The following is a 72,089-nucleotide window of genomic DNA, read 5'->3' as shown; positions in this document are numbered from 1 at the left end:
CGCCCGCGCGCGCTGCGCGCTGCGCGTGCTGTGCGCGCTGTGCGCGCTGCGCAGCCTGCTGGGCCTGGCTTTGCGCTGGGCCTGGCGTGGCTGTTTGTGCGGCGCGCTTGGCTTGCTGGGCGATGGCCTGGCTTCGTGCTGGGCCTCGTCCGGCAGGCCTCGTCCGATGCTTATTCGTACGATGCGCTTCCGATTAAATTTCCGATTCCGGAATTCATTTCCGATACGAACAATATTTAACATTTCCGATTCCGGAATTAATTTCCTTTTCGAAAAAATATTTAATATTTCCGTTTCCGGAATTATTTTCCGATTCCGGTAATATTTCCGATTCTGACAATATTTCAGTTTCCGGCAATATTTCCGATTCTGGCAATATTTCCATTTCCGATAATATTTTCCGATACGTACCATGTTTCCGTTTCCGGCAACATCTACGACTTGGATAATATTTATATTTCCGATACGATCCATATTTCCGTTTCCGGCAATATCATCGTTTCCGGAGTATTCATTTCTTGCCTGTGACGATCTTAGCTCCCACTGAAACCAAGATCCGTCGGTTCCGAATATTCATAGATGGAGTATTTAATGCCATTAAATACTTGATCCGTTTACGTACTATTTGTGTGACCCTACGGGTTCAGTCAAGAGTAAGATGTGGATTAATATCATTAATTCCACTTGAACTGAAGCGGCCTCTAGCTAGGCATTCAGCTCACTTGATCTCACTGAATTATTAACTTGTTAATTAATACTGAACCGCATTTATTAGACTTAACATAGAATGCATACTTGGACCAAGGGCATTATTTCCTTCATGTTTACCCCATAAGAACCCTTATATAGACCTCAAGAACAAGTTCAGTGACATGCATTTTGGTGATGGTACCCCTAATTGGTACAAATATGGGACTAGTGATGGTAGGTGGAAGTATGATTCTAAGGTTCTTGCTACTATCTTAGAGGTTGCGGAAAATAGCTTTGAGGATGGGAAGTACTCTGCGGGTCTAGGTATGGGCTATGGAGGAATAGAAAGTGATGGTGAGGATGGCATGATCCATGATGAGCAAGCTAGTGAGGTTGAGGAGGATAGTAATGATGATGTGGTAGAGATTGAAAATCCTAACCCTATAGTTCCTGAACCAACCATTGAGATATCCAGTGGATCTGAAGATGAGCTTGAAGAGAATAATGTGGTTGATAGTGAGCCACAGCAAAATGATGAGGCTATGGATGAAGACTCGGATCCGGAAGAAGACTTGGATGATCATAATGATCAAGACTTTACTCCAGAGCAATACAAGGAAAGAAATGATCGTCGTGATGACGTTAGTCTTTAGAGAAATGTAATCCTTAGTTTTATTTTTCGTTGATTAATAAAGTGGCAAAGCTACTATTTATGGTTTTTAGTTTTATCATAGTTGGAGAATAAATGTTATGGCATCAGTGGATGTAAGACTTATTCATTGGAGTTTTAATAAAAGAATATAATTTTCTTCTTCGTTATCCTTTAAGTTCAATTCTCAATTCTAAGTCTTGTGGGTATCGCAAAGGGATTACTTGTTATTTCTTCAATGAAATTTTATGTGCAAGGTGGTCTAGTAGCAACCATCTAAAGTTACTTGCATCGAATAGTGGGGTGAGAAGGCCCAAGAATGGCGTCAACTCTTCCCCTAGGGTGCGCCTAAATGTGTACTTGTTGTGAGTAGGTTCGTTGTTGACCTAGTGCCTTAGTAATGTCATGTCCAACCAATATTAAATTTACCTTTCTATTTATTCAAGAGAAGGGATATGGCTAACCAAGAGATTTCTGAAGTGGTTAGACAACTAGCTGAGGTAGTTCGAGACCTAGCTCAAACTAGAGCCAACCCAGTGCATGATCCGGCTGGGGAAATGTTTAAGAAAATAGCTCAAAGCAAGCCTCCACTCTATAGCGGAGAGATTGAACCCAGTGTGCTTGAGAACTGGTTGAGAGAGTTTGATAAGCTCATTGTAGCTGTGAATTGCCCCGAAAACCTTAGGGTGAATAGTACTGTGTACTACCTGAGAGGTGAAGCTGACTTATGGTGGCAACGGTGTGAAAATACCCTTAGAGCCACACCTAACTTTGGATGGGAAGCATTCAAAACTGCACTAAGGAAAAAGTTTTACCCACCTTATCTGAAGAAGCAAAAGGCGCAGGAGTTCATTGAACTCAAAATGGGAGGTCTGTCTGTGACGGAATACTATTCTAAGTTTATAGAGCTGTCTAGGTTTGCACCTGAAGTGGTGGCAACGGAGGAGCTTAGGGCTGAAAGATTTGAGAATGGTTTAACCATGGACTTACAGTTGTTGTTGTCTGGAGAGACCTTTACCTCATTAGACACCCTGTACGGAAAAGCTGCTCACCTGTATGGGTTACAGCAAAGGAAGAATGGTAGTGCTGAAAAGAGAAAGGATGGTGGAAGCTCGAATCAAGGGAATAACCATCAGAATCAGGGGAATTTTAAGAAGCACAAAGGAAATGGGAATTTCCAGTTTAGGGCTAACAATGGTGGAAATCGCAGCAACCAAGGTGGTGGAAATCAGTCTGGAAGGAATGGAGTGCGGACCTACGACTGTAGGCACTGTAACATGAATCACCCTGGAAAGGATTATGATGGAAATTTGGTGACTTGTAGATTCTGTCAGAAGTTAGGCCATAGGGAGTATGAATGCTATTCTAAGAATGGAAAGCCTAACCAAGGTAACCACCAAGGCAATAACCGGAACAATCAGAACCGGAATGGGGGAAATGGAGGTGGAAACCAAAGGAACTACCAAGGTGGTAACAATGGCAATAACAATGCCAATAGCAATGGCAATCACCAGAACCATGGAAAGCCTGGAGGGAACCAACAGCAGAATGGGAACCGAAACAACAATCACTAGAAGAAAAATCGTCATGTGCTTCCCTTCAAGTGCGGCTCATTTAGTAAATTGGCATCACTTGGAAACACTAAAAAAAAAGAAATAATGCATTTTCACAAGTGCGGGCTCATTTTAGAAAATTGGCAGCACTTGAGTTCAAGTGCGGGCTTTAAACTCAAGTGCGGGCTCACAAATGACCCGCACAAAAGTTCTCTAAAAATAGAGGCAACATTAGATTTTTTTATTTTTTTTTCATTTTCTCGGTCCTCCTCATCACCTCCTCTGATTCTGCTTCAACCATAGTCATCGTCGCTGCTGCTTCTGCCATCGCCATCGCCGCCGTTGCTTCTTCCATCGTCGCTTCTTAGATGAAGAATGTAGTCTCAAGGTTATTCCATATTGTTCGCCCCCCATCAACCCACACAACTAGAAGCTTCGAGTTGCCCTAATTTAAAGAAATCGTTAAACGATTCTACTTAATTAAATTTTCCCAGGTAATTACACTTTCTCTACGTGATTCAATTTTTGTTTTAGTTTAATTTTGATTTACAATTAAAGTTCATATGGTCGAATCCGTTCAAATTCATTTAGATTTGTCCTCATTTTCCCGCTCCTCCTCCCATCACATTCGTTCTTCACAGGGGAGCGACATTGAAGAAAAATCACAGCACCTGAAACGGAGAAGACGACCATAGTAGGAGAAGAAAAGCCATGGGAGAAAAGGAGGCAACACCAACCATCATTATTCCAGTTCGTTGCTTCACCTGCAGTAAGGTAATCTCTCTTTACAAATTAATTGTTCGTCGCATTCTTTTTCTACGGATTTGTCTGTGTTGGTTTAGGGTTTTGCTAAAACCCCAATTGCTTCAAATTGTTGATTACTTTTGTAGTTGTTGAATGTGTTCAAGTAATCAAAAACAAATGGGACACTTACCTTGACCTTCTTCTAGCTGATTACACCGAAGGGTACTCCAATTCTTGAATCTTTTCGTTCTCTATGTGTCTATTTGTTTTTTATTTTTACTTCAGTTAGTGTTTGGGTTTGAGTTTTCTGGTTTTTGTGAGATTAAGTTTTTTAGTTATTAGTATATGTTAATTATAGGACATACTTGATTATCATTGTTGAAGACCTTGAACATTAGATTTTAAATCTTGTTAAAATTTGGGAATTACTTGAAATTGGTTGATAAAAATCGTCATGTTTGCGTCTCCCTCCTGGTATTTGATGTAATGAACATGTATGTAAATTGGAATGGTTATGTTGTGCTGTTGTTGGTGGTGTTGTTGATGTTCTTTCATTTTTTTTCAATCTAAATAATTAGATAGAAAACCCCCAAACCCTAGATATTTTTCAATCGCTTCAACTAATAATGCCTAATCTAGATAATTTGCTTCTACCTTCTTCTCTAAACAGGTGTAAAAAGGAGCGAGCTGCACTTGGGGCTATCTTATTCTTGTTGGCTTTCTTGTATGCTTTATGGCCAATGTGCATCCACTCTCCCATTCCCTCACCTGATTAAGGTAACCATTATGATTTGAATCTCCTGTTAATGATCTAAAATTCTGTGTGTGTGTGCGCACTTGCCTGATCCTTTTGTATGGAAGTTCTATAAGATACCCCTTGGAGGCTTGAACTCTTCACTTTTCCCAGATTGCAGCTTTTATTTATTTATATTATATGGTGTTTTTGTTGAACCGTAAATACATAAACACAGTTGTCTATACTTTATGCATGGTTGTATTTATCGGGCTATATGGTTTGGGGAAGTAAGGTGTATGAACTTTTCCACTTGAATGTTATGCAATAAACTATTCCTAGTTTCTCTCCCACCCTTGCAGCTATTACATTAGTCTCTCTGGTATCTTCTATTTTACTAATGTTCCTGATATGCTTGGCTGATCTGATCTATGATCTTCTATTGGTTGGCTCCTTAATATCATCATCTTCATTCTAACCACAAATTGTTTCAGGTGTATGGGACATAATAAAGGCTGGGAGGAAGCGGCCTCCATGTTTACTGGTTCAGTAATAGAATTGAAGACGTGCAATGCTGCTTTGCTTGGAGGCACTGGAAAATCCTGGGAAGAGGTAGGGTCACAACTATTTACTCTATTTCTCGATTTTTTGTAATTATCTTTTCAAAATGGATAAATCAGATGATAAGAGTGCTTTTAGCAACCAGAACAGAGGTACATTAGGTGTCTCGGCTGGTCTGCTGTCACATCAATGATTAATACCCAAATAGTTTTTGAAGTTTAACTGACTTGATTTGTAGCTGTACATGTTACTTGTTAGTACTCTTTTTTAAAGTTGGATTTCAAGAATAATAAAAACTTGTTAACAATAAGTAGATTTGTGTTAACAATAAGTAGATTTGCAACTTCATACTAGAATTCAGGAAGTGAAGATCATCGTCTTACAATTCAGTAGCAGTATAACACCTTCATCAAAGCTAATTGCCCAACTTCATTCTTAAGAACAGAGAAACATAGAGTTTTACAGAGGAAGTAATTATTGTATTATTGCTAAAAAAAAAGTGTTCATTTTTATTGTAATGAACGAGAATACAAGATGAGGATGTAAAACTATATACTAAGTTCACAAATATTACAAGAATCATTAGCTGTATGAAAAAGAAGTTGGAAGCTTCTTACATCAGGAAATTCTGGAACTAAGTTTTACTGTTTGTTGATGTTATTGCTGAGATGTAGTAAGCACTGCCACAGTGCCACATAGGCACGTAGGTTAACTGCATGATCGTCGTCCTGATCAATTTCTTATTGCTGCATGCTGATGATCATCTGTTGGATCATTTTCATTTTGTCAGCATGTTTATCAACACTGGATTATGAAAAGGTTTCTTCAAGAAGTCCTGCTTTTGTACTGGATGGTGTTTTTTTTAACTTATTATTTTTTGTTTGCCAAGGATGGTTTTGCTGATGGATAAAATATCAAGTAGAGCAAGATTGCTTAGTTTTTTAGTTCATTTGTTAACTCCTTTTCAGGGGATTTTGTGGCTCACATTCCTGGCAAACTGAAGTGTAAAAGATGATGGAAGAGGATTGGCCATTATTTGAGTTTATAAGATGGACAGGAAAATAAGTTTGTCCCATGTTTGTTTGTTTGAACCTTAACTGTTTAAAAGAAATTACGAGTTTAATGGGGAAGGATTCTGTATGACCTGGTGGAATATGCTGATCCTGTACTGCTGTTCTGTTCTTTAGTTCTGTGAATAAAGCTGTTAATGCTAGGAATAAGCCAAAGTTGACCTTGATTAATTGGCTTGAATCTAAAGATTTTTCTCATAATGATATTCTGATTAATATTAGGCCTTTTGTGATTCTGGTACTCCAGCAACGGAAAGACGTCCACATGTTTTTAGTTTTTTGGTAGAAACTTGAAGGTTTAGAGAAGAATTATGTGTTACATGATGCTTCTTGATGCTCAGGAGTTTCTTGTATTGAATATGAGAATAAGATAAATAATTTCTTGTTCATATAAGGAGTACTTAAAGTTGATAACACGACGGCCACAAGTACCCTTAGTTTTTGTCTCCTGTTTTTCAAGAAATATGATCCACGAGCTTACCGATCATAGGACATTGACATCTCTTGAACTTTGTCTTTTACCATTTGTATTGGGTTAAATGGATTCATAATTAACTATAGCATTCAAGTTCAGCTAAAAACCTTTGACTTGAATTTGCAGATGATCTTATCGTTTTTACTCCCATTTGCTCTCGTTCCACTTCCCAAATTTACCAGCGGTAAGGCAAAGATGGGTGTTCATGCTAACTCATTCATGGTAAGTTCTTTAGATTTTTAAAAAAGAGCCTGAGTTCTGATGGTAAAGCTATGAATGAATTAGAACTGATCATGCCCGACTTGAAAACATTCAAAGCACATTATGTTTTAGTGACAGGAAACGTCGTCTCTGAGACCTGATGTAATGTTTTGCCTATCCATGATTCCATGTACAACTTTCGGCAGGCACATGGATGATTGGCTCCTTGATCATGGTCATTAACATTTACTTCATTGCAAGCAGCTTTATCAAGGTACTGATACACAACAAGTTAAAACTAGTAGCTGCCGTATTTAGTGGAATACTCGGCCTTTTGGGATTACTGATATATTTGTCTGCAATTGCATACCTTATGATCCGTTAAAACAGGTAGAATACCCAGCTCCTGGCAATAACAAGGCATGAAGATCAACAAATTCCTGGAGAAGACATAGTTAACATGCAACTGAAGGACAAATGCAGACGATATTGAGTAATTGGTGAGAGTCTAAATTTAAGATTAAAATGGAACAATATTCATGAACTTTTCTGAAATGTTTCAAGTCAGTAACCCCCTTTCCTATTTGTCTCTTTGAAATATTTCAAGTCAATAACACCCATTTTTTTTGGGATTTTTTGGTATTTACTACCTTAAAAATACACCACTTTTGTATTTACTACCTTATGAAAATTTTATTTTAAATTACTACCTTAAAGTTCCATTTTTTTTGTATTCACTGCCATTTTACCGTTTCCTCATTTTAAAATTGAGATATCTCTTTCGTTTCTTAATCATTTTAAGTGATTCAAAGCTCATTCTTCTCATTTATATGTAAGGATTCCATAGGGATCTTACCTTTTAACATTTCGTAAAAGTTTAAACAAATTAAATATTATTTTTAAAATTTTAAAATATTTATGAATTATATATCAAACGAATTTTTTTGAAATGACGTTCTCAATGAAATCCCTATAGAAAAAGGAAAATAATGAACTTCGAATCACTTTAAACGATTAAGAAACGAAAGAGATAACTTAATTTTAAAATGAGAAAACTATAAAGTGGTACTAAATAAAAAAAATCTGGAAGTTTAAGGTAGTAATTTAAAATAAAAATTTCATAAGGTAGTAAATACAAAAGTGGTGTATTTTAAAGGTAGTAAATACCAAAATTTCCTTTTTTTTGTGTAGATAAGATGTATATTATTACAAGGTTCATTATTTCATTATATTATAATGTTTCAAGAGAAATAAGCCATTTTTATTATTATAAGGTTCATTATTTCATTGTTGTGAGCAAATTATGTCTTACTTTAATGTACCATATAATACTTATAATATAACTAACATATTTTTTTTCTCGATGATCGATCTTCTTTAGGTATTCAACCATCCGAGGGAGAAGCCTTTTATCATTGAGTAGATAAATGAAGTTCGAGAAAAGTTGGCAAAGTTCATTACCATTTATTGTCTTTGATATTTTCTTGTAGTGAATCTTAGATAATGGATGCTAGTTTTTCATAGGATTGTCATGTAATCAATTTTTATATTATAATTATATACTATTTAATTTAATTATCTATATTATTGGATATTTTTTTATGTGATGTATGGAGGTTAACTAGTGGGCGTGGTCTAATTGTATAATATATGTAGGAGGGATATCAGTTATATAACAAATTTCTAGATCAATTGCGGCTCATTTATATATCAAGTGCGGCTCTTTTTTATGCTTGTGCCGCCCATTTTTATGTCAAGTGCGGGTTAATTTCCAAAATTGGCAGCACAAAATTTGTCAAGTGCGGGCTCATTTTCAAAATTGGCAGCACAAACTTTGTCAAGTGCGGGCTCATATTCCAAAATTGGCAGCACCAAATTTGTCAAGTGCGGGCTCATTTTGAAAATTGGCAGCACTTGAAGTATCAAGTGCTGCCAATATTTTGGCAGCACTTGAGAAACATCAAGTGCGGGCAAGCCATGTGCTGCACATGTAAAAGCCCGCACTTAACCCCTTTAAATGAGCCCGCACTTGAGCTTTTTTCTTCTAGTGAATGGGAACACCAATGGAGGTGGCTATAACAAAGGAGTTGCCCAAGGAAAGTTGAATGTGATATCTAGGCAAGAAGCGGAGACTTCCTCTGACGTCATAGCGGGTACTTTTTCTATTAATTCCATTTTAGTTAAAGTTCTATTTGATTCCGGTGCGACTTATTCTTTTATATCAGTAGATGCTTTGGGAAAACTAGGGTTGAACGAACCTGAAACAATTGAGGTACCTATAGTCATACCTACCGGTAGTATAGTGAAGTGTACCAAAATTTATAGAGACGTGCCTTTGACCATAGCCAAGACCGTGTTCTTATCTAACCTAATCAAATTTGAGTTAGGAGAGCTAGATGTAATTCTAGGGATGGATTGGTTGGCCAAGTTCAAAGTCAAAATAGATTGTGAGAAGCAGAAGGTTCACTTGAGGTCTAGCCTAGGCAAAGTAGTGTCATATCGTCGTTTTGGTAAGCCTAAGAACATAGGAATCATCACGGCAATGGAACTCATGAAGCTAGTCAGTAAAGGGAACCCAGCCTTCTTATGTAATGTGAGAGACCTAGAGCATGTGATCAAGGATCAGCCTGAGGATATTGCAGTAGTTAATGAATTCCTTGATATATTTCCAGAAGAGATCCCGGGGATGCCTCCCAATCCACCTATTGACTTTACCATAGACTTAGTGCCTGGAACCTCCCCTATTTCAAAAGAGCCCTATCGAATGGCTCCAGCAGAAATGAATGAGTTAAAAGGCCAACTAGAGGATCTATTGGAGAAAGGTTACATTAGGCCAAGTGCATCGCCTTGGGGAGCACCAGTGTTGTTTGTGAAGAAAAAGGATGGAAGTATGAGGCTCTGTATAGACTACAAGGAGCTCAATAATGTAGGGGAATACAGTTAAACATAATAACATGTGCGGAACAATCCCCAAAGCCAGGAAACATGTATAAAGCACAGATTAAGCAAACTTACATTTGAAGCGTATTTTCCATAATAATCTGTCAACGAACACGAACAAAGAACTCCACTTGTCGTTCCTCTACTTGGTTCACCGACACGATCAGATCCGTCTTGATAATCGTAGCTTAGACAATTAATCAAGATACTTTGCTTTTGGGAAGAACTCACTTTGGAGGCACAGAGAGAATTAGGGTTGTCTGTGTCTCTAGGGTTTGAGTAATATGAATTGTGTGTGTGTTGGAAACTAGGTTGTAAGGTTATATCATTAACCTTACTAACCGACCAAGCAAGAAGCAAGGCCGGCTAGCAAGCCGTGCGAGCCAAGCAACGGACACACGCCCGCGCCCAGCGACACACTGCAGGCCGAAGCCCACAGCGCGCGCGCCGAGCAGCTGGGCCGTGGGCCTTGCTCGCTCGTCGCTGCTGTGCGCTCTTGCTTGCTGTTGCGTGCTCGCGCCCAATGGGCTTGCCATGCTTGCTCGCGAGCTTGCTCGCTCGTTAGGCCTTGCACGCTTACGTGCTTGGCTCGGCGGGGCGGCAACTCCGATGCGCTTCGTATTCGCGATTTAATATATTTCGGATATATTATTTATCGTTTCGTATACGACGAATCACCGTCGTACGATACGATTTATTCGTGTCGCCCAGCTTACGAATATTCGCGATACGATATACGATTCCGACAAAGGTCGTATCGTATAATACGTTTCCAACTAATTTCGGAAAAGCTATTAAATGAAATTCCGATTCATTTAATCCGGTGATCTGTTACGTGTCATTGGTGTGACCTTGTAGGTTCAGTCAAGAGTAAGTTGTGAGTTCAATATCCATTAGAACTCACTGATCGGAAGCATTGCTCCAGCTAGTTGTTCCGATCACTTGATCTCACTGAATTAATTGTTCGCAATTAATCTGAACCTTGGTATTAGACTTAATGCACCTTGGGTGAAGGACATATTTCCTTCAAATAAGGTCACGATCAAGAACAAGTATCCATTACCTAGGATAGAAGACCTATTTGACCAACTGAAAGGAGCTGAAATCTTTTCAAAGATTGATTTGCGTTCGGGTTACCATCAATTGAGAATCGCTGATCACGACATACCAAAGACCGCATTCAGGACTAGATACGGACATTACGAGTTCACTGTTATTCCTTTTGGGTTAGCCAATGCCCCTACAATATTTATGGACTTAATGAACCGTGTATTCCATGCCTATTTGGATAAGTTTGCAGTGGTTTTCATAGATGACATCCTAGTGTATTCAAAGAGTGAAGGAGATCACGCGAAACACTTGAGATCGGTGTTGAGTACCTTTAGAGATAACCAGTTGTATGCCAAGTTCTCAAAGTGTGAGTTTTGGTTGGAAAGAGTTGCATTTTTGGGACATTTTGTATCGAAAGAAGGAATGGCAGTTGACCCTGCTAAGATCAAAGCTGTTAGTGAATGGCCTACACCCAAGAGTGTGACTAACATTCGTAGTTTTCTGGGATTAGCTGGCTACTATAGACGCTTTGTGCAAGACTTCTCTTGAATAGCCAAGCCCATGACTACCTCGATGAAGAAGGAAACAAAGTTTGAATGGAGTGACTAGTGTGAGGAAGCATTCCAAGCCTTAAAGACGCGATTGACAACCGCGCCAGTATTAACCTTACCAGATGAGAGTGGTGCATATGATGTGTATAGTGATGCCTCTAAGAATGGTTTAGGGTGTGTATTGATGCAGAACGGGAAGGTTATTGCGTATGCGTCAAGGCAATTGAAGCCATATGAATCCAATTACCCTACCCATGATTTAGAGTTGGCTGCTATAGTGTTTGCATTGAACATATGGAGACACTATCTGTATGGTGTGAAGTGTAGGATATTTACGGACCACAAGAGTTTAAAGTACATCTTCACACAGAAGGACCTGAATATTCGCCAACGAAGGTGGTTGGAGTTAATGAAGGACTATGATTTGGATATCCAGTACCATGAGGGAAAAGCTAATGTAGTTGCGGATGCCTTGAGTAGGAAATCAAGTCATAGTGTTAATGCGTTAGTCGTTGCTAACGAGCTATGTAAGGACATGCAGCGTTTGAATCTTGAAATAGTGAGTGGTGAAAGCCTTGTGGGAATAATGAATGCGTTAACCATCCAGCCGTCGATATTTGATGAGATTAGGGAGAATCAGGCTGGTGATGTAAAGTTGGAGCGAATCAAGGATTTCGCAGGGTAAGGAGTTAGAATTCCGAATCCATGATGATGGAAGTTTGAGGTACAAAGGCAGGTGGTGCGTGCCTCAACAATGTGGAGAATTGAAAGAGAGATTGATGAAAGAAGGGCATAATACGCCATATTCTGTGCACCCAGGTGGTGACAAGTTGTATAAGGACTTGAAAAAGGTCTATTGGTGGCCAAGGATGAAGAACGAAGTGGCTGAATTTGTGGCTAGATGTCTGACTTGTCAGAAGGTTAAAATAGAGCACATGAGACCTCAAGAGAAGGTCCAACCTTTAGAAATTCCAAGCTGGAAACGGGAATGTATTTCTATGGACTTCGTCACTTGTTTACCTAAGTCAAAGACTGGGAATGATACAATTTGGGTTGTGCTAGATAGGTTGACTTAGTCAGCAGTGTTTATACCAATGAAGGAAACCTGGAAAATGGAACAACTTGCCAAAGCTTACATTAAGAATGTTGTGAGGTTACATGGAGTTCCTAAGGATATCGTGTCAGATAGGGATTCAAGGTTTCTTTCGAATTTCTGGAAAAGTGTGCAGAAGAACTTTGGTACAACATTGAAAATGAGTACAGCCTTCCAGCCAGCCACGGATGGACAAACTGAAAGGACTATCCAAACCCTTGAGGACATGCTTCGGGCATGCGTTATTGATTTCCAAGGAAGTTGGGAAGATAGCCTAGATTTGATTGAGTTTTCCTATAACAATAGCTATCATGCTAGCATTGGAATGGCACCATTTGAGGCTTTGTATGGACGAAAGTGTAGAAGTCCACTCTGCTGGAACGATATTAGTGAAACCGTAGTGTTGGGACCTCAAATGATAGAGGACACCATGAACCAAATCCGAACCATCCAATCAAAGATTCAAGCGGCGCAAGATCGCCAAAAGAGTTATGCAGACTTGAAACGTAGGGATGAAGAGTTCAACATAGGTGATAAAGTGTTGCTCAAAGTGTCACCAATGAAAGGTGTCATGAGATTTGGAAAGAAAGGGAAGTTAAGCCCTAAGTACATAGGCCCATATGAGATCTTAGAAAGAATCGGAAAAGTAGCCTATAGACTAGCCTTGCCTATGGACTTGCATAGAGTGCATAACGTGTTCCACATATCTCAGTTAAGGAAATATATCCCGGATAAATCGCATGTGTTGCAACTGGAGACCATAGAATTAGACCAAAGTCTAACATTTGAGGAAAGACCTGTCAAAATCCTTGATAGCAAAGTGCGTAGTACGTGTACTAAAGATGTGAAAATTGTCAAAGTGTTGTGGTCTAATCAAGAATCTAAGGAAGCCACTTGGGAAGCGGAGGACGAAATGAGAAAGAAATATCCCGAGCTTTTTGTCGAGGTTAGTTGAGTTACGGGGTCGTAACTCGTGTCTTTTAAGGGGGGTAGAGTGCGGTAGAATTTCGCGCTTTTTACCTTGTTTTCCCCTATTTTATGCTCAATTTAGTACTTTCTTTTGAATCTGCACTTATTATTGTCTTGTTTAATCATGTAAAGAGTACAGCAACTTAAAATTTTTGTAAATAAACGCATTGAAAGTCTCATAAAGTCTCAAGTTTCGAGTTGAATTTTGATTTCCGAACCCAAGTTTCGGGAAGAAACTTCTTTTAAGGAGGGTAGACTGTAATACCTCGTATTTTTATAATATTTATAAGTATATTTTATTATATTTATAAAGTATTTTGCGATTTTATTAGCATTTAAATATTATTTAAATGTATTATATTTAATGAAGTTTAATTAATTAGAATATTTATTATTTTAATTAATCAAGAAACGAATTTAGTTCTTGATTCGGGAAATTAAATGAGTTACAAATGATTTTTTATGTGCTTCGGGTTTTAAATAAAAAGTCCAATTCGTTTTACTAAACGAGCCCAATCAAAAGAGTTTAAATTAAACCCTAAGCTAGCCCAATCATTTATTTCCTAAGCCCAATTCAAATCTCCTAAGCCTAGCCCATCAAGAGATTAGGGAGCCTATAAATAGAACTCCCCCGTCATTAAATGAGCCCCTAAAATTCATAAATCCTCTTTTCTCTCTTTCTTGGCCATTACTCAAACTCCCTCTCTCTCTCCTCTCTCTCGTCCGCACACTCGCACGCACGCAGCCCGTGCTCGTGCCCTCGTGCTGCTCGGCCTCACGCCCAGCGCGCGATGCCCCTGTGCCTTCGAGTGTTGTCGCGCCCAGCGCTGCACTCCCTCTCGCCCTCGCTCGCCTTCCCTCGCGCACCAGCGCCCAGCACCCTCGCTCTCTCCCTCGCGCAACAGCGCCCAGCACCCCTCGCTCTCCCCCCTCGCGCACAGCGCCCAGCCGCGTGCCTTCGCCCCTGCTGCTGCTCTTCGTGCCGCGCTGCACACGCACACACGAGTGGTGTGTCGTGTGTTGTGTTGCTTCGTTGTTGTTCGTTTTCCAATTTCTTTTCGCCCAATCACATTGATTCGTGGTTGTTCCGTGCTATAGGCCGGATTGGTATAATTCTCTTCTTCCTTGCCTATTCTATTTAAATTCCGTATTTTAAATTATTATATTAATATTGTTTTGAGTAATTAAAATGCTGGGAACCGGTTATGAATACCGTGGTTTGAGGATTTGCGTGTTGTGATTCATTAGGCTTGTTTTAATTATTAAAGGATGAATTTTCAGATTTGTTTATTGAATAAAGCATTGATTTTTATGATAATAAACTAGTGTTATTGGGATTTTCAAGTTAGGGTTTTAACCTAGACCTAATGAGTCAATTGATTAGCATAGTTAGGTGATGATTTTAATTATGATAATCAATTATATTTTCAGATTTGAATAAAGGTGTAAAGTGTTGATTTTTATTGATTTTAAAGGCGGAAAAAGTATGTTTTTGTACTAGGGATTGATTTTGCAAATCGAGACGTTTATATTATTGAAAAACGATTGAATTCTAAAGTTTAAAGGAGGTCTTAAATTTTATAAAGTTGCTGGAAATTTAATGAACATGGAAATAATTTAAGTTTCATTATTTTGATGATAGGAGGTGATTTCTAGTTGAGTGCTCGTTATTGCAAAGTGGCGCCTACGCTTAGGTATTCAAGGTACGTACAAGTCTAGGGCGACCACACCTTTTGTCAATGACATTACATGATTGTTGATGATGTGAATTACATTATGTGGAATCATGTTTATTTTGGTGAACGAGCATGTGATTTGTGATGTTGGATTTATTGGATTAATTATTGAACAAGCATGTCGGAATTATTATGAGTATGGATTTCATTGTCAATCATGTTGTTCAATATCTATGCATGTATGGTTTATTTCACATGCAAGGGATGTGATGGATTATTTATTTGTATGCTATTGTACGGGATGTCTAGCATACTTTGAGTCAATTATCCGTACTTCGTTGTACTATTTATTTTACCACATGTGAAGGGTTAGCTCACGTAAGCCACCGCACATGTAGGGTTCAGTTGGGAATATTCTGTATGAAATGAATTAGGATTTGTCGTGCAAGGACACAACCCTCATGTTAATGTGCGTGATGTGGAGTCTCACCTTGGTGAGGAGGAACATGGTAGTAATATCACAAGGGTCTTTCCTTGTTGATCACAAGTCCTAAAGCATTTAAAATAAGATTGTTTTGGTTGTTGTTTATTAATTGTATGTGTGCATGTTGGTGAGTCTTGAGTTCGCCTTTAATAAAATATTAATAAACGTAAAGTGCAACCAGAACAAGCTTCAAAACTCTTGGAACGTATATACCTTGAGTATGAACGATGGGGGGAGTCTTGCCGGAAAGCTCGTACTCCTACTAATGATACAAGACGTTGTTTCATTTATATTATGCGCAGGAATTCCGTCGGTATGGCCCGACACTCGGTATGGCCGGATTTTATTATTTATTATTTGGTGTATGGTGTATGGTTGGCTCCCATAACCTTTTCCCTTTGTGGAATATTCTTTTGGCCCGTTCGAACCTTATTCTAATTGAATTGTGAGTCAAGAGTCGAGTCAAGAGTCGAGTCTTGTATTCATGATTGATTGTTTATTATTATATGGCTTTTGCATGTTGATTAGTACTTAGTGAGTGATGCATGTTTCAGTTTCATTCACTCTATGCTTGTAAGTACTCAGCTTTTGCTGACTACGTGCTTTGTGTGTTTTGGTCATGGCCTTTGCCTTAATTACCCTATGATGATCTATCATTTACACTTGCATTGATGGGGAGTAGAATAATATAGCAGGTTGGTAGATCGGAATCATGTGGCTTGGGATGATCGAGAGAGTTGCATGTTTTCGTATTTTGAACTATTTAACTTTACTTTAATTATGTTTGAAATGTTTGAATTATTTATACTTTGGGTTTTGGGCCATTATGGTTCCAAATTGTAGGAGGCCTCGATATTTATTAATTATGTTTTCAAAAGTTAGTTGACATTAAATTCCGCTGCGTAATTCTGGTAATAGCCTTAACCGTTATCACGGTGGTGGTAATACTTTAGTAATTCCTTTATTTTAAGTTGGAAAACGATTTTATAAAAGAAAGGAATTATTAGGGTGTTACAGTTCTTCTGAATGTGAGTCTTTCTGTGTTTGAAAACAGAATTTTAGGTATGCTGATTATGGAACAAAATAGCCATTAAGTTCCAGCATTGAAAGGACTTAAAACAAACTAGATGACCCTACAACTAATGTAGCATTGCCATGCTTCATTTCCCACTTGTAGGCCATTAGTGTAGCCTAGCTTCCATTATTTGAGTTATTACCGAAGTAAGAACCTCAAGTGGTATATGATATTAAGGAAGTTCGATTGCTAGGTTAGTTTTCTTTAAACATAAACTTATAGGTAGAAACGGAATTGTAAATTCCTTTCATTTGTTCCTTTGTTTTCCTATTTCTTGTACCCTTTCTTATAGTCTGAAGAATTGAATTCTCTAGTGTTGACTTTTATACTTTGTTAGACATGTCCAATGTCATTCCAAAGTTCTTACCATTTTATTTTATGTTGAATATTCTTTTCAACTAGATGATCTTACCAGAAGCTTCTAAAGTTCTCTAAGCATCGATCTATTCGAATGTCTAGGGACTAGACTCATTCGAGAATTAAATGGAAAAAGATATTAGGTTGTTAACCATTGGTAAAGCTGAGCGTTTAAACTCAATGCTTTATGATCTCAAAACTACAGTGTGTTTTGAATTCACAAGAACCAATATGTTTGCTATTCGATTTGATATCGAAAACAACCATAAAAGTCGCTAAAAGAAACGTACATTTTAAATTGCTCATTTTCTTTCATTTCCGTGAATTGTTCTTAGATTCACTACCAATCGAGGAAATTTACTGTTACCTTTCTAAAAGGGTTTACTGCAGTGCAACATATTTAATTATAAACAATAATTAAAACATACATTGAAGCATGCAAAGTCTAAACATTTATCATGAGTAATAACTTGAAAATTAAAGCATTCATGCAATTTAAACAAGTTATTAGCATTTTATTCGAATTTATTGTTCCGGCAGTTGTGAATAAAATGATTCCAAGACCCTAAAATCATTGAAGAATTAAGCACATTATGTATTTTGACTCAATTCTAAAACATTTTACGTAAGCAAAAGCCTTTTGCTAATAGTCTAGAAACTACTCTTGGTTGATAGGTACGTCTAAGAACTTATTAGATAAACCTATCGATTTTGCCACGACATAAAAGGACTCCTTACTTATATCGTTGAGTTTCACCAAAACTAACATGTACTCACAATTATTTGTGTAACTTACCCCTTTAGTATCGATAAGTAACACCTCGCTATGGCAGAAACCTATTACTAAGATCGATGTAAAGGATATCCAAGTAAGTGTTATTTTGGCATGGCACCTTTTAACTCAATTTTTAAGTTTGGAACTTAAGACTCTTACTATGTTGGTTAGATTTTAAGTGAAATAAAATCCTTAATCATGCAACATAATGAAGCCACAATCTCATGCATATTTAAGACATATTTAAAAGCAATAAATAACTTAAAGCATGCATAAGATAATTGTGATCTAGTATGGCCCGACTTCATCTTGAAGCTTCAACTTCAAAGTCCGTCTTGAAAATGGATTGGAAACTCCGTCTTGAATTTCACCGTGGGAGGCGCCATTTTTTTCAAATAGGATAAACTATAATTAAACTAATTATAACTATTTGATGGTACGCAGACCATATTTGAATTGAAAAACAAATTTGGTGCTTTAGACCAATTACATTCAAATTAATAGTACGCAGACCATATTTTCTATCCTATTTGGGCCATACTAGTCACTTCATAACCTGCAAAACAGTACATATACAATATATACCATTCACCCATTCATTATCATGAATGGCCCACATAGCTGGTTAGTATAAACACGTTATGCATCACTTAAATATTTGCAGCAATTAATCAAGGGCACCAATAATCTACAAATTATTCAGTCCTTATTAATTCTAATCAAGTTGTTTAACCTTAAAGGATTTGTAGACCTAATCAAGAGTTTATGACTAAAATTGCTCCCACTTAAACCAATAACTTTATATGCTTTACTAATTTTAAACATAAAAATGTATTTCTAGTCTAACCGGAAACATACAAGTTTAATTAAAATTTATAGCTCATATAAAATTATAATTGAATCCATTTATTTAATTTATTTTTCAGTTGAATTAAATGAATTTAAATTAATTCAAGGTGTAATTTTAGTAAAATAATTAGTATAAATAAAAATTTATAATAATAAAATTAAAATCCGAGAAAACAATTTAAATAATTAATTTTAAATTTAATTAAAATTATTTCCGAACTGAAAATTTTAAAATTAAAACGAAACGCATCAATAGTTTGCAAGACGAGGCACTTGGGCTTGCGCCCAAGCCCCATCGAGCTACGAGGTACATGCCCCGCGCCATTGATCGTAGCACACGTCCCATGCCACGCACACACGCAGCCTTGCGGGCTACGCTGCGCTCAGCTTCGTGTTGCGTCGTGGCTACTGCCCCTGGGCGAGCTTGGTGCGTCGTGGCGCAGCGTGCTATTGTCCACACGCATCGTGCTCTTGCTGTGTGCCCATTACGGATGCTAATGAGCCGAGTCGAGCTCGAGTTTGGCTAAGCTCGACTCGAACTCGAAAACTCATAGTCAAACCCGACTCGACTCGAAAACTCGCGAGCTTAAAATTTTCAAACTCGACTCGAACTCGAAAACTAAACCCGAGCTCGAACTCGACTCAAAATCGGCTCAAAAACTCAAAGTCGGGCTCAAAAACTAAACTCAAGCTCGAACTCGGCTTGAACTCGACTCGAAGTCGGCTCGAAAACACAAGCACTCGAGCTAAAACTCGACTCGTAATCGACTTGAAAACCCAAAATTGAGCTTAAATTCGACTTAAATCAAATTTAAATCTTATAAAAAGAAAGTTTATACCCCAAATCAATATATCCATTAGCCCAAATGAAAGCCCAATGGAAGTGATTTGTACACTTTCATACTCAAAGAGTAATACTTATAACCCTTTTAGCCTTTCCTCCCTCACTTATTTACCAATGTGGGACAAAGTTAATATAACATTTTCTTCTTTCCTCCCTCACTTATTTACCCATGTGGGACAAAATGAATATACTTACTTCCTTCTTTCCTCCCTTATTTATGTACCAACGTTGGAGTAACGGTAGAAGACATTTTGACTGCCAAATAGTGTAATCCATATGGACGAATTAGATATTTTTTTTTTTTGTCCTTAATAACTTATTCATCCATTTTAGGAAGAAAAAAAATATTTTTATTAAAGAATTAAAAAACATAAAATGATGAATAAAAATGATAAAATAAAACATTTATATTTTTATAACAGTTTTTATTATGTATATATAATTTGAGCTTTTCGAGCTTTTCGAGTCGAGTATCAAGTTGCTCGACTCGACTCGTTACATTTTCGAGTCGAGCTGATTCGAATCGAGTTTTGACCGAGCTTTGACCGAGTCAGGTTCGAGTAGCTCGCGAGTTCGGGGAGCTCATAAGCACCCCTAGTGCCCATGCCCTCACCCATCGTCATGCACGCACGCCTAGGCGCAGGGCCTTGCGTGCCGCATAGCTCGTTGCTCGCTGCATTCGTACCGCACGGGCGACGAGCTCCCTTGCTCGTCGTCGCGTGCCCGCACTATACAACACCCCTTAAGGGTAACACGTAGCTTCCATTGCTTTGTGCGTGCAACATTTATGGGCGTTTTCATAAAATTAAAAATTTTAATTTAAAATTAATGACAAATTAATAAATCATATTAATTTCATAATTTTTAGGGCTAAAAATCGAAAATTTATTAATCAATTAATTTCCGATTAACATGGATTCAAATCTAGGTCATAAAAATTTAAAATTTAACATAAATTAACAATTTGTATGGTGGTTTTTAATCATGGGTACCTAATTAAATTATTAATTAATTATGAAAAACAAATCAATTCTAAATTATTCGAATTTCAACAAATTAATCATAATTACAAATTAGGTTGTATAATTAACAAGGCTAGGCATTCAAACTTGTTAAACATATACTGTAGGTCAATCAAAAATTCAAGATTTATCAACAAGAATCACAAATATTCAATTTTAACATCTTAAAATTACAAACTTTTGCGTTCGAAAAACTAAAACCACCGAAAAGTCATAGTTATGCTTCGAATTTGGGAATTCTGGGTTCGGCCGAAAAACACTATTTTTGTCAAAATTTTAGAATGCCTTTTACATGCGAAATTGACACAAAAATCACTCGATTTGGTTGAGTAACGAATATTCTGCCGAAAAACTGCGTACATATAATTAAATAAACGCAATTTGCAATTAATTACGAAAACTAATCACCCCTTTAATTCCTTGCAAATTTGTAAAATTTAACCATGTTCATGTAATTTAGATTATGAAAATAATAAGAAGCTCGTGATACCACTGTTAGGTTATGATACATATGAATAAACATAAATCATGCAGAAAAAACCATAAAGCCAGGAAACATATTATTAACACATAATCATTTAGCATAATTCAGATGCATACACTTTGTAGCGTGCCCTCCCTAGCTGCGCCCGAACCGAACAAGAACAAGTCTTTAGGACTCCAAGTGTCGTCCCTCTGTAGATAGTCCACAGCACGTCCGGATCCGCCTTAAGCTTGACCAACTAGAATCGCCCTTAAGGTACTATAAATTTCGGCTAATAGGGCAAGAGTGTATGGCTGATTTTTGCGAAAATCTTACGTTTGAATACATGAATCTTACGTTTTTAAATTTATGACCCTAGGCACATATTTATAGAGTTATGGAAAAGGACTTAGAATCCTATTAGAATACCAATTTAGTTTAATTAGAATCCTATTAGGACTCTTATTAAATAAAATCTATCTACTAGGATTAGGATTTAATCATAGAACAAATTCTAATAGCTTTAGGATTTGTATTGCACACAACCGTACACGAGCACGAGCACGAGCACCACCCGCGCAAGCCTTGCGGCCCACGCGAGTCTGCACTCGCTCGCAGCCCAATGTCGCAGCCCACTTAATTGCTCTGCGCGCGCCAAGGCCTTGCTGGGCCTGGCCTTGCGCTGGGCCTGGCGGGGTCTGGCTGTGTTGACAGGCTTAAGTCGTATCACCTAATCAAAAATAACCTAAATCCACTAGATAGGTAGCAAGGGAAGTCAGGATCGAATCCACAGGGAAACAATGTTCTTTCTACTATTAATCAATCAGACTAGACTATTGGGAACAAGAGTTGGTTTGATGGTTTGCTAAGACTACTACGATAATTAAACAATTAAGGATCAAGATATTAAGGAATCTAGGGTATAGGTTCACCAACAAATAACAATCCAGGACAATAAACAATCACGATAATCAACAAAGTAATTAATTGGACTAGCATGCTCTCTCGAATCGATACTAATCATAGACTTAGAATTAACGGGCTCTCGCTACGTATTAACTCTAATTCCACCTATTGACACAAGCCTAAACATCAAATTGCATCCCTCGAATCTTAATTTGATATTGCATAACTACCACAATTAAACCTGCGCAAATCTAATTGTATAGTGAAATAAATCAATCAATAGGAATCAATTACAATGCCAACAATCACAATTATTCAATCTCCCTTCATGTTATTCAAGGATCCCCAAACCCTAGAAAATAAATTACTCAAGCATAATAACAAATAACAAAGTAATCAACATAATGAAAAACATGATCAAAAGTGATTAATAAAGCAAAATAGAAAGCAATACCTAAATGTAGAACAAAAGGATGAACTAAAAATTGGAGCTTTGATTGAAACTAAAAATAAGTGCTTGGAACAAATTTGAGAGAAAACTAGATTAAGAGAAAATAAACTAAGGGTCTAATACTAGAAAATAAGATGCCATTAAAAATAAAAGGCGCTAGTATTTATAGTTTCCAAAATATAGCCCAAAACCGGAAATAAAAACTCGCGAAAAAGCAGCAGGGGTTGGCGTCGCCCGATCGGGCGAACGCCCGCCCGATCGGGCATTCTGCTCGATAGTCAGCCCGATCGGGCGGTTGCGAAATGCCCAGAACAGCGCCCAGAATGACCGCCCAATCCGGATCGGGCGAAGCCCGCCCGATCGGGCGCGTGTCGAAACTGCACGATCCTCTATCTTCAAAACGCCATATCTCCTTCGTTATTCGTTGGAATTAGGCGAGTGACCACTTGTTGGAAAGCTATTGAAGTCTAGAATCCAACCCAATTAGAATTACTTCATTTGGAGTTGTAGAACTTGAGTTATGATTAACATAGTGGACTATAGTCATTTTTCTACTTCTTTCGTTATTCGCTTTGCTTCAAAACTCTTCCAACTTAATGTTTGTGCTCTCGAAAGTACATAATCTCTTGTATTGATTCAAATGAGTAGGATATGCACAAAAATATGCTAATTCCTACAATGATGAACCTGAAACTACAAACACACTACAAGGAGCACATTAGTACTAAAAATCGCTCCGAAGAGCTCATTTGAGATCAAAAAGTACTAAGGGACGGGGGTAAAAACACTATAAAATATGAACATATCAAACTCCCTCAAGCTAGATCTTTGCTTGTCCCTAAGCAAAGAAATTATCGATGAATACATAAATCAACTTCACCCCAAACACATCTTAAAACAATGGATACGATTCAAAGTAAAATTCAACAAGCATGTATCAATGCCAACCAATCAAATCCATTCGACCATAAATCCTCCCTAGCAATCGTCACGCAGAGCGAACCACAAGTGCACAATGGAATTCAAGACTAGTGCTCACACACTCTTCACTCATTTATGTGGCGGGTAAAAGATGTACCCGTTCGCTCTCCTCCCAATATGTATGTGAACAATGCCCTCCCAAACTCACAACACTCGTGTGTTTAAAAGAACATGCACTCAACCTAATAGTCGACTCGGAATATGTCATGTCATAACTTGCATTGAATAACAACTACTTTCACATTAATATGACTCTGTGCACAAAGGTCGGAAGGTCTTCAAAGCTTGTAATGATAGGCTTAGGTAGGGGTGCGGTAAATTTGGGTAAAATGTGAGCTTTTAGCCTTGGCTTTAGGGAGCATAAATCCTAGCAAAACCATGATCAACCACAAATGATGACCACAACTCTCCCACTCAACACATGATGAAACAACAAACAAACCTCACTATACTTTCTTGCCTTTCTTTCACAATTAAAATCAATCACTCATAAAGATAAGAAATTACAATATTTGAGTGAAACAATGCTTTGAATTTTTCTGAGAGTAATGAATTTTTCTTTTTATTTTTTTCAATTTCCTTTTTTTTTTTCCTTTGGAAACCTTCATATTTTCTATTCTTCTCATCTCTTTCACTCTTCATTATTTGTTTTTTCTCTTTTTCAAACAACAAACAAGATAAGAAGAACTCCCTTATTTCCTTTTCAACACTCACTTTGTGCTCAAAATGTAGCACACTACAACTCCCTCACCTCACTTACTATTAGCTCCCCCAAGCTAGGCTTGGGACTAGTAACCAATGGGGCTTTCATGGGCTTGTAATATGGCTAGTCACCGAATAAAGGGGCACAAGCAACAACATGGGCAGAAAAGAGGGAACAAATGTATCTAATTTCATCCGAAGGCTACCTAAATAAATAAAAATGCCTTCGTCCTCCTCAATGTGCATGTATATGAGTCATAAAACATTACTAACAGTTGCAAATCAATACTCAAAATCAATGACACACCAGGAAGCTATCACACATTCCTAAACAAATCAATTAGCCAAGCACCAAGTCCACAAATAGTTGGTCAAAGTTGACTCATATCAAGGCATCAAAGTAATCAAATATCAAATCATGGCTAACATATCAACATTGCTCGTCATCAAAAACCAAGAATCCAAACAATTTTCAATCAAAGGGGCACAGGGAAGCATGATTTTGTATTCATCGGAACGTATTTTTGTTTTTTGTTTTTTTCAAAAGCGATAAACTATTCTAGAAAGCAATAACACATACCTACCCCAAGCCAAACTCAGCAATGTCCTCAGTGCTTCAAGGAGTGGAGATCGAGGGTCTCAAACTTCATTAAGCCCCTCCGGCTCCAACTCTTATATGCCTCCCGCAAAGAGATTGGTTAGTACATAACCAACGAACGAGCGCAGAAGCTTGTCATGCGCACTCGCACAACTTTCGTGCAACAAGACATGCACGATAATCAACAACAACATTTTCATAAAGTCCGAATGAACTCTATGCTAGTAAGGAGTGGGATGCCTAAAGGAAGAAGAACAAAAAGAAAAAACAATAATAAAAGAAGAATAAGAAAAGGAAGGAAAAGAGAAAGTAGGCATACTCTCCTTATGGAAGTTGTTTTTGCGGACTATTGATTCTTCAATCTCAATGATCAATGAAATAGCTCTCTCTGTGTTTTGGAATTCATGGTGGGCAGGCTCTTCACCATATAGAGCTCTCTACAAAGCATCCACCTCTTCTTTGTAAGTACTATAAGTACCTGCAAAAGATTCACAAAGAGGAACATACTCTATTGGGTCATTGGGCTTTTGATTTTCGTGGGGAGGAGGAAGATCCTCAAGCAAAGGTTTTATGGGGAAAGAGAAGGGGAGTGAGACGGTGTAAACGGGGCTAAGAATAACCCTTCTTGGACTTGGAATATGAGGGGTAGGGGTTGACACAACAACAAGGGTTTTATCAACTTCAACTTCCTCATGGACTTGCTCTATAACATATGGCTTTTCAGTTTCAACAAATCCTTCATCCATTGATCCAACAGTCACATCATCATCCTCCAACTCATCCTCAACCTCTGTTATAAGTTCCTCCCACTCTTGGTTGCCTATGAGTTCACTCAGTTGACCCCCATCCCCAACACAACTCGAATCATTATTTTCAATAATTTCTTGAACTTTTCTAAATCTCTCAAGAGTAGTCTTACTAGCTTTAATAATCTCATTAGTAGCCTCTTTAGATCTAGTACACTGAATCTCAATCTCAGAGTTTAATCTTCTTAATTCCTCTAAGAAGCTATCTCTGCTTTCTGATTCGGGTTGAACAAGATTGGGCAAGGGTTCACAATAATACACGGGAGAAGCAACAGTGGAATCATGAGGCAAAACATTGATATCCATGCAAGGGTTAGATAAGTCATTAGTATAGACATGATTATCATAAACATTAGAATGCATCTCATTATAACAAGCATTCAAGGGAGAGGGGGTAGAAACATGTAGATTACGCTCATAATTTGGATTAGCACATGTAACATGAATGGCCATTTCACGCTCATACAAATCCCTTGCAAACCACATATAGTAATCCCACATATCATCCAAAGACAAGGCTCGAAAATCACCATTAAATCTACTTTCTATCACATCCCTTGTATACTCATTTAAACCACCATAAGCAAAACCACAAGAATCCCAAAGATTAAGATTGTGGTAACCAATAAAATCATTAAGCCTATCAAAATACACCCAAAAAGGCTCATTTACGAATTGAGGAAAAGAATAATAATCCATTTATTTTCAAAAAAACACAAAACAAAATGAAAACAAAACAAAAAAATAAAAAAAAATAAAAAAACAGAAAAATAAATAAAAAATAAACTAAATAATCTAAATAAACTAAATAAAATAAAATATATACATGGTCTCAAAGAACTGGAAGTTCTCCGAGACTCAAGAAAATAATTTAGACCACAAAATTAATAGCAGAAAATAAAACCGTTTCCCCGGCAACGGCACCAAATTTTGACAGGTTTAAGTCGTATCACCTAATCAAAAATAACCTAAGTCCACTAGCTAGGTAGCAAGGGAAGTCAGGATCGAATCCACAGGGAAACAGTGTTCTTTCTACTATTAATCAATCAGACTAGACTATTGGGAACCAGAGTTGGTTTGATGGTTTGCTAAGACTACTACGATAATTAAACAATTAAGGATCAAGATATTAAGGAATCTAGGGTATAGGTTCACCAACAAATAACAATCCAAGACAATAAACAATCACGATAATCCACAAAGTAATTAATTGGACTAGCATGCTCTCTCGAATCGATACTAATCATAGACTTAGAATTAACGGGCTCTCGCTACGTATTAACTCTAATTCCACCTATTGACACAAGCCTAAACATCAAATTGCATCTCTAGAATCTTAATTTGATATTGCATAACTACCACAATTAAACCTGCGCAAATCTAATTGTATAGTGAAATAAATCAATCAATAGGAATCAATTACAATGCCAACAATCACAATTATTCAATCTCCCTTCATGTTATTCAAGGATCCCCAAACCCTAGAAAATAAATTACTCAAGCATAATAACAAATAACAAAGTAATCAACATAATGGAAAACATGATCAAAAGTGATTAATAAAGAAAAATAGAAAGCAATACCTAAATGTAGAACAAAAGGATGAACTAAAAATTGGAGCTTTGATTGAAACTAAAAATAAGTGCTTGGAACAAATTTGAGAGAAAACTAGATTAAGAGAAAATAAACTAAGGGTCTAATACTAGAAAATAAGATGCCACTAAAAATAAAAGGGGCTAGTATTTATAGTTTCCAAAATATAGCCCAAAACCGGAAATAAAAACTCGCGAAAAAGCAGCAGGGGTTGGCGTCGCCCGATCGGGCATTCTGCTTGATAGTCAGCCCGATCGGGCGAAATTCCGCCCGATTGGGCGGTTGCGAAATGCCCAGAACAGCGCCCAGAAGACCGCCCAATCCGGATCGGGCGAAGCCCGCCCGATCGGGCGCGTGTCGAAACTGCACGATCCTCTATCTTCAAAACGCCATATCTCCTTCGTTATTCGTCGGAATTAGGCGAGTGACCACTTGTTGGAAAGCTATTGAAGTCTAGAATCCAACCCAATTAGAATTACTTTATTTGGAGTTGTAGAACTTGAGTTATGATCAAAATAGTGGACTATAGTCATTTTTCTACTTCTTTCGTTATTCGCTTTGCTTCAAAACTCTTCCAACTTAATGTTTGTGCTCTCGAAAGTACATAATCTCTTGTATTGATTCAAATGAGTAGGATATGCACAAAAATATGCTAATTCCTACAATGATGAACCTGAAACTACAAACACACTACAAGGAGCACATTAGTACTAAAAATCGCTCCGAAGAGCTCATTTGAGATCAAAAAGTACTAAGGGACGGGGGTAAAAACACTATAAAATATGAACATATCATGTGTGCGATTGATGCGTGTGGCTTGCTGGGCGATGGCCTGGCTTTGTGCTGGGCCCTCGTCCGGCAGGCCTCGTCCGATGCTTATTCGTACGATACGCTTCCGATTAAATTCTCGATTCCGGAATTCATTTTCGATACGAAAAATATTTAATATTTCCGATTCCGGAATTAATTTCCGTTTTGAACAAATATTTAATATTTCCGTTTCCGGAATTATTTTCCGATTTCGATAATATTTCCGATTCTGACAATATTTCCGTTTCCGGTAATATTTCTGATTCCGGCAATATTTCCATTTCCGATAATATTTTCCGATACGTACCATGTTTCCGTTTCCGGCAACATCTACGACTTGGATAATATTTATATTTCCGATACGATCCATATTTCCGTTTCCAGCAATATCATCGTTTCCGGAGTATTCATTTACTTGCCTTTGACGATCTCAGCTCCCACTGAAACCAAGATCCGTCGATTCCGAATATCCATGGATGGAGCATTTAACGCCATTAAATACTTGATCCGTTTACGTACTATTTGTGTGACCCTACGGGTTCAGTCAAGAGTAAGCTGTGGATTAATATCATTAATTCCACTTGAACTGAAGCGGCCTCTAGCTAGGCATTCAGCTCACTTGATCTCACTGAATTATTAACTTGTTAATTAATACTGAACCGCATTTATTAGACTTAACATTAAATGCATACTTGGACCAAGGGCATTATTTCCTTCAATAAAGTGTGAACACGTCACACCATCAACTTGATGGTGTGGACGGTCTCATACCAGACTTGAAGTTCCGTATAAATATGATTGTTGCACTTTCCTTAATTAGTCATATTTTAATGAGTGGTGCACTTTATATTTATGTAATCCCCACCCTCCCCCCCCCCCCCCCATTATATCCTTCTTATACTAAATATCCACCAGTAATATTTTTTCAATTATTCTTTGTCCTTTTTGTTCCTTTAATTACTTTAAACTTTTGTCCAAAATCTCCATTTACCCACTTACCTCTTATTTTAATAAAATTAAGTCACTTTCATTAATCTTCATGTCGGTCAAAGTGTACCAATTATTTCTATACGGGGAGGAGGTGGGCTAGGCCACTGGTCACTAGCCACCATTTTGTCCATACCCAGGGTAAAATTGTATTTTCACTTCATGCATTGAAAAGTCAAACAAACTACTCATTATCGGCAATAATGACAGTAACTAATACAACAATGACAATATATCAATACAACAATGACTGTATTTATGCAAACGATGACAATACTTATATAATACTTGGTATACACTTCGTATACATATTTTTACCAATTCCTTTAATATGTAACACTTTTACCCATTCATTTAAGTGGTCCCTTTACTTTTTCTATTTCATTTCATTTTCTTTTTTTGGGTGATTGTGACGGTATTTTAATACAACAATTACAGTATATATACAACATTGACAATACTTATATTACCGTTGACAGTATATATCAACTTAACAACAATTTACACATTTATTTAGGGTGAGCCATCTTTGCCTAATATTTTTTTTTTGATTGGATATGGACAAACTGGGTCGATGGTCACCAACAATCTAGCCTCCTACATACGGGGAGTACAACTATATAGTACTCCCTTCATTCCTTTTTGATCTTCCTGTTTCTATAAATGTCGTTCCTATTTGATCTTCCTGTTTCTATTTTTGGACATCACTTTTTACCATAAATTTCCCCACAATCCTTTATTTAATTCATTCACATTTCCCCATTCACCCACCCAACCCCACTTTTATGATTTTTTATTACTTTAATAAAAATATCTTCTCTCTCTTTCATTTCTTTATTACTTTTCTTCATTTATTATAATTTTCTCTTACACCCAATCATTACAAGATATCATTTTCTTATTTTCCACCCCAAACACAAAATAGGAAGATCATTTAAGAATGGAGGGAGTATATAACTTGAAACATACAAATAAATTTTATATACAAAGTGATCCAAACCCTACTTTATTAAGTATATTACGTATACAAGTCTTGCTCCCGGCAAACTCTAATTGCCGTGCAAACACTTAACACCGTTCCTTGAAAAAGAACAAAAAGGACAAAAAACAAACAATCAACCAATTAGGCCAAAAATCCATGCGCCAAAACGTCAAAGAACAAACATCAATTTGATGTGAACCAATAATTCACGTACCAAACTATTTTTCTAACTGAACCAATAATTATTCACAGCTTGAAGGACTATATTAACCATAAATTCCGTCGGTAGTTTTTATTTCCAACTCACCGACAAGAGAATTTTTTTATAGACGGTTCTTAGGATTTTTTATGCTCTTGATGTCATGCTTAGTTATGAGAAAAATTATATTTGTCTTTCTCATATGATTCATGAGCATATGCCTCTATTGTATTATAAATTAGATATGTTATACTTCTCAATTCATTTCAGTATTTCACAAAGTTGGATTAGAGATTAGAGTCAAGCTTAATAGGGTCTTCTTTTCCAGCTGAATCGGCCAATCTCGTTCCCTTTATTATGGTTTCGCTGGATAGTTGACATGAGCAGTGGGTGTTGTGATAAATACGAAAATTATAACAAACTTATCAGATGTGATGAATTAATTGATGAGCAATTATTGCGTCGTGGACACCCGTTGTCCTAAAGGACGATTTCGCGCTACCTCCTGGTACAGTGGAATAAAATGCGACCGCCCTCTAGGATTAGCACAACTCCGAATTTGTGTGCACTGAAAAAACCGGATGGACTCAAAATATATGCCCAAACCCGAGAGTAATTTGTGTGAGAGAAAATGATGTGTGTTTTGTTTTTCTGGAAAAGTGTTTGAATGTTTTTGTGTTTTTGGAATAAATCGAAATTCTAATTAAGTAATTAAAATCAAGGAGAGCAACAGTTATAAACCGCTGAAACAATATAGATCGTAACGGCAAAAAACAGACAGAAATTATATATATTGTAACGAACGTCATTAAGGTTAACTAATCCAACGGTTACGTAATAAATGCAAATTCTTGTAGTTAATAAGGGCTTAACTCGGTACCAAAAAGATTAGGTAGTCCCATAAAACCCACCCCACGTCGCGAACCGCATTCCTAAGAGCCCAAGTACCAAGGCCTAAGGCCAACAACCTATGGTCCAAGCTCGACCCGTATGTGTGTTATGCGTCCACCAAAACCACTCTCGCATTTTCTCAAACAAGAGTTACACTCACACCCCAATTAATAGACAAGGAGAATATGAGAAGTTTTTCCAATGTGGGACTAGCTCTCTTATTTTATACTCTTTTCTTTGTGTTTCTCAACAAGAACTTCCAACAATCCCCACAGGTTCGAATATGTGGAAAAGAAAGAAAGAATAGAAAGATATTGATTTTGGGAAAAACAAAACAATTGAATAGGTGTCAATGTGTTTCGGTACGTTGAATTAACACTTAGTGATATTTGAGCTATGATCTCTTTCCTACCAAGTGACTTACGTATTGAACTTGATAGGGAGTTAGAAACCTGTCACTCAAAGCACGCAACTGAATATGTATGATATTCTGACTCCGCGAATAAAGTGACCCCGTATACTGGCCATACGTCCGACTTGGATATGCACATAGGTGCTCTAGAGAATAGCGCATATTGCAATTCTTATAGGAAGCGATCACACTTCCACACCTGCGTAGGTGAATCCTATCAAGTCTGAGCTACCTTCACAATACAGAAAATATGGTATGAGTTCATTACGATCTGTATGCTCAACCTCTTTCCGATTGTAGCAGAAACATAATAACATATAGGGGATGGACAAAAAATAAAATTTTGTGCTTCCTAATTATGACATAATGTTCCCCTTTAAACTTATTGTAAGTAGGAGTTCATACTTTACAATTCATCCAATGGGCTCCAAGCCCATCCCTTATGATGTTTTCAAAGCTAGTTTTCTACACATGCCTTTCGTTAACGAACCCACAATGTTCATTTCAGACTTTACATATATAGTACAATGATATCGATCACTCCACTCGATGACAATTCTTTGACGATCTTATGCCTTCAACAAATGTGTCTTATCTTTTCATTTTAGGCATGGTTGTTTGCCATAGCAATAGCCGCTTGCGAATCACAATGAAGTGCAACTGAAGGAGTTGGCTTCCCCCACAGAGGAATATCTGCAAGCACATTTCTCAATCATTCTGCCTTATGACCTGCCAATTCATAAGCAATAAAATCATACTCCATAGTAGACGTAGAAGTACAGGATTATTTACAAAATTTCCAAGATATAGCTCCACCCCCTAGGGTAAAGACATACCCACTGGAAGAGTTGACTTCATCATTGTCAGAAACCCAGTTGGCATCACAATAGCCTTCCAAGACTCCTGGAAACTTGGAGTAGTGCAAACTCCAATCCATGGTACCATTAAGGTACCTACGCAATCTCTTCAGAGTTAGTTGGAGTTGGAAGCATATATGTAAAGAGAAGAACGAGATAGTTCAGAAATTGAGCTGGAATAATTGGAACATTGCACAACCCTATTCCATTTCTAAAGCTTATATATCCCTGACAGGGTCTGGTCATGCAGTAGGTTGGTATCACAATGTTTGGAATACTAGTATCATTCCGAAACATAGGTTCATTCTTTGGTTGATATTGTTGAATAGACTACAAACTAGAACCAGACTTAAGCAGTACGCCATTTCAGATTATGAGAATTGTGTCATTTTTTACTTACATCCGGAAACAATTCAACAACTTTTATGCGACTACATTTATGTCAACAAGTGCCTTACTGCTGTTCTGAATTGGTTAGGTGTTTGTTACAAATCCGTGGAGATAACTGAAGTTGTGAAATGGATTAGAGGTGGTTATAAGGGCACAAAATGGAAAAGATCGACTCTAACTAATGAGATTGTTGTGACTACATACATGATATGGCAGGCAAGAAATAAGGGGTATTAGAATCATGTAATTCCTAGAATATCCACTGCCGTTGATAATGTAAAGGTCCTTGTAGAGAAACTTTTGTGTAAGACCGTCTTACGGTAAGACCGCCTTGTTGGCGGCTAATGTTGGCAGCCCCGTTGGCAGCCATGTTGGCGCATATGCTGACGTCATCATGTATTTTTTTCGGATTTTTTTTTTTTTCAAAATTTTTTTTTTTTTTTTTGAAAAAAATAATTCATTTTTTTTCCAAGCTTAACTAATTGTACTTCAGACTTAACTAATTGGATTTCAAACTTAACTAAATAGAGGTCAGGCTTAACTAATTGGATATCAGGCTTAAATTATTTTTTCCCAGAAAAAAAGTGAATTTTCAACTTTTTTTTGGTACTAACTAAACTAGTGTAAAACATAACTAAAAGTAACAAAATCATAACTAATTGAATAACAAAATAGTAAAGGTATAAAAACAAATAGTTAAACTTATGACTCGAATAGTTATTATTTTTAAACAAACTTATTATTAACTAAAACTCATAAAATCTTAACTAATTGATTTCAATGCTTAACTAATTGGTTTCATTGCTTAACTAATTGTTTCGTTGCTTAACTAATTGAATGTCAAGCTTAACTAATTCAATTTCAGGCTTAACTAATTTTATTTCAGGCTTGTAATTTTATTTCAATTTTTTTTCGTTTTTTTTTTCGAAAAATAAGTTTTTCGATTTTTTGTTACTAACTAAACTAGTGTAAAACATATCTAAAAGTAATAAAATCATAACTAATTGAATAAAAAAATAGTTAAGATACAAAGATAAATAGTTAAACTTATGTGTCGAATAGTTATTATTTTTAAACAAACTTATTGTTAACTGAAACTCATAAAATCTTAACTAATTGCTTTCATTGCATAATTAATTGGTTCCGTTGCATAACTAATTGGTTCCGTTGAATAACTAATTGGTTTCGTTGCTTAACTAATTCAATTTCAGACTTAACTAATTGGTTTCAGTGGTTAACTAATTATTTCCAGTGCATAACTAATTGGTTCCAGTGCTTCACTAATAGGAGTAGGTTCCAGTGCTTCACTATTTTGTTACATTGTTTAACTAATTTGCTACATTGCTTAACTTATTAATTTCATTTTTCAACTAACTGGATCCATTGTTTAACTAATTAGTTTCAATGAACTCAAAAAATCTTAACTAAAACCAAGAAAATTGTAACTTAAACTCCTGAAATCATAACTAAGACTCGGAAAATCTTAACTAATACTTCTAAAATTTTCTATACTAAAATCCATACTAAAACTCAAAAAAACTTAACTAAAACCAAGAAATTTGTAATTAAAACTTTAAAAATCTTAACTAAAACTTAAATTATTCTTAACTAAAACAAAAAAGTTCCGAACTAATTATTTCAAATTAATACGAATTTAATTATAGCTAAAATGAAATTATTTTTAAATAAAACGGAAATATTCTTAACTAAATATAACAAAAATGTAACTAAGATGAAATTATTCTTAACTAAAACCAATTGAATCATGACTAATATAAATGAATAAAATTATTCACATTTACAATACAGATTTGGAAATTAAACTACATTTCTTTGCAATTTTGCCATCTTACCCTGTCTCACTCCTCTCCATACCGCCTGCAGGGATCAGCAATCAAACACAACATTTCTGCCCCTGCATTTTCTTCCAACTGAACCAGGACCATCAGACCAAGCAGACCTGCAACAAACTGCAGTATTAGAGATTCAGAGGCACCTGAAAACACACTGAACAAGAGCACAAACAACAGAAAACAGTCAAAGAAGATAGAGCAGAAGAGCATCTCATCCGAACCAACAGCAAGGCCAAGGAGTACTTTGGCTAAAACTAAATCAAACCAGAACAAGCATCCTCCATTACACACTGCTAAACATTAAAGTCAAAAAGCTGCATAAGCATTTAGAATAGACATTCATTGAGAGCAACATCAACATAGACAAAAACTAAACAAAATGTACATAAGAAAGCATGACAATATTGCTAAGAATAAAAAATGCTACCTAATCATATAAGCATCAGCAGCAAGAGCTAGCAAAGCTATAAACTAGCATATATCTCTTCCTAGCCAATAATAACATTGAATTCTAAACAAAAAGCGCAAAGAAGAGCATAACAATATTGCAACAAATCAACAATGCAACCTATTCGTATAATACAAAATAAATCTATTGGAGATGGCAATGTGAAATCAAAAAACTAAATTGTAAAATAAAAAACCTAAAAGAATTGGAACATCAAAAACCTAAACTAAATACTTACTCCATTGATTGATGTAATCTTGTTTATGATCAACAAAATTAATAAAAAAAATCATCGAAAATTGACGAGAAATAGTCAAACAGATAAACAATTTCGAATAAACTCAAATTCTTACGATCGCAAAATCAATCAATCACAGTTATGAACAACATCAACTGATCGTCGATTGATTCGTCGCATATGAACAACAAACATGATATTAATTTAATTAAAAAACGTCTGAATCAACAAAATTGTTTACCGATTTTCCTGAACATCGCACATCGCCGCTGCTCGTCGGCCACCAAATTCGCCGTCGCTCTTCTCCTTCCTCTCTCGCTGCGAAACCCTAACATTGCCTCGCCACCTCTGCTCCCTGCTTCCCTGTCCCCGCGGCTATTCAAGTCCGGTCGATATCCTACGACGACCTTCGCCGTCTCTTCTATGATGAGGAAGAGAGAGAAAATGTGATAATTTTATACATCCTGAGAAACTTTCTCAAATCAGTCTCCGCAGGGCTCCTCCTTCCACCGCCACCGCCACCGTTACATTCTCAAATCTTCGCCGGCGAAGGAGAAGCAGCGACTTTAGCAGCTTAGTCATGGAGAGGAGAGGAAGGGACCGAGTGTTTAGAGAGAGAGAGGGAGACACGGATTGTTTAGGAGGGTGAAAGAATGAATTAGGTTTAGGAAAATGAGAAGAAAAATATAAGATTATATATTGCTGATGTCAGCAATTGTGTGGCAGTTACGTGGCAAGTTAAGTGCCATCAAAGCGGTCTTTCTTGTAAGACCGTCTTTTCTAAAAGTTTGAGTCCTTGTAAAGCATAGGATCACACAAATAATAGGTAAGAATGTTAATAACAATGATAGAGAGTGGACTATAAATTTGTAGGGAGGTGTTTCGTATTTTGAAGGCGCTACTACAATAAAGGGAATAGAGAACTGTTAAAATAGGCTTTATAAAATGCTTTAGAGGCGCTCTTTTGCTCAACGCACTATAAGATTTATATAACAGGTAAAAGAGGCGTATTCTATACCTAGGCATATAATATGGGTTTTTTTTTATTATGACGCCCGCGTTTTCCTAAAAATGCCTGCATTAAGGGTATGAAAATACAATTTTGCCCTTTTAATATTCAACCCCTCCAATAATAATAATAATAATAATAATAATAATAATTAATAATAATAATACTAATAATAATAATAATAATAATAATAATTAATAATAATAATACTAATAATACTAATAATAATAATAATATATAAATAACAATAATACTAATAATTAGTAAAATTATTTTGCCACTCATCTAATACATATAAAGGAGAGTTTTTTTTCAGAGATTTTGGAGCACCACATAAGATTGTACAGTCACAATTTTATTTTATTCTATATTAAATACTTCATAAATGAAAAAATCGAATGGGGATAAAAGTAAACAAATATCTTTCTACAAACTACTTTAATTTATCTAATTAAATGATAAGGTCTAGCTTGACAGAACCACCACAAATATCTCATTCTTATATATTATTGTGCAAACAACGTATATGAAATTAAACCAGATGGCAAACGTCTTGCAGATGCTACAGTCGAATAGAAGTCCTATGGATTTTGAAGCCAAAGTGCAGGCTGCTGCGTCTGTTTGCAGAAGAGTGTTTAAAGGTGTTTGCCCCAATCCTAGATTATTTTTTGGGTTGCTTGTAATTGGGATGTTGATCCCAAGTCATTAGAATGTGTAATCTTGGTGGCATATGAAGAGTCTCTCATTGGACCCTTCCTAGAAGTTTTAACTGAGGTGATTCTGATGCGTTTAAGGCTGGGTTTTTGGTGTTTGATTTTTTTCCGCCCGTCTCTATATCTCCCTACAATTCTATGTAAACAAGGTTTTTTTTTCTTATAATTATTTAAATTGGTTGTATTCCTATATAGGAGCAAGTTGAAAAAGGCGGTGTTAGAAGGAGGGATCCCGTTCAACATGGTACATGGAATGCATGCATTTGAGTATCCAAGTGTAGATCCAAGGTTCAATGATATTTCAACAAGGCGATGCATGATCAGTCGACTTATATTATCAACAAAATCCTCCAAAAATACGATGGGTTTTAGGAACATCCAACATCTTGTTGATGTTGGTGGAGGTCTTGGCCACACTCTTCGCATTATCATGTCACAATATCCTCACATCAAAGGCATTAACTTTGACCTAATTCATGTTATTAAGCATGCTCCTCCCTATATACCCTGGTATATATGTGGATAATCTTGGACATGACTCCAACGACCGAGTCTAAAACAGAAGCATTCCACTTGACAAAATCCATAGGCCCTGCAATTTTGGCAATTTTGAGGTTAAGACCTAATCAGGTGCACATATATAAAACATTACAACTAATTACGGAAAACCGATAACATAATTCGGAAAGGTTTCTACCGTAATAGTCTACGAGTAACCACAACCATATAAATCATTAATTTTTTTTTAACATTGTGTAAGGACTAAATCTGATAACTACATTGTTTACGATAAATAATGATGAATAAAGGCCGAAAAAGATAGATTAATCTCAAATAGTTGAAGGCATTAGTAGACCAATTAAGTTTTTTTTTTTGGTCTAATGAATCCTCAATACTATAAAAATTTAACTAATATTATTTAGATGTTTTTTTAAAAAAAAATTAGATAAGTAAGCACCCGATAAAATATAATAAAAGATAAATTTTGCTAGGAATAAAAAAGATAAATAAGTACTAAGTAAAAGATAATATGAGAAAAAAAAACAATTATCCTCTTTAAAAAAAAATAAGATAAAAAGAGTTACGTGAGGGGTAGATCTTTCTAAAGTATTTTATTTTAAAAAAACACTATAGCTAGGGGGGATTGAACAAGTTATCTGAAGATTTATTTTTTGTTGTTTTAATTGTTAGTTATAATTTTCACGTCGGAATTCGATTGAATAACCAATGAAGAAAAATAGATAAAATAATCAAATGGATAGTATATAGGTTTCATTTTATATAATAACATACGCGTAATATACGATTAATTTATCCTACTTAAACGCATAACATACGCATAACATACACATAATAGGTATCAAAGCTGGTAAGTCCTACTTAAACTAAATATTGTAGAAGGCGTCAGGTGGGCATGGAGTGTTTTATATATTTAAAACACTCGCCTAATAGATCAAACAGTATATATGACATCAAATTGTTGCGATCTTTGATCAATCGAGTTTTTATAAACTTAAGAATGAGATATTTGATAAAATTGTTTGGAGAAAACTGAAAGCCAGTCGTGGGGATTAATGCATAAACATTCTAAATATTAAGAACACACATGTACTCCAACTTGAAAAGGAAACTATTTTAACTTTCTATTATAGTTATATTTTATAAAAAACTTATTTATATACGATGATATAATAAGATAAAATGTACATAAATTGACAAATCCGTGCATCGCACGGGTTTTAATACTAGTAATTAATAAATGGAAGTGAAATTGATAAACAAAATATGCAGCAGCATTATCATCATCATCATCATCGAGTTCAAAATTGATAAAAAAAAAAACAAGCAACAACATCATCAAATTGATAAACAAAATAAGCAGCAGCATCATCATCATTAATCGTCATCATCATCTTCATCGAATTCAAAATTGATAAAAAAATTTAGCAGCATCATCATCAGTTCATGAGTTCATCACCATAAATCTTAAACACTTACAAAATGGAGGAAGAGTAATCACCTTGAACCGGAAGAGATTGGACTGGTGCGTTAATGGCGATTGGGCTTTTTTATTTTTTTTAAAGAAATCAAACCGCACACTGGGATTGCCCTGCCAACACCGCGGCGCGCACAGAGATTGCGCCGACGACACAACAGCCACGCTGATCTTGTGCGTGGCCGTCGTGTCGTCGGCGCAATCCCTGTGCGCGGCAGCGGTGTTGGCAGGGCAATCCCTATGCGCAACAATTTTTTTATATTTCTTTTTTTTATTACTGTTATTCCTTTTTATTGTTATTATATGGATTTGTTGTGGTTGTTGTTGTTGTGGTTGTTGTTATTATTTTTATTATTTATTGTTATTGTTATTATTATTACTATTATTATTATTATAAATCAAATGCCAACAAAGGGCAAATCCGTATTACTATTATTATTATTATTATTATTATTGGAGCGGTTGAACAATAAAAGGGCAAATCCGTATTTTTTCTTCTCTAAATACGGGCGTCGAATAACGATACACTATAATATCTCCCTCCGTCTCTTTTTTTTTTTTACGTTTTCCTTTTTGGGTATTTCAAAATGTTCTTTACATTTCCTTTTATATTATCACATAAATGACTTAGCATTCTATCAAAATTTATGTCAAATTATTAGTTTAACCAATTAAATTCATTAGGTCATTTAATCTCTCACATTTTTCCATTCGAACATTAAATTTTTTTCATTTCCCAATATCAGAATTTTGATATAAGTGAAAACATTATAAATAAGCGTAATTTATCTTGTTTAAATAAAAAAATTGAGGAATCTCGATGCAAATTAATTAATATTTAAACGCGTGAAAAATACAAAACGTAAAGAACAAAAAGAGACGAAGAGAGTAGTTGGTTGAGATGACTGTTCTCTATTCCCTTCCTATAGAAATAACAATTCCGCTTGCATGGATCCGGTCCACCATAAGGTTACCGACCAGGGTAATTAAGTAATTTTGCAGCGCTGAACCGTTTGAAATCACGTGATCCAAAATAACAGAATGCGCGAAACCCTAAAATTGAAATCTCTCTCCTCCAGCAGCAGGCCAGCAGCTTCTCTCTCCTCCAGCAGCTTCTCTCTCCTCCAACAGCTTCTCTCTCTTCGAGCTTCAACAATGGAGGACGATATAATCGATTTGAATATCAATTTAAATCGCGCAATAGAAGAAAAATTGTGTAATTATGACGGTAATATTCGAATCCTAATAACTAACTACGAAGAATTATAGTAACTTTCATACTCATTGAGTAATTATTATTATTTTAGAAAATTTAGAGAATCATAGAGAAGTATATGACGTTGAAGATGAAGTTGAAGGCACATCTCAGCAAGTTATGGTTGCAAATCATTGTATTGAAAAAGGTATGATATAGTATCTCTTAATAAATATATAGTAATTGTTATTTTGATATAGTTAACATATTATAATTGCAGTAGAGTAACTTACATATAAAGAGGAATTATATTTATCGTAGAGTAACTATACCATATAAAGAGAAACTATGTTTACTGTAGAGTAACTATCTCATATAGACAGGACTTATAGTAACTGTAGAGTAACTATAAAATATAGAGACAAATTATATAAAATGAAGAGTAACTATAACCTATAAAGAGTAACTATATACTGTAGAGTAACTATGACAGATAAACAGGAGTTATATTAACTGTGAGTAACTATAAATATAAACAGTAACTATATAAAATGAAGAGTAACTATCACATATAATGATAACTTATTTATAGTAAAGTACCTATAATTTATAAAAGGTAACTATATTAATTATAGAGTAACTTCACATAAAGAAATAATCTATATAAGAAATAAACTATAGTAACTATAACATATAAAGAGTAACTATATTAAATGTAGAGTAACTATAACATATAAATAGGAACTTTATTTACAATCAATAGATCCTGAGTAACTATGTTAAATATAGAGTAATATATAACATATAAAGAGTAACTATATTAAATGTAGAGTAACTATAACAATCAATAGATCCTGAGGAACTTTATTAATAGTAGGGTAACTATAAATATAAATAGTAACTTTATTTACCATCAATAGATCCTGGTAACTATCTTATATAACAATAACTATATTTATAGTAAAGTAACTATTATAAAAGGTAACTATATTAAATAAAAAGTAACTTATATTAACTATGACATATAAAGCAGAACTTTATTTAAAATAAAAAGATCCTCATTAACAATATTAACTGTAGAGTAACTATAACATATAAAGAGTAAGTTTATTAATGGTAGAGTAACTATAACATATAAAGAGTAACTTTAGTTACAATCAATAGATCCTGAGGAACTTTATAAATTGTAGAGTAACTGTAACATATAAAGAGTAACTATATTAACTGTAGAGTAACTATAAAATATAAAAAGTAACATAAAGGAAACAACTATTTTTTAAAGAACTTATATTAACTGTACAGTAACTATAACTTATAAAGAATTACTAAGCTAATATTGGTATATGTACAAGGTTTTTTTTTTTTTGCTAGGCAAGTAAGGATAATATTAAGCACAAAACCAAATTACAACCTAAGCTTAACTTCAAGAGGCACGAACCAACTAGGTTGGACCTTACCACCAAGAAGCAAGCAAACAGAAACACCTATACAAGCTCACAGAGCCAAAAACCAAGTACAATCCCTTCTACTAACCTTCTTAGGCATTACAACTTTGATTCTATCTTTCACAGCATGCTTAATGCTCTTTACAGAATTCTGCACTGTAGGAACATACTTATCCCAAAAGCTACCATTTCTGCACTGCCAAACTACATAGACAATTGCTGCAAGGCCTGCATACCAGACTTGCTTCTTGAAATGAGAATGCCTGCTATGATCAATCCCCCTTGTGATCTGCTGAAGATCAGAAGAAACACCAGGGATACTCATCCAGCTTCTAATATCATTAAGGCATTGCTGACTGTAGGAGCAAGAGAAGAACAAATGCTTATGATCCTCATCCTGTTGCCCACACAATAAACACAGTGGGGGCACACTAACACCAATTCTAGCAAGCTTTCCTGTGGTTTGAAGCCTAGCTTGAACAGCCATCCAGCAAATAAATCTATGTCTTGGAACATTTAGCCTATTCCAAACTAACCTGTCCCAGGTGACCAAAGGTCTAGCCTCAATTAATATCTCATATACCACTTTAACTGAGTACTGAGCAATAGTACTAAACTCATTCTGAGAGTAATATTGCTTCGAAACCTCCTTAGTTTCACAAACTTTCCTCCAATACCAGCTGGCTGAAGCATTAGGCTGGTAATCCCACCAAACCCCATCTTTAACATATACAGCATTGACCCACTTAATCCAAACATTATCCTGTTTGGAAGCAACCGCCCACACATATTTGCCCATCAGTGCAATGTTCCACTTAACAACATCTCTGAAGCCTAAACCACCCTCTTTCTTGTGACAGCAAGACTGTGCCCAAGAGATATTACTTGGTTTTGTGCTGTAAGCTTTGCCACTCCAAAGAAAAGACCTGCAGATCTTATTAATCTCATATAAAACTTGCTTAGGGAGTACATACACCTGGGCCCAATACATATGCAAACTCAATAAGACTGAATTGATCAGTTGCATTCTAGCTGAGTAGGAGAGATTCCTGGAGCTCCAAACTTTAATTCTTGCAATCATCTTGTCCACCAACATATCACACTGAGCTGTGGTGATTTTCTTAGAACAAATTGGTACCCCCAAGTACTTGAAAGGCAAAAAACTTCTGGTAAAACCAGAAACCAATTCTACCCTATTAATATCAGAATCAGACATCCCATAGCAATAGATAGAAGATTCTTTTTGTTAGGCTGTAAACCAGAAGTATCAGAGAATAGCTTGAAAGCCTGTAGCAACAGATAGATAGAAGCAAAATCACCTTTGCAGCATAAGATCAGATCATCTGCAAAGCAGAGATGAGTGAGCTTTACAGCTTTACACCTTGGATGGTACTGGAACAAAGGCAGCAAGCTCATGTTGTGCAGAACCCTAGACAAATATTCCATGCAAATGACAAAGAGCAAAGGAGACATGGGATCACCTTGTCTTAGCCCTCTCTGAGATTTAAAAAACCCATGCATAGTGCCATTGATCATCAAGGAGAACATAGGAGTGGTGACACACTCCATCACAATATGCACAAAATGTTCAGGGAATTGAAACCCAATTGCTCCAACATCTCCTGTAAGAAATTTCAATCCACAGTATCATAAGCTTTTTGTAAGTCAATCTTCATTAAGCAGCTAGTTTTGACATCCTTCCTAACATAATGCTTCACTAAGTCCTGCACCACCATAATGTTATGGACAATGTGCCTTCCATGAACAAAACCACCCTGATTTTCCATGATCAAATCAGGTAAGATTTGTCTAAGCCTATTACACAGCACCTTAGTAACACACTTATACAATGTGTTACAGCAAGAGATGGGTCTAAAATCACTCACAGTATTAGGACATTTAATCTTAGGAATAAGAGTGATCACTGTGTGATTAAGCTCTTTCAAAAGCTTCCTTTGCTGTAGAACATCTAAAACAGCAGCCATCACTTCATCACCAACAATACTCCAGGCATCTTTAAAGAAAAAGGTACCAAAACCATCTGGACCTGGAGCTTTAACCCCAGGAATAGAAAACAAAGCCTTCCTTACTTCATCTGCAGTGTATGGACCATTCAGAATTGCTCTATGTTGATCATTTATGAGTGGACCTAGTTGGACCACTTGACTGAGAACTGCTTTCCTATTGGTCTGAGTAGTACCCAATAAGGAAGTATAATACTCCAAGAAAGCCATAGACACCTCAGTAGAATCTTCTTTCCAATTGCCATGCATATCATGAATACTATAAATTTGATTCAGAGTTCTTCTCTGTCTGATGCTCTGGTGAAAAAGAGCAGTGTTTTCATCACCTGCTTTGAGCCAATCCATCTTTTCTTTTTGTCTCAAAAAATCCAAATATGCCTGATGTTTTAATCTATATTCACTGATAGCCTGTAGTTCCAGATCAGCCAAAGTTACATCAGAAGGATTCAGATGCATAGCCTGTTGAGCTGCATTCATATCATTAAATGCCTTAATATATGCAGCCTGAATATCAGAGAAACCCAATCTATTCAGATACTTCAAAGCACCCTTAACTTGCTTCAATTTGTTAACAACCACATACATCTTTGTGCCATGAAATTGCTTGTTCCATTGTTGCTGAATGATAGAGAGAAAATCAGGAGAACTCTTCCACATAGTGAAATATTTAAAAGGCTTCTTTCCCCCTCCAGTTCTAGGATAAACAGTAAGCAAACCAGGGGAATGATCAAAGGTGCCCTCATTCATAAAACAAACCTCAGCTGTGGGAAATTGAGTTTGCCAATTAGAATTTGCCATAATTCTGTCAAGCTTTGAAAATACTCTGGCAGCACCTTGCTGTTTATTGTTCCAAGTGTAATAATTCCCCACACTCTTAATATCTTCCATTCCACAGAAATGCATACATTGACATATATCCACAATCTCAGCATTCCTAACAGAAGCCCCAATCTTCTCTTCAGTGGTCATTACACAATTAAAATCACCACACATAATCCAAGCATCCTGAGTGTATAAAGCTTTGAGATCACTCCAAAGATCCAATCTCTTATGACTTTCATTGAAGGCATAGATGAAAGTACAATAAAAACTATAAGAACCACCCACTGGCTTAACCAAGCAGTGAATAAGCTGGCTTGTAACTTGTAGAATAGTCACAACAAACCTGCTAGGATTCCAAGCAAGCACAATCCTACCCCCATCATGATAACTGCTATTACTAGTGAAACACCAATTCAAAAATAATTTTTGGTAAAGAGTCCCAAGATTAGGAACCTTCACCTTATGCTCCAGAAGTCCTACTAGCCCCACATGGTGTTTGTGAATGAAATGCTTCACTACACCTTGCTTATGAGCTAAATTAAGACCCCTGACATTCCGAGTTACAATTCTATCCATAAGAGTGGGAGGAGTTCCCTCCTCCTAGCTCACCTGCCCCATCTTCAATGTCCACCTCCACTACTATAGGTTCAACTTCACCAATTTCCTCTTCATTTAACAAATGAAAAGTGTTTTTCAAGTGTGTTGGTGCTGCAATTGAGTTTCTCACTCTGATAGGCCTAAGAGCTTGTTGAAAACCCTCTTGATCCATTGCAGGAGCTTGCACCATTGGTTTCACTGGCTGCACTGAGTGTTTCTGCACCCAAACTTTCCTAGTACCCTGCCTACATTAAGCATCTTGGTGTCCCACCATCTTACACACCCCACACTTACTAGGTTTCCATTCATACTTTATGTCTACCTTAATCAATTCACCATGTTCATCCATGAAAGAAACTTGATCAGGCAAACTGTGAGTAATAGGCATGTCCACTAAAACCCTAGCAAAGTGAAACTTATCCCTATTAGTAGTGGCAGAATCTCTTTTCACAGGTTTCCCTATTTGATTCACAATTTTGAAGAGTGCCTTTTCCCCCCAATATTTGATAGGAAAATTTGGTAATATTAATCCAACCTTTGGCCGATTTTCTTTTATTAATCCCACCTACGACATATTTTTTAATAATCCCACCTTTACTACCCGACGACTTTTATTGGGCTTAAGTGGCCGGTAATCGGTGAAAAAGTCAATGAGATGGTGATGAATTGATGATGATGACTGAATATATCGAGAGAGAGTACTGCCATGTAGAGAAATAATGCCGCTTACAACAGTTTTATGACCTGTTGGGCCCAATAAAAGTTGTTGGGTAATAAAGGTGGGATTATTAAAAAATATGTCGTAGGTGGGCTTAATAAAAGAAAATCGGTCAAAGGTTGGATTAATATTACCAAATTTTCCTATTTGATATTAAGTTTTAATTGGATCCATATAGGAACAGACCTAATCTCCTCCTTCTCCATGTCCATATCTACACTCCATGGCTTCATGATCAATGGTTTACCATCAAAGAAAAAGTGTCCTGTTAACACCTTATCCCTCATGTCCATAGTGTGAAATCGAACTAGGAACATCCCTTTTTTCACCATGACTACCTTATCAAGCTTGTAATTCTTCCATATTCGTCTAACAAAACCCTCCATAACATGAGCAGGTGGATTAGCACCAACAACATAGCACAAAATAGCATAATTCCAGAATTCTATTTCTTCCTGAATGTCATCCAAATCAATCTGAATAGGGTCTAGATTTTCAACTGATTTATTCGAAACTGATTTATCAGATATGCTACCAACTTCATCATTATTATGCACAGATATCTCATCCAATTGATGCAAAATAGGGACAGAAATTGTACCTACATCCATGTTTGCTCTGTTTTGACGCACCAACTCAGAAGAATGGCGAATCTGCTGCATCCACTCATTGAATGAGTGTCGCACCTCTGATCTCAGTTGAAGATGTTGCACACTTGATTTCGGAGTGAGAATTTCATTCTCCATTCCAAAATCCAGTGCCTCCACGCCTAATAGTTCATCAATCGGACGCGTTCTGAGAGCCTGCGAATCTGATGAAGGTCCACGAGGCTTCGTCGTCACATTTCCATGAGAATTATGCTTGCTACCTTGCCCTTTTCCCCCAGTTTTTCGTGCCATGGCAACGGAGCACGATAAGGCTATCGTGCACCGAGAGAAAGCTTGGGGAGAAAGAAAAGGTTCACGTTATGCGATGCATATGTACAGGTTCAATAATACATTCAATTGATGGCTTATCGTGGTTTGTATCAATTGAATGTATTATTGTACATGTTCAATAATACATTCAATTGATACAAACCACAACATCTTTGAAAATCCAAATAATGAGCAGAAACAAAACATTGATAAAGAATTAGATGGCAGCTTAATTGGAGAAGCAAGGAAAACAACCGATGAGATTTATGATCTATATTGCAAACATGCTGCTATTATTGGTTTTAGTGTACGAAAAGGGAAGAATAGATATAAAGAAGGAACCACAATTGTTAATGGAAAATACTTCAACTGCTCTGCTGCTGGAATAAGAGACCCTCCTAAAAACAAAGAACTCAAAAATGAAGATGATCAATCAGATGCAAAGAAGAAAGAAAGGAGAAAGAGAGTTATGATAACAAGAACAAAATGTGAAGCTCAAATATTTGCAAATATGAACCAAAATGGAGATTTTGAAATAAAAAAGCATGTAGTGGTACATAATCACCCATTGACAAGAGAAATAAGTAATTATCTCCACCGATCGGAACGACAAATGACAGAGCCCAAAAAAGAAGCTATTGAGGCAATGTCAGAATGTTGTCTAAGACCAATGGAGTCTTATAGATATATGTCAACAGAAACTGGTGGAGACGACTGTGTAGGTCATACGATGATTGATCATCTAAACTACTGCTACAAGTTAAAAATGAAGCAAATTGATGGCAAGGATTCACAAACACTAGTGAACAAACTGTATGACTTACAATCAATAGATCCTGAGTTCTTTTTCCGAGTAACACTCAATGATGAAGGAAAAGTTGAGTGTCTATTTTGGAGGGATTCTATGATGAGAGAAGATTACAAAATATATGGAGATGTTCTAGTTTTTGATACTACATTCAGAACAAATAAGTACAATCTCATATGTGCTCCATTTGTTGGTCTCAATAACCATTGGAAAAACACAATGTTTGCTTGTTCTTTCATTGGGGATGAAACCACAGAATCTTTTGTTTGGGTGTTTGAAACTTTTCTGAAGGCTATGGGAGGAAAGCACCCTATATCAATTTTCACTGATCAAGATGCAGCTATTGCTGCTGGAATAGAACAGGTACCTCTTCATATATTATAGTTACTGTCTATTACATATAGTAACTGTTTGTAATTACTATAACTTTTACATATAATTACTCTTTATAATTTATAGTTTCCCTTTTTTGAAAATAGTAACTCTTTATATAATATAGTTACTGAGTATAATTAAAAACATTACTATTTATTGTTTATAGTTACCCTTCTTTACATATAGTAACTCTTAATGTAATATAGTTTCTCTTTCAGAAAATACTATATCTTAATTTGAGATCAAGTATAGTAACTCTTTATAAACTATAGTTACTATTTTGACAATATAGTAACTCTTTATAAAATTTAGTTACTATTTTGACAATATAGTAACTCTTAATACAATATAGTTACTATTCTGAAATTATAGTAACTCTTTATAAAATATAGTAACTGTTTTGACAATATAGTAACTCTTAATACAATATAGTTACTATTTTGACAATATAGTAACTCTTTATAAAATATAGTTACTATTTGTGGAACTATAGATATTCATTATTGTTTTTCAGGTTTTTCCTTCTTCAAGACACAGGTTATGTTTGTGGCACTTGAGTAAAAATGCAAACAGTAGGTTTGGTTTATTGAAATCTGATAAAAACTTCAAAAATGCATTCTACAAGTGTTTAAGTGGGTGTATAACACCAAATGATTTTGAAGAAACTTGGAAATCTATGATCAACACTTTTAAGCTGGAAAAGGATGACTGGTTCAACAGATTGTATGGTCTTAAAGAAAAATGGTGTACAGCTTTAAGTAAAGATTTTTTTTTCTGCCGGTATACTTTATTCACAAAGAAGTGAAACTACAAACCATGCTGTTGGATTTAAAGCAAATAAAAGTACAACATTAACAGAGTTCTATAGTATTTTTCAAGCTACAATAAATCGATGGAGAAAAATCGAAGAAAAAGACGACTTTGACTGTAAAAGGGGAATACCTACTTCAGAGCTAAGTATGAGTGCTATATTAAAACAGGCAGCAAATATATACACGATAACACTTTTCCGTGATTTTGAAGAAGAGTTCAAGCTTTCTGTGGCAAGTAGTGCAAAGTTCAAGGGAAATGTTGGAAGAACAGTATTTTTTGAGGTGTGGATAGAAGGAATAACAGGTAAAAAAAACTATAAATCTTTATTTAATAATTGGAGTAGATGTTCTTTTGAATAATATTATATGTAAATAATCTAACAGGATCAAGGCAAGAAGTTCAATACAAAATGGAAGATTCAACCGTCACTTGCACATGCAAAAACTTTGAAGAATCTGGATGGTTGTGCTTCCATTGTTTGAGAATATTGCATTTACATTCAATCAATACAATTCCAGATCGTTACATAACAACAAGATGGACTAGATATGCAAAGAAACAGATATGGGAAAGGGTTGATACGATAAAAAGGGAGAAAGGGGAAATCAACAATTTTACTGGTTAGAGATTACATATGATCAGAAGGTAATTTCTTCAATATACATTAGTTCATTTTCATATAGTTACAATTACAATTGATATTTTACTTAACACTTAAACTTATACCACATATACTATAACTTAATTTTGAAAGGGCATAAGATAGCAAAGGCCAGAAAATTTATCGAGGAGAAGTTTAAAACGGATAATAAAGCAGTTGATGAAATCATAAAAAATGAAGAAGAAAGGAAGGCAAAAGAAGAAGCTGCAAAGATAGCAGAACAAGAAAAGGCAAAAGCTGAAGCACAACGAGAAACACAAGACGGGGAATCAACTAATTCTGAAATAACAATGGTGCTTGATCCTGATCGTGCTAATACTAAAGGAAAGAGTAAGAAGAGAATAAAGGGTCAATATGACAATTACAAGCAGCCATCAAAGAAAGGAAAAAAGAAACACAAAGAATTTGGATCCAAGACACCAAATATTCAATTATTTACACCTAAAGAACAACTATTTTAGTGATGTTCTTGTTTTATTATCATATACAGCTACTTCAACTTCAAAATCATATAGTAACCATTAAAATCATATAGTAACTATTAACAACATATAGTAACCTTTGGAATCATAGAGTAAATATTGTACACATAATTATTTCTAAAAGAGTATAGTAACTATTGCACACCATATAGTAACCTTTCAAATAATATAGTAACTATAGTACACATAGAGTATCCTATTAAATCAGGCACTAACTATTTATACTGTTTTAAAGTTAAAATTACTTTCTAAAAAAGATAGTAACTATTTTAAAAACATAGTTACTGTTTTAAAAAAATAGTAGCCATTATAAAAATATAGTTCCTCTAAAAAACTCAGACTAGTATAAGGGTAACTATAACATTTATAAAGTAACTACAATAAATATAAGGTAGCTATAAAACAAACTTACCAAGACAGAAAAAGATTTATTCCTTCCTTCAATCTCTTTGGGTTCAAGAACCATATTATCAATGAAATAGACACTTTTGTCTTTCATACTAACCACAAACAGGTAGTAATGCTTCGGATATTCAATCAGAACAGGAGCAAAAATCTATATAAAAAAAGAAAAACAACAGATTACAACTACAAAAAGGAGACAAAAAAAAGAAAATAATATAGTTATATAAAGAAAATATAAATCATACCATATTACAATCTTTCAAAGATTGAACTGCATTAACATCTTTCACACCATAAGAAAGACAAACAGACAAATCATACAGGACTTTTGCATCGTCTGGTTTCTCAATCAATGCAGCAACATATTTCTGCAAATGAATATTAGAAGAAAAATTAAACAAAGGCCAAAAAAATTAAAATTATTAACATTCTATATTATTAAAAATATAACTTACACAGTATGTGCCACCTAAAAACAGCTTCTGAGGACAACCAGCAGAATTCCTTTCATTTTCATTCAATAAGAAAGCCCATGCTTCAATATGAATCAAAAGAATATCAAAGGTAGAAGGAAGTGTCCACATGTCATCTCTTGCTACCGCAATAAACGGATTGTATTCAACAACTTTATCACTGAAAAACATAAAAAAGAAACAATAACTAGGTCAGAAATATTATAAAGATTACTATAATAAATAAAAATTAACAATAGAATATAAAAGGAAACTATAGTAAATAAAAGGGTACTGCGGTATATAGAAGGTAACTATAAAGTATAGAGAAACTATAGTATACAAAACATAACTATAGTATATGAAGTTACTATAAAATACAGAGGTAACTATAGTATTCAAATGGTAACTATAGAGTATAAAAGGTAACTACTATATATAAAAGATAACTATAAAGTATAAAAGGTAACTACAAAATTTAAAAAGGAAACTATAAAGTATAGAAAGAAACTATAGTATATAATAGGTAACTATATCAGATATAAAGATACTATAACAAAATATAAAGTTACTATAACAAATATAAAGATACTATATCAAATATAAAGTTATTATAACACATATACAGAAAAAACAATAAATTATGAAATGAAAAAACTTCAACTTACTCAGTCAAAATACCCTCTCCATCAGACAAAGCAGCAAAATCCACAACTTCTTGAACAAATGCTGGAAGATGTCTCATTAAATCTTCAAATGCAATCATAAACTGAGACATGAACAACACGTTTTCCTCTATGCCATAGACACTCACATCCACATTGGATACATCATTGTTGTTAATGATGCATTTTTGGAATGCAGCCCACACGCGCTCACATTCATCCATTTCATCATCATCATCCTCCGTAGTTCTTTTAGTTTTGGCATTCAAAGAATCAAGAACTTCATATATTTGAGAGGTAGCTTGAGCTGGATTACCAACTGGTTCGGTAGATGTTGTTGGATTAACAACAGCAGCAGTAGACAAAACTGCAGGCTCAGTTGGAACAACAACAGAAGGTTGAGGGGCAACGGTAACAACAGGATTGTTACTATCATCAAAAAGAGCATCCCAATCATTTGGTAGATTCTTCACCAATTGATGAAAATTCACTAACTCATCAACCATCTTTTGATAAGTGGAATTCTCCAAAATATCATCACCATGGCTCTGCGTTGCCATCGAAGCCTGTATTTTGAACAGCTCGTCAGCATGGATGGCTGAAACGACATCCAAATCTCTCTTCATCAACAACCACTGACCATGAAACTTCTGTAAAACAAAATACATAAATTTAAATATGGAACATATTAGGAAAATTTAATTAAAAGTACAACAAATATTATAAGAAAAGGTATCTATAGTATATAAATATAACTATATAAAAGGTTACTATAGTATATGAAAGGTAACTATAGTATATAAAAGATAACTACAGTGAATAAAAGATAACTATAGTAAATAAAAGGTAACTATAGTATATAAAAGGTGACTATAGTAAATAATAAGTAACTATAGTATATAAAAGATAACTATAGTATTTATTGTATATAATACAATTACTAAAACAAAGTAATGATAACTTAGTGTATCAAAGATAACTATAAATCATAAATGGTAACTATAGCATATAAAAGATAACTATAATATATCTACGATTACTAAAACAAAGATAATGATAACTATACTGTATAAAAGATAAGTATAGGATATAAAAAATAACTATAGTTTATAATGACAAATATATCAACCATAAAGTAAACTTACATCAGTGGCTTTGGAGAGAATTTCTTCATCACTAGGATGAGATTCAGGGAGCTCAAACTGAAGAATCCTAGGACGCCGACTTGGACGTCGACGGCCAACAGAGGGCTTTTCAGCACTTCTCCCACTGCTATAAGGTTCACCTTCTTTGGAAATAGATTTTATTTGTCTCAAATCTATTTGACCATCAACAAAAACAAATTTTTTGGAAATCGGATACTTCTCCTTCTCCAAAATTCCAGAACCATATAATGCACTCATATTTGCATTTTCAGCATGAATCCGATCAGTTACCATCTTCGATGTCCAATGCTGAATAAGAGGTAATTGATCAGGAATACTACTGGAATTCCTAAACTTAATCCTCTAAAAATACACAAGTTGCAAAAACACAACACAACCTCCAAATGTCTTTTGATCTTTGCCTTTCAATAAACAATTTTTAAATTTCACAGTTTCTTCACATAATACGTCAAGAACGTATTTACACCAATTGTATTTGGGAATCATTTTAGGATCTTCCAAAGCCTTAGCCAATCGTAAATCTACAGTCCTATTGGCTGTAGGAGTCAAAAATGTAGAAAAAGCAACAAAAACAAACAATTGTTTAAACAGATCACCACCGTCTGTCAACAATTTGATCCTTTCCTCAAGCAACCTCAGAGGAATTTGAGCATTGACTTCTTCAATTCCAAACTCTTTTCTCCACTTGATCTTCAAATCCAAATCAGGATTAGTAGAATTGCGCCCGCGTTTAACCCCTTCAACCTCCAGCTCGGAAAGGGGGAGCATAAACAAATCGTACACATCATAATAAGGGATTTCAAACTGCTTGGAGTCACTGATAGTGAACAAAGAACTCACTCCATCAAAGCATTTGATGCACCAGTACATCATTTGAGTGTTCTTTCGACTTAATTGAAGGCATAACAATCCTCCCAAGCCTATATCTTGAACAGCTGCCTTTTGTTCAGGAGAGAAGTCTTTAATTAATTTACACAATGATCCTCCTGAACATTGTGTATCAAAATTAAACCTGAAAATAATGAATAATGAAAGTAAGTCAGGTATTTCAAACATATAGTAACTATTTAGAACACATAGTAACTGTTTAAAACATACAGTAACTATAAAAAACATATAGTAACTATGTAGAAGATATAGTAACTGTTACCAACATATAGTAACCTTTCAAATAATATAGTAACTATAGTACACATAGAAACTATTTAAACATATAGTAACTGTTTAAAACATATAGTAACTATTTAAAACATAAAGACACTATTTGTAACATATAGTAACCTTTGGAATCATATAGTAACTATTGTAAACATAGTACACATAGAACCTATTTAGAACATATAGTAACCTTTGGAATCATATAGTAACTATTTAATACAAATAGTAACTATTTAAAACATATAGTAACTGTTTACAACATATAGTAACTATTTAAAAAATATAGTAACTATTTAGAACATAGTAACTATTTTGAACATATAGTAACTATTTAGAACAATTGACTAAATTAAATTAACACTTACACGATAGGCAGGCCATCAGCACCAACTTCTTTCAAAACTTGTGACTGAAGTTGATGAGATTCAGGCTGTGGAACGTCAACCAGAGAAGAATTTTGTAAAACTAGTTGATTAGGTTGTTCTTCTTCAATTGGTTCTTTTTCAGGTACAAGCTCAATATCTTTTGTTTTCGGATTGCCAGCCTTTTTGTTCTTTTTTATAGACACAGATTCCTTAGCAACTGAAACAAAACAATTATAAAACAAAATATTACTATATAGTAACCATTACAATCACATAATAACCAATAAAATCATATAGCAACCATAATAGAATATAGAAACCATTTGAATAATATAGTAACTATTACAAACATATAGTAACCTTAGAAATCATATAGTAACTAATGTACAAATAATAAGTTATAAAATACTATAGTACCTATTGTACAACATAATAGTAACCTTTCAAATAATATAATAAATACATAAACATATAGTATCCATTTAAATCAGATAGTAACTATTTATTAGACATAGTACCTGTTTAAATTTATAATAACATTTAAGAAAGATAGTAACTATTTATAACACATAGTTACTGTTTTAAAGTTATATTTACTTTCTAAAAACGATAGTAACTATTTATAACACATAGTTCCTATTTTAAAGTTAATTTACTTTCTAAAAAGACAGTAACTATTTATAACACATAGTTACTATTTTAAAGTTATATTTACTTTCTAAAAAAGATAGTAACTATTTATAACACATAATTACTATTTTAAAGTTAATTTACTTTCTAAAAAAGACAGTAACTATTTTAAAAACATAGTTACTGTTTTAGACATATAGTAACCTTTTAAAAATATAATTACTCTGAAAAACTACTAGCACTACGAACATACCAGTCACTAATAAAAACACTTAAAAACTTCGTAACATAAAATAAAAGGTAACTATATCTTTGAAACAGTAACTTCATGAAACACTAACCCTAATTTCAACAAAAACCACAAACATTTCAATAATTCAAAATCAAACAAAAAAATAAGTTCAAATTACCAGGAATTTCTTCACAAGCAGGATTTGGCCTTCTTCCTCGCCTTCGAGGAGCTTCAACTGCCATTTCAGCGACGGAATTGTCGATTTCAGGTTTCTTCACTGCCGGATTCTTCGGTGCCGCTTTTTTCACCATTTTTTAGAAAAAAGAAGATCGGAAGAGTAATTTGATGCAAATGGATGAAAATAATCACTGAAATTAAATTTGAAATGGAGAGAGAAATTCAGAGAGAAGTTCGAAAGCAGTTTAGAGAGAGAAGTTGAGTGATAAGTTCAAAAGCCGGGAAAAAGGAAATTAAAAAAAAAACATATATATAATTACGAAATCACGTGGCAGTTACATTTCAGCAACACGCAACTTCTCACACACGAAACCACAAAGACAGTAATACCCTGGTCCATATCATGGACCCGGTTTAGTATAGTGTAAATATAGAAATAAAAATGGAGAAGGAATACAAGACGCCTTACTTAAACGTACTATATTACTTTAATATAAGGAACTGGAGTCAAGACAATTGTATTCTATATTTATTTACCTTTTTAAAAAAATTATTCCCCCGTCCCTTAATACTCGACCCGGTTTGACCGGTACAGAGTTTAAGGGACTTGAATTGACTTATTTAGTTTAATAGGTAGTAGTTGATAATGGGGTATTATTTTAATGTAGTTAGTGAAAAATGTGTAAAGAGGTGGGGTTGGGGGAGAGTAGGGGTTGAATTTTAAATTATTTTTTGTATGGAGTAGGGAGTAGGTGGGTTAATAGGGGGAGTGAGAAATAATATAATATTGGTAGAATATTTCCATTTTTAGAAACAGGTCAAATATTAAGGGACGACCCGATAAAGAAAACAGGTCAAGTATTAAGGGACGGAGGGAGTAATTAATTAAAGGTGTTGATGTTGACAGTTCAAGGAATATATCAACCCAAAAGAGTAAAATAAAATGAAACGAATAGAAGTAGACGAATTTGAATAAGAAAAATTATATCTTATTTAAAAATTAAGATACAAGTAATGAACATATCAATCTTGTTTTACAATAATTTACAATTGTAGACACCTAATTCATGTCTCCCCCAATGGGATGAAGACGAAACCATTATCCTTTTTAGGTGGATGGTGCAACTTCGTGCAGCTAGGGAAGGCACACATCACATTGTGTGTATCCTAATTATGCTAATTGACTATGTGACAATTAATTTGAATTCTTAGCTTTATGGTTTTTCCGCATGAAATATTTTGTTTATAATTTACATAACGTATCACAGATATGTGTGTGATGGCTTGTCAAATGAGGAAAAAGTACGAAAAGTATTTTGGGGAGACCCTGAAAAGATTAATTTAATTCTTTTAATTGTTGTCGTGCTTGATCCTCGTTACAAAATTGATTATGTTGAATGGATTGTTGAGTGAGTTTTATGACTCGTATACTTCTAAATCATTGGCACAAAAGTTTAAAAATTTTGGATTAGATTTGGACTTGGCAAAGTCCAATCCAGTCCATCAAATTTACACCCGTAATGTAGGGTCATGTTAGATTTATATCGATATACTCCCTTCGTTTCGGAATACTCGAAACGTTTTCCTTATAAAGTCGTCCAGATTACTAACAACGTTTCTAAAAATGGAAACTTTTATTAACATTATATCAATTTTTCACTTACCCAAGGACCCACATACCTCCCTATTCCCTAAAAATAAACATTTAAAAATACCCCAATACCCCACTATCCCACTATCTATATTAAAAAAAATACCCCACTACCAACTACCATATAATTAAATAATAAGTCAATTACAATGCATTAAACTCTGTGACGGTCAAAGCATTTCGAGAATTCCGAGACGGAGCGAGTATATTTTCTAAATACAAACTTTCTATATTTTTACTTGCCCATAATTTGAGATATTAAAAGTCAAAATATTGTGTTATAATAGTGAAGTCAACCATAGTGCGATATTTTGTGACACGGAGGAAGTACAATTTTTCCTTAAAAAAAATCCAAGATAATACTCTACTCCGTAATAATATATCGATCCCAATACTATTTTATTTTCCCTTGTCAAATTTGACACAAAACTAAAAATATATCATAAAATTTGTAAGATAAGGATTATTCTTACGTGGACCTGGTCTAGAATAATATTAGTGTGGACCCAAAATAAATAGTTGTCTCTAGCACGTTTTTTACCAGCATAGTGACCTTTATTGTTTATATGATAACTATAATCAATTAAATACCAAAATTTTGAGACATAGTAACCATTTTTTGAAGCATAGTAACCCTATGTTTTAAAAGCGAATTGTGACTTAAAATCACATTATTCAAGCACAAATGTATCAAAGACACTATTCTGATATTTTTTTCCATAAATAATCCTAATAAAATGCCAAAATTAATTATGAACAAATTGTTGACTTTATTTTAAGACATGGTCCACAATAAATTTAGTGTGAACCAAGTCCATTTAAGAATTGGTGGTAAGATAATATCCGCTCCCTAATATCCGCAAATAATAATATATCCAATACATATAGTTGGTATTTTCTATTCCTTTTAACCAAAACATATCCTTAGATGTAACATAGTGAAAAACGCATTATTGTGTTTTTGGTGATTGATTCTCCATCCATTATTAATCTCTATTATATAAGCCAAGAGCTGAGGTTAAATAGGTAAATTAACTTTTCGTGTCCACTTGCCAAAATACCAAAATACCCCTATTTTGTTGTTTACCTTGCTGATCCTCTCAACTAAACCCTAACCCTTCCTCCCTCCCTCCCGTTTTCTCTCTCCTTCGTTCAGTTTTCTCCTTCGATCCACTCGATCTTCTTCGATCTCCGTCTCTCTTTCACCGCACACACACACACTCTCTCTATCCCCCGCCTCTCGCCGTCGCCATCACCATCGCCGTCGCCATCACCATCGCCGTCTGATCTTCTGGAGATTCGGGTGAGATTTCAACAACTTTGTTTAAATTTTCATTTTTTTCCAATTGATTCTAGAGATTTTGTTGATTTGATGTAATTTTTTATCCGATTTTTATTATTTTTTCCAATTGTTTTTTTTCGGGTAAGTTATGTACAAATTTAGTGATTTTGATGCCCATTTCGTTGCTTAATGTCTTTGCCCTTCTGTAAAACTGGTAAACCCAAAATCAGCCTTACAGGTGGTGGAGGGCAGCGGCAGTGGAGGCGGAGGTGGAAGCGGCGGAGTAGCGTACAGGTACTTTGATTTTTTCCTTTTTCGGTTTTTGTTCTTTTAATTAGGACTCGAATTTTTTGTCTGATTTTATGGATTTAATATTTTATTTTATCGAAATTTGGTCGATCTTATTGGATTTGAGTTTTGTTTTGGTCGACTTCATGTTTGGTTGAACAAGTATTGGAGTTAACTTTGACTTCCTTTAATGAATTAGGTTTTCGGATTTAAAATCAATAAATTCCTGGCTTAATGATTTTTTTCGAATTAGGGATCTTGCTCTGTTGATCTTTTCGACTACCTTCAGTTTTTACATCATCAATTTAGTTGGATTTTATTCTGATAATACAACAAACACAGAAAATATAATTTTTTCTAATTTTTTTCTTGATAGTATTTGAATTTTGGTGGAATTTTGTTGTTGGTTTTAGATTCAGATGAGCAGCAGTGTAGAAAGAACTCGGGCTGTGGTTCATTGTTTGTAGGAACAAAGCCGAGTCAATGATCATAAATGCTAAAATGGCGGAGCCTTTGTTTTTCCTGTTCATCGCAAGGTACTTTTTCTATTAAAATTCTTTTTTGGGTCTTCAATTGTTGTGTTTTCCTTGAATTTTGCATCTGGGTATAATTAGGTTGTAATTATGGGTAATTTCTGCAATTTTCCATTACCGTTGCAATTGGTTGAACTGGGAACTAGCATTTCATAATTAGTGGTACGCAACGATAGAATTTGATGATTCTTGATCCCGATAAATTGCAGCTTTTATGCTAAGAATTAAGACTTCTAGGTCAGTTCAACTAAGCAGCCTGTGTGATTTTGGCGATACCCAAACGACAACGAAGGTGAATCTCAATTTCTGACTTTTGATATCCACAAAATATACTAAATTTTCGATCTTTTGACTCAAGAATTGAGTAAATTTGACTGATGTTTATTTGACTGATGTTTATGCTACCGAGTTAGATGATTGGGGATCGGTTCGTCAATTGATTAAATGTTGCTTTCTGCATCACGATTCAGAGGTTAGTTATTTACTGAGTTTAATGAGTAATTTTAGATCATACAATCTGAATAAATGACTTTCTTTTTGGGTTTAATGAGTAATTTTAGATATTTTGGTTCACCTGAAAGTGCTGCTGAAATAAAATTTTCTGATTTTATGCTACCGAGTTAGGTGATTGGGGATCGTTCGTCAATTGATTAAATGTTGCTTTCTGCATCACGATTCAAAGGTTAGTTATTTACTGAGTTTAATGAGTAATTTTAGATCATACAATCTGAATAAATGACTTTCTTTTTGGGTTTAATGAGTAATTTTAGATATTTTGGTTCACCTGAACTTACACTCACCAATATAACCTACTCCATATAAGTTATGTCCCTTCTCCCATCCAACTGATAAGTATCTTTAAGGTGATCTTGGTAAATTGACTATAATTATTTGGCTGTGAATATGCTGGTAAAAATCCATGTCTTTTAAGTCAAAGTACTCTGACATTTTGTAGGATCCCATCCCTTTTGGTCACTCAATCCCTTTTTTGTTTTATATAAGAACAAAAGCTCACACTAAGGGTTGAGTTTGATCTTTGATGATTTTCTGAAAGTGTTGCACCTCATTTGATCAGGAAATTCACATTAAAAAATTAAACATTGAACATTTTTGTTCTGTTTTTCGCAAAATACACACAAAGGATTAACACTCAATCCCTTTGTTATAAAATAACAGACTTTTTTAGTAACACTCTTCGTGTGTTTCTGACAATAAATAATGAACATGGTTTATTCTAATAAGTTTTCTGTTAGCCAAGTTTTGTCAGCCTCCTGTCTTCACTTCTCTGCATTTGAAATATACATATACTGCTTACACAATGGAAGAGTAGGCAAGACCCCCATTTTCCCTAAAATTCGACTCTTATATACGAAGTAGTAACTACGAGTGCAGGTAAGTGTAACCCATAGTTTATCCTGTTTAAATCAAAGGGCATACAGAATTTGTAGCTTTATCACAACTGTAATACTGTAAAGGTGATGCCACTGAGACCGTGAGACCACTTGATGGCTTTGGCTAAATTGCTAAAACACTTTCTCCCAAGCAACCAGAGCTAATGAATGTTTGATTTAGGCTTTATTGAGGTCCACGTGGTTTTTCCGGTGACGCATTTTTACTACTTAAATGTTTGATCTAGGTAAAAAATACATCATTACTGATAAACTTCCTTGCAATAAAAGATGACACCTATCTTTGAGGCAACCAATGACCTGACACACTCTACAAGCCAAATTTGTCTATCGAGTTCATATAAAAATCTCTATTTCTGCAGCAAGGAATGAAGGTGTGTTTCCGAATTGTGGTAAAGGTTATAATTTACTTGGTCGCACTTTGCACATTATCCCAGTGACATAACTCAAAAATAATCCCAAAGATTCTTTTAAAACTTGCCATATTTTTTTTTACCTGGAGACTTCTACTGCAAGAAATAAAAATTGAGATGCTACAAATCTCTCTGGATTGTTGGTGGAAGTTAAATAGGTTCCAAATTAGTAAAACTCGAATCGGTTCAGTCCATTCAGAACCTCCTAAAGGTGACATCTTTAGCTGGTTTTTTGGATAATTAATGCTTAATAATGTTGCTTTTGGATAATTAATGCTTAATTACAACTTTTGAAATTATGGGTTTTGTGTGTTTGAGCAGAAAAGTTGTTTTTCTTTGATTTTAGAAAATTTTCAAATCAATTTTCTAGGGTTTTGTATATATTTAAACCCATAAATTGACGTGGAAAAGTTGATGAAACATATTTTTCTGATTAACGGTAAAGGAAAATGTGAATCAGATTCTATATTCATCTTCACCGCCCCAAAAGGTTAGATCTCTTAAATCAGAATGAGATAAATTATTTTGGGGAGGATTAAGAAGTTATTTTAATTTGAAATGTTCATTTGCTCTGAATGTGAATTGTTTTTTTTTCTCACAGAAATTTGAAGACTAGGAGAATATTTGATGAATTAATGCCAAATCGAGATCTCGCCACCCCTGATGATATTATCGACTTTGGGCAACGATTTCGGCACTATTCTGGCAGTTTTGGGCGTGGGATTGTGTGCGTGGTGTTTTAATTGTGTGTGAGGGTTTGTGATGTGATTATGTTTTGTTGCTCTAATGTACGAAGTTGATATAATTTTTAATTTTACTCTTCAAACATTTTCATGTACTCTAATAGATTGTTAAATTGATGTGATTCAGTACATGAATTGATGTAGTTTCTGATATTGAAATGTGATTTAGGATTTGAGATTTATCACTAATGTCACTAAATTGAATTCCAAAATTAAAAACTAAACGAATAATAGCCGTCAATATTTTGATATAGGCGTGTGTGTGCAATTTTAAGTTTTTATAATATGGCAACCGTTCTTCCCCTAGATATTATCATAGAGATAATCATCCGTTTACCAGTGAAATCTATTATACGTTTCAAACGCGTATGCAAATCATGGCGAGCCCTAATAACTGACCCAAAATTCACTCATCTCCACCTCCAACATTCAAAAGCGTCCAATAATCGATTCCTCATCGTCAAATACAACAACTCAAACGAGCTATTCCGTGTCAATCTTGACACTCCGACGACATCTCCTCCTCTGAAAATAACCCTTTTCCCGCAAAAGAGCGAAAAGGATTATTTACTGGTGGTCGGGTCTTGCAATGGCTTGGTATGTTTATGTTCTTTTATTTATAGAGGCTATTTTCATGAGAGCATAGTTTTATTTAACCCTTCAACCCTTACAAGGACAATTCTTTGTGTTTGATTTCAAGTTATATTTATTATCATTCTGAGGTTGATGTTTGGGTGTTAAAGGAGTATGGAGTGAGAGATTCTTGGGTGAAGTTTACGGTTTCGGCATACCAAGTCTCGCCGTTGTTCTCCCGTTTTGTTTACAACCCAGAGGCATTTGCACTTTTAGGCGACGCACAAAGAGTGGTGGATCATTATTCTATCTTAAGAAATTGGTCTGCAGACATTTGTTTCGAGAGTCTAGTCAATGTTGGAGATTACCAAAGGATTACTCGAATCAACAAGTACAACCCCTCAAGGCTAAGAAGTAAGAACTGCAAAGAAATACCTAATTAACTGTTTTCGTCATATTTCTTTTTATTGGAATAATTTTTTTTATTATTGTGATGAATTTTGAAGTTTGTTATGGATTTGTTTATTTTTCTTAGTTATAATAATTACTCCCTTATTTCTTTTTGTTAGTTACGTTTGGACTTTTGCAAGTTTATTTACGTATAATAAATATTCTTTTTTATTTTTATTTTAAATGCTTTAGATTTCATCATTAATCCTGATTTCATTTTTTCAAAATCTGACATTTATTTTCTCTTTGAATATACAAATTAGCTTTTATTTTTATTAAAAAAATTTAAACCCAAGTAAAACTTGAGAACTTGTAAATAAATTTAATGAGTTAATAATTGGACCAATTAAAATTAAAAATTGGCACAAAAACTGACAGTATAATAAATTTATAAAAGTAAAGATTCTCCCACGTAAAGAACATTGTGAAACACTCTAAAAGAAAAACGTAACAAACAAAAAGAAATGGAGGGAGTACTAGATTGATGCCCGTGCCATGCACGGGGTATTTTGCTTATTTTTGTGTTGTGTTTTTTTTTTATGGAATTTTTTCATGTTGTATTTGGCACTATTATATATTTTTGTTGGAGATTGTTTTTTATTCCATCAGAAGATATTTATGACGTGTGGTGTATAATTTAGATAATCGTCGACATCAATTTTATAATTTAGCACGTGCGATGCACAAATTCTATTAAATTGTTAAGTTAAAATAAAAACTCCTATATATACCAACTGCTGTATTTTATATATTAGATTAGATTATCTTTTATTTTGGATTGAATTTCATTTTAGATTTATTTTTTAACTATTAGAGTATTTGATTTTGGATAAAGTTGTATATACGTAGTATTAATAATTAATTGATAAAAATATCTACGTGACAGCTAATTATTTATCTACGTGGTTTTTCATTGGCAGAAACCATTAGATTTCCTACGTGTTAGAGTATGATTTTGGATTGAATTTTATTTTAGATTAGAGTTTGATTTTGGTTGATTTTTATTTTTTTGATATGTGTTTGATTTTGGATGATTTTTATTTTAGATTTATTTTTTTAATTATTAGATTTTAGCCCGTGCAATGCACACAAATCCTATTAAATTGTTAAATAAAAATAAAAATCGTATATATACCAATTGCTATATTTTATATACTCTCTCCGTATTTTAAAAAGAGATACACTTTGACCGACACAAGTTAAATTAATTCTAAAAAGAGATACAAGTTAAATTTATTAAAATAAGATGAAAGTGGGGTAATGGATGGATTATTTATTATAGTAAAAAGATGATGTGAGTAAGTATGGAGACCATAAGAAAGAGAAAAATATTAATATAATTGAAATGGGGACCAAAATATGTCAAAAAAGAAAAGTGTATCTTTTTTAAAATACAGACGTTTAAGGAAAGTGTATCATTATTTAAAATACAAAGGGAATATTAGATTGGATTAGTTTTTTTATTTTGGATTGAATTTTATTGTAGGTTAGTGTTTGATTTTGGATGAATTTTATTTTAGATTTATTTTTAAATTATTAGAGTGTTTGATTTTGGATGGAGTTGTACTCCCTCCGTCCCATATTTATAGTCCCATTTGACCAAAAACACGGGTTTTAAGAAAAATGGAATATAATACATGGAAAAGTAAAATAAAATACAAACGATGATTGATTTGTATGAAAAAGTGAAATAAATTACATAGAAAAAAGAAATATAGTGTGCCGTTGTTTATTGCCTTTGAATGGAGCAAGCAAACGATACTACTATGCAGCAATTATTAGCTTTTATTATTTGTGAATAAAATGTTGTATGCTTGATACTCCAAGACAAGAGCATTCATTTTGTTGCTTAGGCCGATCTAAGACCTCATTATTCTTTGAGAGGCAGTGCGCCAGATAGCTAGATCTTGGGTTTTTGCTGCCCATTTTGTGGTTGAACCCGGTAGTCAAGGAAGAGTGGATTTTCATGGGTTGTTGTATTCTTTCCCCACAAACGGCGCCAAATTGTTCCGGTGTTGAAATAATGGGCTTCGTATGAATGCCCTTTCGTTGGTGTGGAAGATTTTGTTAGCTTGAGTGAGTTGTGTCCGAAATTACCTGCACAATAGACAGAATTACTAGTTTCGTGGTGTTTCCGAGGAAAGCCTTTCCGATGCCTAAGTAAGAACGATGCTCGGATCTAGATGTCTTAAGGCAAGAAATTGGGCCTTGAGCCTTGTATGTGACTGATAAGCCAAGTAGGGTTTGATGTTGTTGTAGTCAGCCATTGGCCTTTGGACTGTTGGACCAATTGGTATCCAATTAGGAGCCCAAACACAAATAATAAAAAACAACAAATATTAACCCGTGCAATGTCCAAGCTTAGATTTTTTTATTAACAAAAGAGTAATATATATATGTATTGTGTACTAATTAAAACAAACAAATACTCGTACAAAGGCAACCTTAGACATAAAAATCAAAAACTTTTGTGTGTCCCCGATCTACGGTATTTTACTGTACATCTAAATATAAAAGTGAACCAGACCAAAGATATAAGTGACCTTATTCGTGGACTAAAGTTACCTTACTCTTGGATAAATGTGACCCTAACGATTGAAAAATGCGACCCTAATAATAAACAATGAAGTGACCCTAATCAAAAGTGATATGCTTGTTACAAGTTATAATTATGATCAATACAACACCACAAATGAAAATATACATCAATACACAAATGTAATATAGGTAGTAGGCTACGTGGAGCTTGACCTCACACCATGTACAATATTGTACATTGCTCTACCATTTGAGCTAATAGCCTTGAAAATAGGTAATTTATAACTAAAATAAAGAAAACTTATAACGTCAATAAGGGTAACTAAAAGAACAGAACAGGTACGAATAACCTTCCTCTTTTAAGCCGCCACACAATATATTATCGTAGATCGGCCTTTCTGAAAAGTTTGTGCATAAAAATGTAACTACATCCAAATACCAAATAGATCAACTTGGCATAATTAATCGCACCCTTTTCTTAATTAATAACAAGCTTAAACTTATGCAGTTACGTTGTTCTTCTCCTTGATTACTCTATGCTCATCTCCAACTAGGACAAGGCTTCCCAAGCAAATTCCGGCGGTCCCATGAATCGCGTGATACTTATAAAACTCCCTACGTATTCTTCTTTCCTTGATCCATGTACGTCTGAATGCGTTTTTTCGATAACGAAAAATTGAGAACAACTGGGAAACTTCAAAGTTAAACCTAACCCAAGACTCTTTATTCCCATACTCCTTCAACACCCATACATAAACATCTTTAACATAGGATTCTTTGTGAACTAAACATAAACATCCATTGAAAACACTTACAACGTACATCATACTTAATAAAATTATGTTTAGGACCGATGATGTCGGTCCATTCCTCGGAACAAAGATCTAAACACGCAATCACACGAAAGAGAAAATTGGTGATATTTAGCGGTAGTGTACAAGATCCAATGTAGGAGATGATCATTGTGGTTGAAATTCCACCATTTCCTTCATGAATACTAACAAGTTTATAGTCGTCATTTAAGTAATCATACCCAAACCCAATGCCTTTGCAATGAGGTCGTTTATAAACATCAATGTGGTTAAGGGTTAGAGGGTTGAGTAACTTAATTCTTTTGATGTAATGTTTTGACGATGCGTATAAACAGATTAAACCATTGCATGACCAAGCAAAAGAGACACCAATTATTGAGGGACAGTTTGTTGTGATGGCAAGTTTGACGGTACGAGAGTGTGGATTTTCAAGGTCGACACGGTATAGGACATTTGAGAATTTGTGTGTGAGGATGAGGAAGCGATTGGTGGCGCTGGAGAGAGATTTTTGGTGGTGGAGATGGAGGCGGACAAATGTAGGATTGGTACTTATAAGGGTTTTCCACGATTTGCATACGCGTTTGAAACGAATAAGAGATTTTGTGTAGAAAAGCACACTGTAAAATCCAAAAATGAGAATAAAATGTGGGCAGAATATTTGATGTGTATAAAGCTGTGACGTGTTACAAAACACTGTCTTAGAAGCAAAATTCGCCCCGACTATGGTGCAATCGTAATAGGCATTGCCCCCCAAGATTTTACACAACAACTCGTTTTAACGTGCACTCGAATAAAACGAATTAGGAACTCATAATATGCTCAGAATAAGATAGAGGAGAGAATGTATTTTCCAGTGTGTCACAACTGATCCCTAAAGCTGATTTATATAGGAACATAAATTCGTAACCGAAAATCAGAATTTATGAACGAAATTAAAACAGAGAATCAGAATTCAAGTGGGAGATTTAAAAGATATGTAACCGAAAATCTGAAGTTTAATTTGCAATTAAAACGGAAACGTGAATCAAGGAACCGTTTTTGTAAATCAAGCGACAGTTACGAAGTGGACTCTGTAAAAGATGGCCCCACCAAACCGCGCACGTGCCATGGACCAGCCGGCGGCGGCGGTGCGCGTGGGAATGCCTCCTTCTAGTCCACTTCAGTCATAATAAAGCTTGCTACTTTATTTAAACTAGATAAAACATCTTTTTTCGCTTAATGTGGGACAATCACTTTAACATTAAATAGTAGGCTTCAAAGTCCTCCTTTTGATTTTCTACCAATGTGGGACAAGCCTTTTTCTCACAAAGTAGTGGAGTTTAAAACTTACTCTTTGCATTATATCCAACAATCCCCCACAAATGCAAAGACCCATTTGAAAAATAAGGAAAAGAATTCTGAGCACTTTTATAGAAGGTTTGATACTTAAATGTTGATGTCTTTCGATTGAATCAACACATAGTGAAGATTAGGCGATTTCTTTATTGAGAAAGTGAACAAATCTGGAACTATCCCAACCAAGAAATAAAACCCAATAAAATATACCATACCTTAGATTATTATGAGTTCCGCGATAGCCAATTAACAACGACCATTATACTTGGGATGCTCATGAGTGCTCTAGAAAAACTTGCCCAAGTTTTCCATAGAAGGTGGCCAGACCTTCACACTCAAGTAGGTGATTTCATCAAGTCTATCACATAGACCACCCATATCCTGGGATATGAAATCATTAAGAGCTATCGCTCAACCTCTCGATACACAAACGGTGAACTCATCAAGTCCTTCTCATTAGGACCACCCAAATCCTGGGATATGAGTTTCATTAAAAGCTACAAAAGCTTAACCTCATAAAAAGTATGTACAAGTCATAGGAATGGGAAGTGTACAAGAATGAGTCTTTCCATGACTTCGTTAGACCACAAGGAACCTTGTGTGAACAAGGTCGGGTGTCCACCATGAATTTCTCAACTAACGGGCTTAAGCCCCATTCCCCTCGACGTATCAAGGATTAATCTTCTATTTAGTCCCTTGGTTAAAGGATCTTCTATATTCCTCTCAGATCTCACAAATTCCATAGTAATTACACCACTCTCTATTAGTGTTCTCACAGATTCATGCCTCACATGAATATGTTTTGCCGTTATAAGCACTGTTTTTAGCAACACAAATAGCAGCTTGAGAATCACAATGTAGAGATACAGGTGGAGCTGGACGCCCCCACAATGGAATATCAGCCAATAAATTTCTCAACCACTCCGCCTCTTGGCCGGCCAAGTCCAATGCAATAAATTCGGACTCCATAGTTGACCGGGCAATACAAGTCTGTTTAGAAGACTTCCAAGAGATAGTTGCTCCACATACAGTGAATACATATCCACTAGTGGAACTTACCTCATCATTGTCAGATACCCAGTTTGCATCACAATAACCTTCTAAAACAGCAGGAAATCCAACATAATGCAAACCCCAATCCATAGTACCCCTAAGATACCTTAATAAATGCCTAAGGGCATTCCAATGATCTTTACTAGGGTTATGGGTATATCGGCTAAACCTATTCACTGCATAGGCTATGTCAGGTCGAGTGTAATTCATGAGAAACATTAAACTCCCAATTATTTTAGCATATTCCGACTGAGACACACTATTGCCTTTATTCTTTTTCAAGTTTACGCTAGCATCATAAGGAGTTTTAACTGGCACCACATCAAAACTGTTAAATTTCTTTAACACTTTTTCCACATAGTGAGATTGAGACAAAGAGAAACCATTACTAGTTTTGGTGACTTTAACACCCAAGATCACATCAGTTTCACCCATGTCTTTCATTTCAAATTGAAAGGATAGAAACATTTTAGTTTCATTAATAGCATCAAAAAGTCAGGACCATAGCTAGTTTCAGTTCGACGCCTTTTACTTTTCCTAGGTTCTACAACATCAGTTTAAACAATAGGAGAAGATGAAGGTATAGAAGAAGAAGAGGGAACAGAAGTAGAAACATCATGTGAAGCATCATGGGAATTGTTATGTGAAACAACATTATTCTTTAAAGGGAAAATATGCTCAAAACATTCAACATCTCTAGATTCACACATTGACGTATCACTCAAACACATGAACCTATAAGCTGCACTATTTTCAGCATAACCAACAAACACAGTATCAAAAGTTTTTGGGCCAATACTTTCCCGTTTAAAAGAAGGTAAACCAACTTTTGCCAAACATCCCCACACTTTCAAATATTTTAGGTTGGGTCCATGCCCTTTCCACAACTCATAAGGGGTTTTGTCTAACTTTTTGTGGGGTACTTTGCTCAACACATAATTAGCAGAAAGTACGACCTTCCCCCACATATTATCAGGTAAGCCAGAACTAATTAGCATTGCATTCATCATTTCCTTAAGGGTTCTATTTTTCTTTTCAGCAATGTCGTTTTTGAAGGAAATAATGCCCTTGGTCCAAGTATGCATTCTATGTTAAGTCTAATAAATGCGGTTCAGTATTAATTAACAAGTTAATAATTCAGTGAGATCAAGTGAGCTGAATGCCTAGCTAGAGGCCGCTTCAGTTCAAGTGGAATTAATGATATTAATCCACAGCTTACTCTTGACTGAACCCGTAGGGTCACACAAATAGTACGTAAACGGATCAAGTATTTAATGGCATTAAATACTCTATCTATGGATATTCGGAATCGACGGATCTTGGTTTCAGTGGGAGCTGAGATCGTCACAGGCAAGAAATGAATACTCCGGAAACGATGATATTGCCGGATCGGAAATATGGATCGTATCGGAAATATAAATATTATCCAAGTGGTAGATGTTGCCGGAAACGGAAACATGGTACGTATCGAAAAATATTATCGGAAATGGAAATATTGCCGGAATCGGAAATATTGCCGGAAACGGAAATATTGTCAGAATCGGAAATATTATCGGAATCGGAAAATAATTCCGGAAACGGAAATATTAAATATTTGTTCGAAACGGAAATTGATTCCGGAATCGGAAATATTAAATATTGTTCGTATCGGAAATGAATTCCGGAACCGGGAATTTAATCGGAAGCGTATCGTACGAATAAGCATCGGACGAGGCCTGCCGGACGAGGGCCCAGCACGAAGCCAGGCCATCGCCCAGCAAGCCACACGCATCCAACAACACGCCAATGCCTCGACCAGGCCCAGCGCAAGGCCAGTCCCAGCCAAGGCTGGCGCGCGCGCACAAATGGGCTGCGGGCAGTGGGCCTGTGCGCCGTGCGCACAGCGTGGGCCGCAAGGCTTGCGCATGGGCGTGCGATGCTCGTGCGGTGCATGTGTACGTGCTATACGAATCCTAAAGCTATCGGAATTCGTGCATAGATTAAATCCTAATCCTAAAAGATTAAATTAATTATTTAGAGTTCTAATAGGATTCTAATTAATTAATTAGTATTCGAACAGGATTCAAAATCCTTTCCAAGGTTCTATAAATATATGCCTAGGGTCATAAATTTATACACGAGTTTTTCATCGAGTATTCAAGTATTCAAAGTGATTTTTGAGAGCAAAAATTCAGTCATACAATTGCCTATATGTGCCGAAAATTCTAAGTACCTTAAGGGCGATCCTAGTTGGTCAAGCTTAAGGCGGATCCGGACGTGCTGTGGACTATCTACGGAGGGACGACATTTGGAGTCCTAAAGACTTGTTCTTGTTCGGTTCGGGCGCAGCTAGGGAAGGCACGCAACAAAGAGTATGCATCTAAACTATGCTAAATGATTATGTGTAAATAATATGCTTTCCTGGCTTTATGGTTTTTCCGCATGATTTATGAATTGTCATATGTATCATAACCTAACAGTGGTATCTCGAGCCTCTTATTATTTTCATAATCTAAATTGCATGAACATGGTTAAATATTACAAATTTGCAAGAATTAAAAGGGGTGATTAATTTTCGTAATTGTTAATTAATTGCAAATTGCGTTTATTTAATTATACGTACGCAGTTTTTCGGCAGTTTCTTCGTTACTCATCCAAATCGAGTGATTTTTGTGTCAATTCCGCATGTAAAAGACATTCTAAAATTTTGACAAAAATAATATTTTTCGGCCGAACTCAGAATTCTCAAATTCGAAGCCTAACTATGACTTTTCGAAGGTTTTAGTTTTTCGAATGCAAAATTTCGTAAATTTAAGATGTTAAATTAAATATTTGCGATTCTTGTTGATAAATCTTGAATTTTTGATTGACCTACTGTATATGTTTAACAAGTTTGAATGCCTAGCCTTGTTAATTATGCAATCTAATTTGTAAGTATGATTAATTTGTTGAAAATTGGAATAATTTAGAATTAATTTGATTTTCATAATTAGTTATAATTTAATTAGAAACCTATGATTAAAAACCACCATAAAAATTGTAAATTTATGTTAAATTTTAAATTTTTATGACCTAGACTTGAATCCATGTTAATCGAAAATCAATTGAAATATAAATTTTCGATTTTTCGCCCTAAAATTATGAAATTAATATTATTTATTAATTTATCATTAATTTTGAATATAAATTTTAAATTTTATGCGATTCGCTCATATAACTTGCACGCACAAAGCAATGGATGCTACGTGTTAACCTTAAGGGGTGTTGTATAGTGCGGGCATGTGACGACGAGCAAGGGAGCTCGTCGCCCATGCGGTACGAATGCAATGAGCAAGGCCATGGTGCACGAGCACAAGGCAGCAGCCCTGCCTTGTGTCGTGGGCTGTGTGCGATGGGCGAATGGGCGAGGGCGAGAGCAAGGCACGAGCAGTCGCGTGTTGGCAGCAAGCGAGCTGCGCCACAGCGCGCACTGCCTCGCGCAAGCGTGCGGAGCCTCGCGCGCAGCGAGCGTAAGCTCGCGTGCCACGAGTGCTGTGCCAAGCATCGATCGCTCGCGCGCAGCGATCGCTGCGCCCAGCGATGGCGTGCGAGTGCTTGTTGTGCGTGCGACGAGCGCTGCGCCCAGCGATGGCGTGCGAATGCTTGTTGTGCGTGCGACGAGCGCTGCGCCCAGCGATGGCGTGCGAGTGCTTGTTGTGCGTGCGACGAGCGCTGCGCCCAGCGATGGCGTGCGGGTGCGTGTTGCGACGTGCGACGAGCGCTGCGCCCAGCGATGGGCTGCGGCAGCATGCTCGTGCGTCGAGCGCTGGCGCGCGCAGCGAGCACCATGCGTGATGCCTTGCGATGGTGAGCAGCAGCAATGCGAGGCAGCGCATGGGTTACGCGCACATGGCCAGCGATGGCTGTGTGCGTGTGGCCCATGGGCGTGCGTTGCGTGGGATTGTTGCGTTGCGATTAGATCGTCTTGAAATTTTAATTTGAAATTTTCAGTTTACGTAATTTTAATTAATTTTAAAATTGATAATTTAAATTATTTTCTTGGATTTTAATTTTGAATATTGTAATTATAATAAATTTTTATTTATTCTAATTATTTTACTAAAATTAAAATCATGAATTAATTTAAATACGACTGAAATTAAATTAAACTTTTTGGATTCAATTATAAATTTATATGAGCTTTAAATTTTAATTAAATTTGTATGTTTCCGGTTAGACTAGAAATACATTTTTATGTTTAAAATTAGTAAATCATATGAATTTATTGGTTTAAGTGG

The 72,089-nt window shown here is 35.3% G+C and overlaps 1 protein-coding gene and 3 long non-coding RNA genes across 5 annotated transcripts; 2 read left to right on the top strand and 2 right to left on the bottom strand.

Annotated features, from left to right (window-relative positions):
• Positions 1–34,054: 34,054 nt before the first annotated feature.
• Positions 34,055–35,787, bottom strand: LOC110796256 (uncharacterized). The gene is made up of 2 exons (XR_002535536.2): positions 35,170–35,787; positions 34,055–34,349 (listed from the first exon to the last, which is right to left on the bottom strand). It is a non-coding gene; the product is annotated as an uncharacterized lncRNA (long non-coding RNA).
• A 410-nt stretch (positions 35,788–36,197) lies between these two features.
• On the bottom strand, positions 36,198–38,803 carry LOC130466987 (uncharacterized). The gene is made up of 2 exons (XR_008927143.1): positions 38,671–38,803; positions 36,198–37,242 (listed from the first exon to the last, which is right to left on the bottom strand). It is a non-coding gene; the product is annotated as an uncharacterized lncRNA (long non-coding RNA).
• Positions 38,804–46,482: 7,679 nt separating this feature from the next.
• Positions 46,483–49,546, top strand: LOC130467512 (protein FAR1-RELATED SEQUENCE 5-like). Its single transcript, XM_056836036.1, has 6 exons — positions 46,483–47,535; positions 48,062–48,305; positions 48,406–48,663; positions 48,744–48,980; positions 49,115–49,351; positions 49,512–49,546. Exons 1-6 carry the CDS (start codon positions 46,483–46,485, stop codon positions 49,544–49,546), a joined length of 2,064 nt encoding a protein of 687 aa, XP_056692014.1.
• Positions 49,547–58,439: 8,893 nt separating this feature from the next.
• On the top strand, positions 58,440–61,254 carry LOC110796254 (uncharacterized). 2 transcript variants are annotated; one of them, XR_008927941.1, is made up of 5 exons: positions 58,440–58,510; positions 58,717–58,799; positions 58,921–58,979; positions 59,132–59,189; positions 60,931–61,254. It is a non-coding gene; the product is annotated as an uncharacterized lncRNA (long non-coding RNA). The 2 variants fall into 2 exon arrangements; XR_008927940.1 differs by lacking the exons at positions 58,440–58,510; positions 58,717–58,799 and having other exon boundaries at positions 58,896–58,979.
• Positions 61,255–72,089: the final 10,835 nt, after the last annotated feature.

The sequence above is a fragment of the Spinacia oleracea genome, chromosome 2 (genome assembly GCF_020520425.1).
Source record: "Spinacia oleracea cultivar Varoflay chromosome 2, BTI_SOV_V1, whole genome shotgun sequence".
In the NCBI taxonomy this organism is placed as follows: domain Eukaryota; kingdom Viridiplantae; phylum Streptophyta; class Magnoliopsida; order Caryophyllales; family Amaranthaceae; genus Spinacia; species Spinacia oleracea.
The sequence above is the reverse complement of the archived record's forward strand: the minus strand, read 5'-3'. Positions and strand labels throughout refer to the sequence as shown.

Excerpts from the sequence above, each read along its gene's own strand:
- LOC130467512 (XM_056836036.1), top strand. The coding sequence starts at position 46,483 with ATGTATTATTGTACATGTTCAATAATACATTCAATTGATACAAACCAC. Across the intron at positions 47,536-48,061 it reads TTGCTGCTGGAATAGAACAG|GTTTTTCCTTCTTCAAGACA; the intron begins GTACCTCTTCAT and ends ATTGTTTTTCAG. Across the intron at positions 48,664-48,743 it reads GTGGATAGAAGGAATAACAG|GATCAAGGCAAGAAGTTCAA; the intron begins GTAAAAAAAACT and ends ATAATCTAACAG.